The 59,706-nt window shown below is 39.1% G+C and overlaps 3 protein-coding genes across 6 annotated transcripts; 1 reads left to right on the top strand and 2 right to left on the bottom strand.

Annotated features, from left to right (window-relative positions):
* Window positions 1-29,598: 29,598 nt before the first annotated feature.
* On the top strand, window positions 29,599-31,927 carry LOC306860922 (uncharacterized protein; the record flags this gene model as incomplete). The annotated part of the gene is made up of 5 exons (XM_079402946.1): window positions 29,599-29,700; window positions 29,786-29,885; window positions 29,984-30,013; window positions 30,085-30,138; window positions 31,845-31,927. 5 exons carry the CDS (start codon window positions 29,599-29,601, stop codon window positions 31,925-31,927), a joined length of 369 nt encoding a protein of 122 aa, XP_079259072.1.
* A 323-nt stretch (window positions 31,928-32,250) lies between these two features.
* On the bottom strand, window positions 32,251-41,641 carry LOC306860561 (glycoprotein-N-acetylgalactosamine 3-beta-galactosyltransferase 1-A-like). Of its 4 annotated transcripts, none has more exons than XM_079402308.1 (6): window positions 41,529-41,600; window positions 41,231-41,393; window positions 40,770-40,824; window positions 39,237-39,501; window positions 35,292-35,956; window positions 32,991-33,659 (listed from the first exon to the last, which is right to left on the bottom strand). In XM_079402308.1, the coding sequence occupies exons 4-6, from the start codon at window positions 39,457-39,459 to the stop codon at window positions 33,330-33,332; spliced, it is 1,218 nt and encodes a 405-aa protein (XP_079258434.1). In that variant the 5' UTR covers window positions 39,460-39,501; window positions 40,770-40,824; window positions 41,231-41,393; window positions 41,529-41,600; the 3' UTR covers window positions 32,991-33,329. The 4 variants fall into 4 exon arrangements, with proteins under 4 accessions (XP_079258433.1, XP_079258434.1, XP_079258435.1 ...); XM_079402309.1 differs by having other exon boundaries at window positions 32,996-33,659; window positions 40,770-40,821; window positions 41,529-41,587; XM_079402307.1 differs by having other exon boundaries at window positions 32,251-33,659; window positions 40,770-40,821; window positions 41,231-41,600.
* Window positions 41,642-48,832: 7,191 nt separating this feature from the next.
* On the bottom strand, window positions 48,833-57,834 carry LOC306860549 (solute carrier family 26 member 10-like). Its single transcript, XM_079402291.1, has 18 exons — window positions 57,384-57,834; window positions 56,269-56,379; window positions 55,902-56,059; window positions 55,614-55,778; window positions 55,320-55,472; window positions 55,024-55,106; window positions 54,238-54,385; window positions 54,019-54,132; window positions 53,733-53,810; window positions 53,389-53,484; window positions 53,172-53,278; window positions 52,150-52,219; window positions 51,782-51,961; window positions 50,724-50,778; window positions 50,530-50,618; window positions 50,385-50,439; window positions 50,205-50,311; window positions 48,833-50,124 (listed from the first exon to the last, which is right to left on the bottom strand). The coding sequence occupies exons 1-18, from the start codon at window positions 57,646-57,648 to the stop codon at window positions 50,086-50,088; spliced, it is 2,073 nt and encodes a 690-aa protein (XP_079258417.1). The 5' UTR covers window positions 57,649-57,834; the 3' UTR covers window positions 48,833-50,085.
* Between the last annotated feature and the right edge of the window lie 1,872 nt (window positions 57,835-59,706).

The raw sequence follows: 59,706 nt of genomic DNA, 5'->3' as shown, positions 1-59,706 counted from the left end.
AATGTCACAAGGAAGGGATATAATTATAGTTTCTATTCTCAAATCGTTGTACATTCAGTAATTAGCAGGAAGTGCCATTGTAAAAAGCTGATGTCTTACTGTGGTCCACTGTTCGGTCCTCAACTAACAGTAAAACCTAGTGCTTTACCACAATATATATATGTATAAAAGTTTGGAATGATTCAGATTTTTTTTGGTTTTCAAAGATGTCTCTTATGCTCACCATTTATCTGATTAAATACAGTAAAAACAGTAATATTGTGATATTATTGGAATTTATAGTAACTGTTTTTTATTTCAGTATATTATATCAAATGAAATGTATCACTGTGATGGCAAAGCCACTTTTCAGTGTTACATGATCCTTCAGAAATCATTCTAATATGCTGATTTAATGCTCAAGAAATATTTTTTTCTCATTATTATCAACATCAGTAGTGTTGAAAACAGTTTTTCTGCTTAATATTTTTGTGGAAACCATGATACACTACCATTCAACTTTTGGGGTAAGATTTAAAAAATAAAATAAAAATTCTGCAAGGCTGCATTAAAAAATGAAATGCACTCATAATGTTACATAAAAAAAAAAAATGCTGACCATTTGAACTCCTGAAATACAAAAATAAAATGTATCAGGGATTCCACATAAAAAATGTTTTCAGCATTGAAAATAAAAAGGACTACTCTTAATAAGCACCAATAATATGATTTCTGAAGGATCATGTGACATTGAAGACTGGAGTAATGATGCAAAAAATTCAACTTTGCCATCACAGGAATAAATTACATTTTAAAATATATTAAAATAAAAAATGCTGCTTGTATTATTTGTGCAGTTCACTATGTTCTCTAACTGCCTAAATACTAACATATTGATTTTCCCACCCCTTTTATCCGCTCCTCTCGTCATTCCCAAAGAGATGTGCTTCCCTCTGTCATGATGCTCCGGTTGCTGGCATCTGTGTGAGAGAGCATGGCTTTATGAACCCCATCCGCATCCCAGCAGTGGCATCATACATGTAGAGTGAAAGCTGGAGGCTACACTTCTCTGGAGCTTTCAACCTCTCTGTGTGACACCCATCTCAGAGAGAGAGCAACAATACTGAGATAACCCATGTCCCTGAGGGGTCGGGGGTGTTCTGATGGCTGTTTGAAAGGACATTTGACAGCTTTTCTTTCCCAGTCACGATTATTTTGGATGGTACCTCAAACAGCAATTCAGATCGGGTGTATCTTGCAATCCGACTTCAAAAGAAAACGAACAATCCTGATAATTGGAGAGGGTGCAATCTGTTATATAATGAAATGTAAAAAGGTTCATTATGATATAACAAATCTAATCCTCTAAATCAGTGGTTCCAAACCTTTTTTTCAGGGGACCCCTATTTTAACCCCTATTTAAATTTTTTCACCGACATAGGTGATTTTCATCAACCGGTTAAAATTTACAACTGTGCATAAAAAAAATTTGGTCTCATTTTTACATTGATTTGAACAATAACGGGAAACAGGCCAAAGTGGGCGAAGATAAAAATCTTTGTCATTATTTTATCTTTCTTATTAAAAAATAAGAACAAAAATACACATTACAAATACACATAATATACAAATAAAACAAACAGTGCTTTATTTCCAGGTATAATATGTGTATTTAGCAGGAGCATTCAAGAAATTGAATGAACAAATATAAAAATAAAAAACTATATAGACTGATTATTGATTAATACAGGTTTGGGACAACATGTGAGTCAGTAAATAATGACAGAAATTAAATTGTAGGGTGATCTCTTTAATGACAGTGGCAGCATGTTCAGAACTGTCCCTTTAAGACCTGCACGCATCTACAGACACATATCCATTTTTCTCTCAATGTTTACTTTCATTTTTTTTTTTGATGTTCAGTCCACAACATCCAGGGGGCGTGGTTGGATCCACATCTAGGGGGTGGAGATTGGTAGGTTTAGGGGTGGAGATGGGGTGGGTTTAGGGATCAGGGGGTGGAGATGGGTAGGTTTAGGTACAGGCAGGTTGGAGGAGTTGGATCTGGATCCAAACACGCCCCCTGGATCTTATAGGCTGCAGCGAGACGCTTCTCAAAAAATCCAGTCTTTCACTCTGTCTTGTTAAAAATTTAAATCCTTGCTGCCAAAATGTTGGATTAAGTGAAACTTGAATCTGTAGGGGTGGTTGGATTTATTCATGCACGTTAAAATATTTATTAAAAGCTTATTTTTTTCAGATTCTTATTTAAAACATTAACATAATAGGCTGTATAGACATTTGAGCACCCCCATATAGCCAAAATGGCATGATCATAACCAACGTGATCTCATGAAAATACGTATCTATTTGTACGTAAAATTTGTCCACGGAAAACGTATGCACGTGACGTTTAAACAGACATCTATACGTACTATATACACGTATTTGAGCTTCAAAAACGTAAAGGGTCTTACGTATTTTCATATAATTAATGTATAAATGCTTACGTATAACCTACTGCATACTTTAGAGTGGATAGGCAGAGCGTGGCAAGATTGTGACAAACAAAAGATATGATAAATATGCGATTGCGCCTTGTAACATCTCTTTTAATAATAATAATAATAGCCAAGTTAAGTCACTGTTATTTATATATCGCTTTTTACAATGCTGATTGTGTCAAAGCAGCTTTACAGTATTAAACAGGGAAATATAGTGTGCTGAAAGAAGCGGTGTTTCGTTCTCCTCTGGCCAGACAGCAGTTTGATTTAATCTCATAGTAATAATCAAGGATATTAATAATCAATATAGCGAGGACTCATGCTACTACTAATAATAATAAATACATTAATTGGCGTTCAAATCACGTTCATTAATGTGTAGGCTACAGAAGACATCTTTTAATCGCCGACGCTAAAGAGCCCATTTAGATCCGATCTAAGTGCCCCAGACCCCCCACCCAGATACAGTTATATGTCAAATAACTTGTTCTGCGTTTGTGAAAATAACAAACAAGTGCGCCATAATAAAGTGTGACCTGAGAACATAACCACAACAAATACATCAAACAATTATTAATTTACACTAGACTAATAATAAACACTAATCATTAATTACTACCCAATGCTAACAAAACCTAGCATCATTTCAGTCATGCACTTTTTCTATTACCAGCCAAAAACGTCTCGGGTTACGTATGTAACCCTGGTTCCCTGAACACGCGGGCTTCCACGAGCGAGAGCGCTAGATCTGGGGAATGCATGAGGAGATAGGGCGAACCCGTCTCCAACCTGTTCGCCAGATCCATGTTGCCATCCAGAACTCCCGGGAGCAGAGCGATCGGGGAAAACCGTACAGACGAAGCCTCGGCCAGGTCTGTACCAAGCGTCCAGTCCAAAGGAGCTGGAGGAACTAGAGGGGCATAGCGCTGACTCTCGAGTCGCACAGCCAAAAACCTCCATATCTGCTTCACCACCTCGGGGTGAAGCATCCATTCCCCGGGCCTCAGCCCCTGCCTCGACAGGATGTCTGCTCCCACATTGAGATACCCAGGGATATCGATGGCTCTGAGCGAGCGAAGTTTGCCCTGGGACCACACAAGGATCTGGTGCGCCAGCTTGTACAAGGGGCGCGAACGCAGACCTCCCTGGTGGTTGATGTAAGAGACCACCGCTGTGCTGTCGGTGCGCACCAACACATGGTGATCTCTTAGGTCCGGGAGAAAGTGCTTGAGTGCACGAAACACGGCCAACATTTCCAAACAATTGATATGCCACGTTAGATGGCGACCGCTCCACAGACCGCGGGCAGGGTGGCCACTCATGACCGCTCCCCAACCGGTGAGGGATGCGTCCGTCGCTAGCATTACGTGGCGACAAGAGGCTCCCAGCACCGGGCCCTGAGACAAGAACCAAGCTTGGCTCCACATGTCTAAGGCACGTAGGCATCGCCGCGTGACCTTGATCATGCGAAGCGGGTTTCCCCTCAGGGAGAACCCCTTGGTCTTGAGCCACCACTGTAGGGGTCTCATGTACAGGAGGCCAAAAGTAATCACGTTGGACGCAGCTGCCATGAGCCCCAGCAGTTTCTGAAACTGCCTGACAGTGAGTGACTGGCCCTCTTTCACTCTCTTGACTGAGGTGAGGATCGACTCGCTCCGAGCAGGAGACATACGTGCCTGCATCGTGGTCGAATCCCACACCACGCCTAGATAAGTGGTTCTCTATACTGGAGAAATCACACTTTCTTGGCGTTCAGTCTCAACCCCTTCATGTGCGCGAGAACGACATCTCGATGCCGAGTCGCCACCTGCTCTGATCGAGCTAGAATCAACCAATCGTTGATGTAAAAATGCGGGGTACGAGTGCAGGGCCAACGGGAAGAACCCGATATCGGTAAGCTTTGCCCCTAAAAGCAAACCTGAGGGACTTCCCGTGAGAGGGAAGGATGGAGACGTGAAATATGCGTCCTTAGATCCATCGTGACAAACCAGTCCTCAGACTTGGTCTGAGACTCGACCGATGAGTGTAAGCACCCTGAACTTCAGTCACATGACTGAGCGGTTCAACTGACGCAGATCTACCATCCTTCCTTGGAACAATGAAATACCGGCTGTAGAACCCGGACTCTCTTCCGTGAGGAGGGACCACCTCGATGGCCTCCTTCCTCAAGAGAGTGTCTACTTCCTGTTCCATGATCAGAGCCTGCTGGGGGCCCACGCACGTGGGAATCACCCCGTTGAAAGGCGGTGGCGGAGCGCCGAACTGAATACAAAAGGCCTTTCTCTACAGTACGCAGGACCCAAAGAGACACATCGGCAGTAGTTCCCACGCTGCCCGATGGTCTCCTAAGGGAACCAGTCTCTCGAGACTGGCCTCTGGCATGCCTAGAGCTGCTGGCTTGGTGCCCTGAAGTGGAGGACCGGCAGGAGACGGCCGAACCAGAAGCTCTAGAGACCCCCGCAGGGGTGGCGAGCTTCTCAGCTCCGCTACACTTCGGGGCGGAAGAACTGAGAACATTGCTCGCTGGAGCCAGCTGCGCCCTGGAACTCTGGCAGGGTTGGCAGACTGATCTCCCACGCCCGTAGGCTTCTTGGCCGAGAACCCCCTTAGACTTAAGAACGGTCCGCAGATCCGGCTTAGCCTTAGAGGTCCCCTACCCAGAGCGTTAGCCGCCACGGCCCCACCTCGGTGGGGTGCGAGTAGCCACGCTCTGTTTTGCACCTCTCTAAAGAGGGGCTGGCACGCGGCGAGGGCTGCTCCCGCCCAGCAGCCCCCTGAGCTAGAGACAGGTGAGGGAGAAACCGCTGAAACGCCACCGCTTGTCTACGAGCCTCCTGGTACCTGTTGACGACGTTATTGACGTCGTCGCCGAACAGGCCAGAAGGCGCAAGCGGGGCGTCCATGAGGAAAACCCTATCTTCTCCTTCATGTCAGATAGGGTCGACCACAGACAGCGTTTCTAGGGAGCTCAGAGATCAGCTTATATTTCAATCAAATTGAGCCCCAATGCCTCATCCAGCTCTCTAAGCAGGTACGTCAGCTTGGTGCGCCTGCAACACTCTCCTTCTTTTTTTTTTTTTCGGTATGCAGACACGCACCAGCCTGACCTGCAGCCGCGAGCCTTCATCAGAGACAACGCCACGCAAGGGGACAGATAGCTCGCGAGCATCTGTTCCACCCGGGGCATCGCTCTGATATGAATGAGAATACATAACGCACGCGTCGCCTCGGCAACGCGCTCTGCGATCCCCGCACTCACACTCGCCGCCGTGCCTCAGCAGCGGCGGGAATGCGAGATGTACAGCGGAGAGAAACACAATCAGCCCCCTTTCTCCTTTTTTAGAGCTGACTGCGCGCCGTTCTCATTCATAATATGCTTGTGCAAACACTGTTTCATTGACGCGTCCACCTCCTCGGAGGAAGACAGGTCTAGGAAGGGACATTCAAGGCTAGTGAAACTCACTCCTCTCTTTTTCTTTTTCAAAGAGAGCCTTCAGAGAGCAGGCATAAGAAATGAAAAAGCTCACAAACGAGCAGTCAGCTCCCTCAAGAGCTGAATCTGCGCGCTCTGCTCTCAAGCAGACCACACACAGACTGCGTGTATCCCAAGCAGTGATATAATGTGTGCAGGGAGGAACACACAGCCCGAATGCGATCTGCTATCGCCCCAGTGCTTGCACATATTGCTGGAGCCTATTCAAGTGATTGTGGAGGACAAACAACACTAAATAAGACTCACAACATGCAAAGACAGTACACACAGACAGAGTAGCGGTTGCTGAATGACAAAAAGCATTTGCCGTCTCCAACTCATGTGCTTTTATGCTTTCCGGTCAGTGACGTCACCCGCCTATGACGTCTCGCCCTTCCATTGGACACTTTTACACTCTGGTTCAGAGCGCGGTCACGCTGAAGGCGCCCCCCCCATAGCGTTCGACGCAGCTCGAGTTCCTGGAAGGGAACCAGTTGTTATCTGACAAAAAGCAACAACTACCCTACCTATTTACGAATATATGCCGTAAAACAGATCACAAATATAAATTAACAAATGTAAATAAATTTCCTCACCTTGAAAACCGAGTAGGTTAAGGTTAAGCACCGCAGCGATTCTGATGCAACTCTGAAATAAATCCGGTCGGAAACGCGCTCTCTAGCTTCTCCAGATTATTATAATTTTAAATCAAAACAACGGAATAACAACGTTTGAAGCTCATATTTCATAACACTTCTCAGCAAACAAAGTATTAAACATAAATTAAGCAGATACGCAAATAAAAGCGTTTTCATAAGCACATTTCTTGTTATAACTGACTGATCAAAGCACGTTCTATCTGTACGTATTTTGAGTTGTTTTTACGTAAATTTAGATACGTATCAAACCTGAAATTACGTCCAGATAATACGTAAAAGGCACTGTAAATACGTAAAGGTATATGCGTATTGGGCCGTTTTAATTTACGTCTAAATATGTACGTTTTGTGTGTGAGATCAGGCTGTCATAACACCCCTCGAATATTCGACTGTGAGATTGGGAGTCGAATCTGGTTCCTCCTATCGAAGCATCGAATCGTCGACTATTCGGGGTCACCCCTATTATAAATGAATAACATGAACGCAGGCTCTTGATTAAATAGATGCTCACAATTGCACTTCATGTAAACTTATGAGTAAATGTGTGAGTGCCTCGGAAAGAAAAAACAGAAGTGAAAATAATAAATATGAATTAAATATATAAATTATCCATAAATTAATTTAAATTACTTGAAATTATTTCTTTTTTTAAACATCACATTCATATCTGTGACCATCATGCTATTTGAAAAGAAGCTGACTATATCAATAAATAACCTGAACAACAGTTAACCTTTTTTAATGTATCAGTAGTTATTTTTAAAATAATAGTTGAAAACGTACTTCAATGTGACTTGGTTTTAACAGTATAAGTCTATAAGACATAATAATATTAAAAAATAATATATGTTTATATTATACAACATTTTTTGGTCACATTTTATTTTAAGGTCCAGTTCTCACTATTAACTAACTATTAACTACAACTTTTGCCTCAATGAACTCCTAATTTGCTGCTTATTAATAGTTAGTAAGATAGTTGTTAAGTGTAAGTATTGGGTAGAATTAGGGATGTAGAATATGGTCATGCAGAATATGTGCTAATAAGCAACTAGTATTAGTCCCTATAAGGGAAGTCGTGGCCTAATGGTTAGAGAGTCGGACTCGTAATCGAAAGGTTGCGAGTTCGAGCCCCCGGCCGGCAGGAATTGTAGGTGGGGGGAGGGAATGTCCAGCGCTCTCTCCACGACTGAGGTGCCCTTGAGCAAGGCACTGAACCCCAACTGCTCCCCGGGCGCCGCAGCATGGCTGCCCACTGCTCCGGTGTTCACGGTGTGTGTGTGTGCACTTGGATGGGTTAAACGCAGAGCACCAATTTCGAGTATGTGTCACCATACTTGACAATACGTCACGACAAAATATTTATATAAAAGTGTTGTTGCAAAAGTTGTTGCAAAAGTATCTCATAGATAGATAGATAGTTTAAAACTGGAACATGAACTTACAATTAGCTAAAAACCCAGACAAAAGGGGGGAATTTTTACATGCACATTTGTGTGCTTCCAGATGTCTCCAATAAAGAAGACATTATAATCGCTCTCAGCTTCCCCATGATGCTTCAGCTGAACAAATGCTGGCAGGTTCAGGTGTGAGCGCATCATACTGATAATTAGACCAATCTCCCTATACACATCCTGTCACGAGAGAAGCTATAGACGGACACAAACAGTTGTTGTCCTTTTCTTCCCAAAGCCTCAAATGAATAAGCCTGTAATAGACTCATTTGCAGGCAGAATTGTCTGTTTGGTTCTAAACAACTGACTACAATCCAAGTGGGGCTTAAATGGAAAAACTGATAGATGTAGACATGGATAGCTGGAGGGATGTAATCGCATACTGATAGATTAGCAGTTTTAGATTGCAATATGTAGCTTACAACAATGGAATCTCAAAGGTAGATCCCAGTGCAAATATATTAATGTGGTTGAGCCTCACAGGACTTACTGTAAAACCAGTTATTGCAGTGAAATGTAATTTCTAAGAAAAGAGGAGAATTGATTTGGCACCGTACATACTCTGCTCAGTTGATGTGAACATCTCAAGGACGTTCATCTTTCTACCCAGCATTCACTGTGGATGAACTCACTACAGCATACAGGAAAGCAGGCAAAGAGTCTCTCACATAGATGACTTTTTATTTTTCCTTTTTATTGAGGAAAAGACTTGAAAAATGTCATCAAACTAGAAATCTGTTGAGACAGTGTAACCTAATGTTATATGGAGTGTTCTTGCAAATTTAAAACAAGCTTGGTTCATTTTTTATGATGCAACATTGCAACATCGCAGTGCCTTGCATCAAACTGTGAATGCAACATTATAGGAAATGAATTTGTCATTCAAATAAAATATGAGAATAAATTCACTACTCACTAAGTTTTGAAATTATGAACATTAAAAGCCATTTTCCATTAAACTGATACATTTTCATTTTCCATTACTTTAAAATTAGAGTTTCGCTGTTAAACTATTGAGCTATTAGATGTGTTAAATCAAATTATTTCAATATTTCAAGCTTACCAACTAGTCAAAATTAATCCCAAATGAACTCTGCAGCTCTGTTACCATTATGGTCAATTTGTTTTTATTATTTGTTTAATTTAACAAAACCAGGTAAATGTTGTTTAATTTGGGATGAAAATACCAAAATGACACAAAACATAATTTTAGATGGTCTCAAATTTGGTGAGTGGGTTGCAAACATGACATAAAACAAATACAAAAAGAAATGGCATTCACACTCCAGTCAGACTTTTTTCACCTGTTCACTGACCTCTAACAAAAAAAAAAAAAAAAAGACGTCTTTTTTTTTTTTAACTGTCATTTACACTTCCTGAACAATATGTGGTATTTCTTGGGTGTGCTATGTGATGGATGGATAGAGGGAAGGCTGTTTGCTGTGATTGTGTGCGTTATGGCAATAATCAAATCATCATGCACTGGGCAGCTTGGATGGCAGTTGTCTATTATAGAGGGACAACCATTTGGGAGGCCTATGGTCATCAATCTTGTCTCTGGATTCGTGTACTGTATCTGCGTATGTATGTGCGTACATAGTGTAGGCGTTGAAAGTGATGGGATGATGCCTTCAACAACTTGTCAGTGTTTCCTCTGAAACATTATACAGAAGAAAACATATTGAGACACACAAAGGCTCCACACATATGCAATGTATCGATAAAGATCTAGAACAATGAACTTATCTTCTTAAGAGTATCATAGCAAGTAATGAATAATGCGAGAGCAGCAAATGTGCACGAGATAATATAAAGCTGTCATCATCTCTCATAATGCACAGTAATATGAAGTGACATAGAGGGCATCGTCAGCTATCTCTAACTGAAAATTTAACTCAGCTAATGAGGCAGAGGACGATAAGATACAGAGTGCATTTGTTTCTTTCTGTTTGCACAGAAAACTTTATGAGACATTTCCACTGCGCTCACAAATAAAACAAGCTGTACAATATTTTAAAAATTTACTGTAAAGACATTTCATTTAGTCTAACACATGAACACTGTAACCGAAGCATCTTATTTATGTCAAGGCTGTTGAAAAATTACATTCTCCATGTTTTTTCATTTTTCTCGACCAGTGTGACACTGCTAGTGAAAGACATCAATTAAACTCGCATTTAGCCGAAAGCATCAATATCTGTAGCCCTGCAAAGGCAACGATTCACATGCTGGGCATCACAGAACATCTTTATCCTAACTGACAGGCCTCCAACCAGTGAATATGACAACAACGGTGAAGCCAAGACAGATCATAGCCACTATGGCCTTTCTAGAAAAAGACAGCCACAAGTTTTGTAATGAAAACTTCACGGTTTCCAAGCACAGAATATAAAGTGCAGTGCCTTGCATTAAACCATGAACGTTTGCGGTAAGGTAAATAGGAGAAAGACAGATCTCTTAATGGCGAATTTATGGAAAACTTTATTATGACAGTTCCCTTGGAGGGCCATAACTCACTTGATATCTGTATAAGCAATATGACCCCTGCTTCATTGCAAAAGCTTAATGAGAGATTTCAAGGGCAGAGTGCTAGGAGAAGTTCTCTGCTATGTTATGTCAGAAACCATTAAGTAACATCTCTGAACGTTTTGAAAGCAATAATCATACCTATGTGTATGTAATGGATCTAGAGTCCATAGAGCTGCATGAATAATGTCTTTAATAGGCACTCAATTCTTTGTCCTCTTCCAAAAAGGAAACAAAAGAGAAAAATGTCAAAAGTAATGAGCAGGTGAGAGCTGTATTATTGCTTTGGAAATTACTTTTACACCCATGGCCTTTACCCCTAGAGAAGCCGTGTGTTGCCAAGGCAATAAATCACCTTCCGGAGAGCCGCAGGGCCTACTGGTTATTCACGAGTCTGACCACGTTGTTTATTGGTGCATTCATCCTTCAGTCTCGATCTCACATTAAATTCCGCTTTCCAAAGCCGACGTGAACATGGAACAGCTCTGATCATTACAAAATGGGGCTTTGGGCCAGTTTTAGTTAGGAAGCGATCAGTCTTGAATAATTGTAGGATTGAGAGGCATCTTAATATTTAATGGATGTCGTCGGCTGCCACCGATTGGACGCTGAAAGAATTGTGGCCCATCGGTGTCAAACACCGTGCAACATCATAGCTGGAACAGATTGAGTGCACAGAACGGAGAAGGGACAAGGGACAAGAATAAATCTGGTAAAGATTGATCCCCCCTCCTGCAATCAGTGAATGCATAATGGCAGTCAGACAAGTTTAATCCCCTCCAATCTGACTTTCTGTTATTGCTTGGCCTATACTGATCCCTGTCGTATTGCAATTTCCCTTAAACATTTTAGATGAGCGCTGAAGGAATAAGAGGCATAGAGGAGGCCCTTATCTGGCTGGTTGGGAAGGGATCGGTCTGTCACGGATGGAGTAATATCACTGGAATAAGCCACTAGGTTATTGGGCATCATAAGAGAAGATGTATTCATCACATTTTGCGCCACATTGTTTGAGCTACAACACCATGTCCTGCCTGAAGGGCTAAGAAACGTGTACCGACAGGGGTGCACAGAAAAGAAACACTCTGAAAATATAGTCGATCCGAAGAACAAAAGCTTTTTGATCAGTTGATGAATGAAACTCGTCAGTAACCTAATATACCTGTCAGGTTTGAATCGATAGAGGTGGTATCAAAGGACACTGCCTTCATTATGGCAGAGACATTTCTACTTCTAATGGGTTACATGGGCAATACATGGGTCAGTATATATATTTAAGTGTTCATTTCAGCTTGATCTGACAGAACTGTTTAATAAGACAAGGGAGGTTGGGGGCAGATGCAATTTCAGTGGAATCCTTGGACTCCTAGGCTATTGTGGATTATCAGATACACACACTGCAAAATAATACACATCATGGGTTTCATACATGTGCTTCAAATAGCAAACATGATACTTGTGCAAACCTTGAAGGGAAAACAATTATAGTAGACATTTTGTAGAATCTTTCACTACTGAAGGGCTCAAAAATAACAACATCAAAGGGCTCTTCAAAATTAACTTCACTTTGCCTGGCATCAAAATTTCTGGTCAAATAAATGAAACATTAAAAGATTTTAATAATGAAGCAGTCAAAATTTCTTCTCAAGTCCAGCCCTTTCAAATAATGTCCTTTTGTGCAAAAGTGGTTATTAGTGTGGCCAAATCATGTGTAAAGATCTTAAATTAGGTTTATTTGTGCATTAATCAACGAATATTCATTAATGTCAGCCTTTGTGCAACAGTAACAGGAAGGATTACGTAAAGGTGCATTTTTAATGATTGTTAATATCACTTCATTGCTCCAAAGCCCTCGCTGTAGAGGAAGAAAGGAACATAGCAGAGGAAGGATTATTTCTGAATAGAATGCAGCCTTCATAAGAAAGGTTACAAACTGAGAATCAAGCAATAGGTATAGCTATAAACAAAATTGTGAACAAGTCTGTAAAAAGTGTAAATTGGACTCCAGGATGATAGCACAGAATCTTCTGAAATGTGAAGTCGGCAATTTCTGCATCAATAGCTGTACCAAAAAAAGACTGTTTGTCATACAAAATCCCAACAAAACAAAAACTTAAGTTATGCACTTCGGGACTTACAACAGAGTAAAAAATAAAAAATAAAATTAACACTGTTTAAAAGGTTAATATGTGTTGGAATGAGATTCGAAAAAAATATGCAAGAATTCTTGTTTTAAGAAAAATACAAGCTTCACATTCCTGCTTTTAATTCCTCCAGTATATTAGCCGGTGTTCTTCCATTCTAAGCGCGTTCCTGAAGGACAAGTCAAAATTATTTCCTGTGTTAATCAATATGCCAGTATCACGAAAGCTTTTCAGACTATAAATGAGTGTTTCACCCAAAAATTTAAATTCTTTCAACATTTACTCACCCTAATGTTCCGAACCCATTTGATTTCCTTTCCTTTGATAAACACAAGAAGAGAAGCTCAGATACTCAGTTTTTTACTCTGTCAGAATTTTTTTAATTTTTTTTAGCTCCACAGAGAAAAGAAAATCATAAAGGTTTAGAACAACATGAAGAGTAAATGACACACACACAAAGGTAAAACTAGAAACAGAATTTAGGGACAATATCTCACCTGTTAATAAATTATAATAAATGTACCCGTTAATAAATTATAACTGTGCTTTTAGGAAATTCAAACTTTTTTGGTTGGAGAAAACATCCTCAAAGTAACACTGTTCTTTTTAAAACTCGTATTTGTAAAGTTGTAAACTTTACATACAAAACAAAAAGTTTTGGCTCATCTATTACACATTAGAACATCCTCACCTCTCTGAAATCTATGTCTGATCTATTTATAGAGTACGGCACCCATGTGACACCTGGATTCTGTGAAAAAGAGGAACCTGGCTCAATACACAGGATCTGTTTACTGTCACCGAGTCTGTCCCTGCTGCTCTAATCAACACCTAAATACCTTATTTACAGCTCACCGAAAAGAACAGAATCCAAAGGGCACTGCCATCAAAAGCCAGTATGGAGTTCTGTGCTCTGTGCAAAATAAAGTGACTCGCGTCTCTGATTTTGGATTGCGATTTAATTTTGGGACAATAGCCTTCCCATGTGAACTACACGGAGACTGTATCTATCAAATACCAACAAAGGCGGCACAAAAAGGCTTCTTTACTGCTTTTTGCATTGTATAGAGATATTTCAACTAAGGATAAAACATCATGCTCATGCAATAGAAATATGAGAATTTATATTATGAACACAGTAAAGAACAGATTGATCTATCTGTACACTTTAAAAAAAATCACCAGCTTACCATTACTTAATATTTTTGTATAAGCCTGACAGCATAATGCACTAAATGCAATAAATATGTCTAACTTGACACAAAATTGGCAACACTTGAAAAAGTACATAAACGGTAAAGATAAATATGAATAATTATTATTATTATTATTTATAGTAGTAGTAGTTGTTGTTGTTCTTATTGTTGTTAATAATTTATGCTATACTAAAGTACTTTCTCTAACTATTATCTATTACTATAGACAATGAAATAAATATAAATAATGAAATGGACAATGAAATGTTATTAAATAAATGCAAATTTCTAATAATTAAAAGCCAATGCAAATTCTCAGAAGATATGTGTCTATTTGTTCCTTTAGTATTACACCACAAATTGATTTAGTCAATATTCTGGTGTAAGAATTGACGTAATCCTGTGATATCTTAAACTGATAACTACAAATTATATCAGTTCACAGGGACAGCAATAAAAAATAGCCATGGAAAAGTACAGCTAGAACAGACAGAGACATGCTGATTACTGAAGAGACAACTGTCCATAAACCATGCTCATCATGTTGATATCACGACACAGTTCTCAGCATTACCGCGACAGACCGAACGGACAATATATTATTTCCAAACAGCATTTTGAAGGGCTAAATGAAAACACATGATTGGATTTCCACTTATGTGCAAAGATTGAATCCTTTTGTCCTGCAAAACACTGTAGCAAAGCGCTGATGAGGCGATATGTATGCAACAGATGGGAGATGTGCCTTAACGACACATCACGCTGCCTAACAACCCTAAATGTCTCTAAGTGCAGAACATTCAACTCTTTCGATAAGAGGACGCAATCAGACTTAAATTAACATTTAGATGACCATAAAACCCTGAAAGCTATCAAGAAGGGGGAAAAATGTGAAATCGCAGTTCGTCACGAAGACCTGTGGGTAGAAGCAGCTCAAAAGGGGAGATGACTAAGTCTCACAAGTTATTCCAGCTAATCAATCAAATTAGCGTAACGCGAGTGTGAGGTCACACATGCAGGAGAAAGGACTGGTCTTCCTCTTGTCCATTTTATTTATGGCTCTGTTGTGTCGCCTCTGGGTGACATAAGCAGCGGGGGATTCTGAGCTACATTGAGCTCACCCTACTGTCAGACACGTCCCTTACACAACACAGCCACCCCCAATGCCTCATTGCCTATCAACCCTTGGATGCCCCGGCGAAGCCTGTCTTCACATTTAGCTCCCCTAAGCCTCGCTGCTTCGCTGACCATCCTCCGGCCCGGCTTTTAATAACTCTTGAGTTTTATCTGCTTTCTACGACACTCTCCTGCATCTGCCGCCCTCTTTCTGAATCACGCTACTTTGCTGCTTTTCCTCCTTCGTCCATAAAAGCCAGCACAAACCTGCGAGGGGAAGTGAGGCAGGGGACAGCATGAGTATCATTCTGTCCTTGAGCTCAGGTCCATTCTAATGCTTCAATAGACACGAGGCTTTGAACAGTAATGTGAAAAGTCTAATACAAAGTTGCAAAGATAGGGGTTTCGTGGCCTTCTGCAGCCCCTGCCAACACAGCAGAGGCGAGGAACAACAGCCTCCTGCCTTTGCAATTTGCTACATTATAGACGTGATCTGCACATTGATGTGGAGGTCAAAATGTTGCTTTATTTGCAACAGGCATTTCTTGAATTTTTTTTATGGCTGTTGCTGTTGATTCATGCACTTACATAAAATCTTTTTAAACAGATTTACCTGCAATGCAGATTCAACAGCATTTAAGACAACAGCCATAAAAGTTCATCTGAATACAATTTTTACAGACATTTCTTGTAGTTGGCCACCAGGTTTGCACACATCTCAGGAGGGATTTTGTCCCCCTCCTCTTTGCAGATCCTCAAATGTTGTTACCTTCCAGCCTTGTCTCTCACTGTTCAAATAAACCTACCATTAAAATTATATAATTTCTTTGTCAGTGGACAAACATACAAAATCAGCAGGGGATCAAATAATTTCTTTCCCCACTGTATATATATATATATATATATATATATATATATTTGGCTGTGACGCGTTCTTTCTCTGGACCTGTGAGGACACCACTTTGCTAACACAGGGGAAACGAACGAGAATCATGCTTGGCATTTAACGGCAGTTGGTGAGGCGGTATTTACTTCAGGTGTAATTCATCATATGCTTGTTAGTTACTGCGTCTGCCTCCCTTACGCCCGCTTCAGTCAGGAGCCTGGCAGCAGGGAGCCAATCGAAGAAGCATGAGTGGCAATGACGCAAGGGGATGTTTCTTACATATAGCTCATAGTGTCATCTACATCAAGAGTTTTTCAAACTTTTTCATGGAAGCATGATGAAAAATGAGGGACCCTATATAAAGTCAATTATAATATGTGTTCAGGTAACACCTTAGTTTAGGGACCAATTCTCACTATTAACTATTATTATACCGCGGCAGCGGTCGCGGCAGTCGTCGTGTGAAGCCCTCTTAGTGTGAAGACCGAAGAGTGTAAAGACCATCAACTCTACCGTGCGACTCCACCAAGGGATAGAAGTATCGCTTTTTATTTTAGTTTTTTCATTTATATGTTTATTATTGAAATGTTGTTATATGCATGTGTCAATTTTATTTAATTTCTTTATTTTATTAAATATGTGGGTATATAGTATTTATAGAGTTGTAACTTTTAGTTTTAGTTACTTTTTCTTATTTGTAAGTCGCTTTGGACAAAAAAGTAAGTTAACTAGTTGCTTATTAGCATGCATATTACCATCGTATTGGCTGTTTATTAGTTCTTATAAAGCACATATTAATCCTTTATTTTAGGAGTTCATTGAGGCAAAGTTAACAGTTAGTGCGTTAGTTAGTGAAAATTGGACCTTTAAATAAAGTGTGACCTATTAGTTTATAAAAAAGTGATACTGAAAATATAATGATATTATATTTTAAAATATTGATATTTTAAAAACAGCTATATTAAATCAAATTTAAAATTATTTGATTATTATTATTTTTATGCTTTTCCCCCAAAATTAAAGTAGTGGCTTATATAATGTCATTGTACTGACATAAAACTTTATGCAAAAATGCAAGGGCTTTTTTTTTCTACTGTTAACCCCCCCCCCCCCCCCGCCGCCGCATAATGTCAATATAATAATAATCACAATTCATCTCATGATTTCTGACCAGTCTTTAGATAACAGAATAAAACAGAATATATATATTTTTTTTTTTTTAAATGAAAGTGAATGTTAAAATCATCAATGTTAAACATATTTCATTGTATCTTAGGTGGAAACATTAACTATGAAATTGAATAAGTCAGTTAAGTGAAAACACTAACAGTCCTAAAATACATTCGTAAAAATAAAAATCTCATGCACCTCTTTGGGTCCCTGGACTCCAGGTTAAAAATCCCTGATCTAGATACCAATACCTCCAGTAATGTCATTTGTATTCAAGTGTCAAGTACACAAAGGTTGAGATTTTGCCATGCTGTGCAATTTTTAGCCATATCAGCAAGCATATACAGTGCCCACCACTAATATTGGCACCCTTGGTAAATATGAGCAAAGGCGGCAGTGAAAATAAATCTGCATTGTTTATCCTTTTTATCTTTCATTAAAAAAATTCACAAAATTCCAACCTATCATTGAAGTAAAACAATTGAAATGGGAGGGGGGGGGGGGGGGGGGGGGGGGTCTCATTGTGAAATAAATGCTTTCTCTAGGTAATGTTGGCCACAATTATTGGCACCCAATTATTGCAACGTCCCTTTCCCAAGGAAACATCTCTGTGTTTTCTCCTATAATGCCTGAAGAGTTTGGAGAACACCTGATAAGTGATCAGAGACCAGTTTCTTCATACAGAATCTCTCCAGATCCTTCAGATTCACAGCTCCATGTTAGTACTTATTCTCTTCAGTTCAACCCACTCATTTCCTGTAGGGTTCAGGTCACAGGACAGGTACAGCCATGGTAAAAGATTCGTTTTGTGCTCAGTGACCCATTTTTGTGTTTATTTTGATGTTTATTTTGGACTGTTTTTCTGGTAGAAGATCCAAACACGGCCCATTATAACATTTCTAAAAGAGGTAGTCAGGTTTTGATTTTTTATCTGTTGGTATTTGATAGAATCCATGATGCCATCATGCATCTGAGCAAGATGTTCAGGACCTCTGGCAGAAAAACAGGCCCACAACATTAAAGTTCCAGCAGTATATTTAACCGTGGACATGAGGTACTTTTTTATCCCTGTTTGAACTAAACTCATCTGGTGGGTTTGCTGCCAAAAAGCTATTTTTTCAGTTTCATCTGACCATCGAAGCCAGTGCTTTTTGAAGTTCCAGTCGTGTCTGACAACTGAATTTGCTGGAGTTTGTTTTTGGATGAGTGAGGAAAATTTTCCTTGAAACCCTCCCGAACAACATGTGGTGATGTAGGGGATGTTTGATATATATATTTTGTTTAGGTTTCTGACCCCAAGACTCAATTAATCTCTACAATTCTCCAGCTGTGATCCTTGGAAAGACTTTGGCCACTCAAACTCTCCTCCTCACCGTGCATTAGGACGATATAGACATGTCCTCTTCCAGGCAGATTTTTAACATCTTTAGTTGATTGTGACTCTTAATTATTACCCTGATGGTGGAAATCGGGATTTCAATGCTCTAGCTCTTTTCTTACACCCACTTTCTATTTTGTGATGCTCAACAATCTTGTTCTGCACATCAGAACTATATTCTTAGGTTTTACTCCTTGTGATGGATGATTGAGGGAATTTGGCCTTTGTGTTCCTCATATTTATAATCCATTTATAATCCTGTTGCACAGGAAGTCATGGCTGGACAATTTCATGCTCCTAGTCACCCTGTTGTGTTAAAAAAATGTAAATATGAATGGGAACATACTTCAGAGATATTTTACTCATAAGAATTTCTAGGGGTGCAAATAATTGTGGCCAACATTCATTGGAGAAAAACATTTATTTCATCATGAGATTTTCTCCACTTTCAATTGTTTTCTTCAATGATAGGTTAGAATTGTGTGAATTTTTGGAGTGAAAGATCAAAACGATAAACAATGCAGATTTATTTTCACAGCCGCCTTTGCTCATATTTATCAAGGGTGCCAATATTAGTGGAGGGCACTGTATGTCATCCACATTACAACTAGAGCATATTGAAAAACTGAATGATTTTTATGACATGTATATTTGAAATTGAATAGATTTATGTCCCAGTATAATATATTTTTCTGGAGTTAATCTAATCATCATGTTTTTTATATTTGCTCAATAGTGATTGCTTGTCATCAGTCACCCTTCCAGTCTCCATTTAACATATATGGATCTTTTAAGATGTGTTTGTCCCAGTCTGCGGAGAGCCATTGCCAACACCCTGCTGTTCCTGAGCATAGCTGAGACCAGTAATCTGACTTGTCAGTCACTATTCCATCATGTGTCAAATCTCATTTACTTCCCTTTCCATGCACAGAAAAACACAATATCACGTACACAATTTCTCAAGAGAAATCCCTGGAATTTATCCAAAACCCACCAAACGAGGAGACCTGAACTTTCGAAAAATCATACGCAACCCAGAGAAAGATGTTTCTATGTGCAGTAAAGTGAATAAACTCTGATTTCTAGTGTAAACATCGCTCACTGTGAGCTGTTACTAAGAGTAAAAACAAACAACTCATACAAAAAGTGTGAAGAGCTCATGACATTAGCAGGTACAGATAAGATGATTTCCAAACACCAGCTGCCACAAATAAAGTAACCGCTCCATTTCACATTAAGCAAAAATTGCTGTTCTATCTCATAGGAAATCAATAGAAACATGAACATCAGGACTGATTTTGGTTGCACCGATTCCTGATTTCTCATGCGCATCCTTTAGTAAATATATACTTTAGATGACAACCTGGGATAATTGCAGTAAAATCTTCCTTGGCAGCAATATATAGCTTCCTCTCACGTTTTGAGTGCACTAAACGATATCTAATACTGTCATGAATTTACCACTATGGCATCCTCTTACTGTCGTCATCCTCTCAGCGGCAGGGACCCTCCACCCTAGCATGCTCCAAATAAACAGCCCTATGGTGTTCTCATTGATACTCCCAGGATGTGGCTCTGTGATTAAGGGAAAGAAGAAGTCATTAATTATGGAAGAATGCAATTAATTAATTTTTCTTCCCCTACTGCTGTCAGATCTGTCCCCCATCCATCCCCATATCTTTAATCTTATCCGCTGCATGGTCCATGCAGAGCAGGAAGAGACATATATGGGTTGGGACCCATTACTAAAACATCTTAATGCTAATCTGCTAACCTTTGGGAAAACCAGCCATTTGGAACTCCGACCTGCCCTTTGTTGTAGACGACATGTCCCCGCAAGTCATAGCTCAGTCTGCATAGAACATTGGCAGTGACTGTCTCCTGTGGATCAACACAGTCAGCGATGAAGTCCAAGCATCTGCATCAAAAGCATTATGAAACACACACGGTTTGCATAGTAGAGGTACAGCATATTTTCCAACATCCCTTGTAGTGAAAAATAATTGGCATGCGGGTAGAGTACCGGCTCCATTGTTTGTCGAAATGCTTTATAAGCCTTATGCAAGCACAAACAAAATTTGCCACAGGTTTTAACAAATGCAGAATTAAAAATTTGAGCTGTAAACATTATTATTTGTATTTAGAACATTATTCCCCAACATATTTATGCCTGCTTTCTCCATAGGGCTCCCAATCAACAGCTGCTCTTGACTATCATTTATAGCATGCCCTCTATTTGCAAAGTAATTTGCTTCCAGAAATGTATTCTCCCCTATCAGCACTAGAAAAATATTATGCATTTCCATGTCTCATTTAAAACAGAATGCAAAGTGGCAGAGAGCAAGGGTCTTTTAATATTGTTTAAAGACAAAGTATGAAATTATTAGTTCAATCTTTAATGTCATAACCATTTGTGCTAACATTCTCAGGCCAGTAATTTAGCACTACGCTTTTGGAAAAACTGTTATTTACATAATTATTAAGAAGATGCTTTTATCCAAATGAGGAATGGAATGCAACAAGCCATTCATCTTAAGGAGACAACACAAGAAGTGTTAGCAATACTAAGTTTTAAATATAGTCCATAAAAATACAAGCTAGAGCAGTAAGGAATTAAGAAATAGTGAAAGCAGAGCTTTTTTCAGAATGCAGTTAAGTGCTTATGCAAGAGATAAGTTACATTTTACAGTAACATTCACTAGAAAACTTGTTCTACTTATCTAAATCACCTTAACCTGAGAAAAAAATATGGGTAAACCTTTCTTAAAATTCCCAGTAGCAACTGCCCTAGTGAAAAATAAGAATACTAAAATGTTTTTGAAACATTTATTTCATGCTAAGTACACATTTATGTACTTAATAAAAATAACCAGCAATTGTACTTTTGGTATACTAAACTACTTAAATTGGAAAAACTAATTTTGTACTTAATGCACTTTAATTGTGCGAAAGTATTGCTGAAGTTCAACTAAAGATATACTGAAGTATATCTGATTGTGCTAAAGTGGAACTATTGTAAGTTTGTTTGTTTGTTTGTGTTTATGCCATGCAACGTTGTTTGTTTGTTTGTTTTTTTCAAATCGAGAAAAATTTATACCAAATTATATTAGGTTTTTAAAAAAACTTTACTAAAAACTCTAAAACTGTATCTGGCTTAACTCTGTTTAAAACGGAGTTAACTGAATAAAAAAAGTCTCTCACAGGGTTAAAACAAGCACAATCTAATTATACATGCTTCAGAGATAAAGGGGTTTGGCAGAGAAAACATGTTGGAAGATCTTCTCCTATTAAAAACTTGTGTGTCATCCTGGAATGACCTATTCTACAGCAGGTATTAACAATCTGGTCCCATCATTTGGGAAACTGATTTGGGAAATTTCTTTTTCCAACATTTAGGAACTATTGTGAGTATACTTCATGCACACTTTAAATATCCGATATATAAACCGATATTATTCAAAGATCATACAATCCTCATCAATAGTGATGTTAAAACACATTTTAGTCTTAATATTAAAGCTGAAGTTCGTAACTTTGCCTCTTTGTCGCCCTCTCTGTTTGAAAACCTGGAATTGCAGCTTTTTGCGAATTTATCTAGCTTGCGTGGGTTGTGAGTTGGCATGGCTTCAGCGCGGATGAATCTAATGTTTTGAGGTGAATGTGTTGCTGTCATTTGCCACATTTGTTCTGCCCAACTGAGGAAAAAACATTAACATAAATCACGCTACCAATGGTGATTTAATCTAAAGATCGGTTAGCTCATATCACATCAAACCGTGTAAACGTCTCGGTTACGTATGTAACCCCGGTTCCCTGAAGGGAACGAGACGCTGCGTCGAAGCGCTAGGGGAACGCCCACAGCGTGACCGCGCTCTGAACCAGAGTGTAACGTGTCCAATGGAAGGGCGAGACGTCATAGGCGGGTGACGTCACTGACCGGAAAGCATATAAGCACGTGCGGTGGAGCCGGCGTTTGCTTCCAGGAATGAAGCAACCACCCGCAGGGATACAGGAAGTATGGCTTCGAGATGCAGCGTCTCGTTCCCTTCAGGGAACCGGGGTTACATACGTAACCGAGACGTTCCCTTCCAGGAACTCGAGCTGCGTCGAAGCGCTAGGGGAACGAGATGCCCACGCCTCCAGGCTTCCAAAATACCTGCCCTGTGTGTATCACTGGGAGCACAGCGAGGGCGAGAAAGAGGAGAGCCGGGAGTGGCCGTAAGATCAAGGTGATAGAACCGAACAAAGGTGAGGGGCGTGGACCAACCCGCAGCATTGCAGATATCCTGCATCGAAACCCCTGCCAGAAAGGCCTTGGAGGCCGCCATACTCCTAGTTGAATGGGCCTTAAGCCCCAGAGGCGAAGGGATGCCTGAAGATACATAGGCCAAGGAAATAGTATCCACAATCCACCTGCTAAGGGTCTGCTTGGAAGCAGGCAGACCCCGCTTAGGAGGGCCGAAGCAAACTAGCAATTGGTCCGTCCTTCTCCACAGGGCAGCTCTGTGGACGTATGCGTCCAGTGCTCGCACTGGACACACACAGTTATGCTTTCGCTGGTCAGGCTCCCGAAAGGGAGGAAGACTGAGGGCCTGCAGCACGACAGGCCGTGGTATAGAAGAGGGGATCTAGGAAATAACCCGCTCGAGGGTAGAAAAACGCTTTGGCCGGACCAGGGGCAAAGACGAGATAAGAAGGGGCCATGAAGGGCCTACAAATCCCCACTCTCTTAAGAGACCACAGCCAGGTCCCCGTAGGGACACGTCGTACAGGAGGCCTCAGCCTCAGCGCACCGTGGAGGAAACATGTAACCAGGGGGTGTCGACCCACTGTAAGGCCACCGAGAAGGGCATGGTAGGCCGATAAAGCCGCCACGTAACCTTCAGGGTGGAGTGAGTTACCCCTGCGGAGAAACGGGCCTGCAGGACCTGCAGCACTCTACCAAACGGGCAGTTAACTGGGTCAAGGTGGCGGTCTCCGCACCAAGAAGTGAAATATTTTCACTTCAGGGCATACAGTTTCCTCATAGAGGGAGCTCTGGATTGGAAGATGGTCTCAGCAACCTCGGTTGAGAGACCGGAAGCTATGAGCTGCGCCCCCTCAGAGGCCAGAACTTCCACACGTAATGCGCGCGTCGCCTCGGCAACGTGCGCTGCAACAGCGAGCACTCACTCAGAGGGGGAAGAACCGCACACGCGGGCTTCCACGAGCGAGAGCGCTAGATCTGGGGAATGCAGGAGGAGATAGGGCGAACCCGTCTCCAACCTGTTCACCAGATCCCTGTTGCCATCCAGAACTCCCGGGAGCAGAGCGATCGGGGAAAAACCGTACAGACGAAGCCTCAGCCAGGTCTGTACCAAGCGTCCACTCCAAAGGAGCTGGAGGAACTAGAGGGGCATAGCGCTGACTCTCGAGTCGCACAGCCAAAAACCTCCATATCTGCTTCACCACCTCGGGGTGAAGCATCCATTCCCCGGGCCTCAGCCCCTGCCTCGACAGGATGTCTGCTCCCACATTGAGATACCCAGGGATATCGATGGCTCTGAGCGAGCGAAGTTTGCCCTGGAACCACACAAGGATCTGGTGCGCCAGCTTGTACAAGGGGCGCGAACGCAGACCTCCCTGGTGGTTGATGTAAGAGACCACCGCTGTGCTGTCGGTGCGCACCAACACATGGTGATCTCTTAGGTCCGGGAGAAAGTGCTTGAGTGCACGAAACACGGCCAACATTTCCAAACAATTGATATGCCACGTTAGATGGCGACCGCTCCACAGACCGCGGGCAGAGTGGCCACTCATGACCGCTCCCCAACCGGTGAGGGATGCGTCCGTCGCTAGCATTACGCGGCGACAAGAGGCTCCCAGCATCGGGCCCTGAGACAAGAACCAAGCTTGGCTCCACATATCAAAGGCACGTAGGCATCGCCGCGTGACCTTGATCATGCGAAGCGGGTTTCCCCTCGGGGAGAACCCCTTGGTCTTGAGCCACCACTGTAGGGGTCTCATGTACAGGAGGCCAAAAGTAATCACGTTGGACGCAGCTGCCATGAGCCCCAGCAGTTTCTGAAACTGCCTGACAGTGAGTGACTGGCCCTCTTTCACTCTCTTGACTGAGGTGAGGATCGACTCGCTCCGAGCAGGAGACATACGTGCCTGCATCGTGGTCGAATCCCACACCACGCCTAGATAAGTGGTTCTCTATACTGGAGAAATCGCACTTTCTTGGCGTTCAGTCTCAACCCCTTCATGTGCGCGAGAACGACATCTCGATGCCGAGTCGCCACCTGCTCTGATCGAGCTAGAATCAACCAATCGTTGATGTAAAAATGCGGGGTACGAGTGCAGGGCCAACGGGAAGAACCCGATATCGGTAAGCTTTGCCCCTAAAAGCAAACCTGAAGGACTTCCCGTGAGAGGGAAGGATGGAGACGTGAAATCTGCGTCCTAGATCCATCGTGACAAACCAGTCCTCGGACTTGGTCTGAGACACGACTGATGAGTGTAAGCACCCTGAACTTCAGTCACATGACTGAGCGGTTCAACTGACGCAGATCTACCATCCTTCCTTGGAACAATGAAGTACCGGCTGTAGAACCCGGACTCTCTTCCGTGAGGAGGGACCACCTCGATGGCCTCCTTCCCCAAGAGAGTGCTTTTCTACTTCCTGTTCCATGATCAGAGCCTGCTGGGGGCCCACGCACGTGGGAATCACCCCGTTGAAAGGCGGTGGCGGAGCGCCGAACTGAATACAAAAGGCCTTTCTCTACAGTACGCAGGACCCAATGAGATCCATTCGGCAGTAGTTTCCACGCTGCCTAAATGGTCTACTAAGGGAACCAGTCTCTCGAGACTGGCCTCTGATGTACCCAGAGCTGCTGGCACGGTGCCCTGAAGCGGAAGACCGGCAGGAGACGGCCGAACCAGGAGCTCTAGGGACCCCCGCAGGGGTGACGAGCTTCTCAGCGCCGCTACACTTCGGGGCGGAAGAAACTGAGAACATCGCTCGCTGGAGTCAGCTGCGCTCTGGAACTCTGGCAGGGTTGGCAGACTGCTCTCCCGAGGGCACTGGGGGAGACGGACACCTGATCTGCCCCAGAGGGGTCTGCCCTCGTAAGTCCTGGGCACAGCACCAGGACTGCGTCAGCCTCAGCCTCCTAATGAACGACGGTCCTCAGACCCGCGTCATTCCTAGGAAGACCAAGCTGAAGAACCAGACCCTGCAAGGCAGGACCCAAAGAGACACATCGGCAGTAGTTCCCACGCTGCCCGATGGTCTCCTAAGGGAACCAGTCTCTCGAGACTGGCCTCTGGCGTGCCTAGAGCTGCTGGCTCGGTGCCCTGAAGCGGAGAACCGGCAGGAGACGGCCGAACCAGAAGCTCTAGAGACCCCCGCAGGGGTGGCGAGCTTCTCAGCTCCGCTACACTTCGGGGCGGACGAACTGAGAACATTGCTCGCTGGAGCCAGCTGCGCCCTGGAACTCTGGCAGGGTTGGCAGACTGATCTCCCACGCCCGTAGGCTTCTTGGCCGAGAACCCCCTTAGACTTAAGAACGGTCCGCAGATCCGGCTTAGCCTTAGAGGTCCCCGACCCAGAGCGTTAGCCGCCACGGCCCCACCTCGGTGGGGTGTGAGTAGCCACGCTCTGTTTTGCACCTCTCTAAAGAGGGGCTGGCACGCGGCGAGGGCTGCTCCCGCCCAGCAGCCCCCTGAGCTAGAAACAGGTGAGGGAGAAACCGCTGAAACGCCGCCGCTTGTCTACGAGCCTCCTGGTACCGGTTGACGACGTAATTGACGGCGTCGCCGAACAGGCCAGAAGGCGCAAGCGGGGCGTCCATGAGGAAAACCCTATCTTCTCCATGTCAGATAGGGTCGACCACAGACAGCGTTTCTAGGGAGCTCAGAGATCAACTTATATTTCAATCAAGTTGAGCCCCAATCCCTCATCCAGCTCTCTAAGCAGGTACGTCAGCTTGGTGCGCCTGCAACACTCTCTTTCTTTTCTTTTTTCTTTTTTTTCGGTGTGCAGACACGCACCAGCCTGACCTGCAGCCGCGAGCCTTCAGAGACAACGCCACGCAAGGGGACAGATAGCTCGCGAGCGTCTGTTCCACCCGGGGCATCGCTCTGATATGAATGAGAATACGTAACGCACGCGTCGCCTCGGCAACGCGCGCTGCGATCCCCGCACTCACACTCGCCGCCGTGCCTCAGCAGCGGCGGGAATGCGAGATGTACAGCGGAGAGAAACACAATCAGCCCCCTTTCTCCTTTTTTTTTTTTTTTTTTTTTTTAGAGCTGACTGCGCGCCGTTCTCATTCATAATATGCTTGTGCAAGCACTGTTTCATTGACGCGTCCACCTCCTCGGAGGAAGACAGGTCTAGGGAAGGGAAGAGGATCTTCAGAGAGCAGGCGTAAGAAATGAAAAAGCTCACAAACGAGCAGTCAGCTCCCTCGAGAGCTGAATCTGCGCGCTCTGCTCTCAAGCAGACCACACACAGACTGCGTGTATCCCAAGCAGTGATATAATGTGTGCAGGGAGGAACACACAGCCCGAATGCGATCTGCTATCGCCCCAGTGCTTGCACATATTGCTGGAGCCTAGTGATTGTGCAGGACAAACAACACTAAATAAGACTCACAACATGCAAAGACAGTACACACAGACAGAGAAGCGGTTGCTGAATGACGAAAAGCAAACGCCGGCTCCACCGCACGTGCTTATATGCTTTCCGGTCAGTGACGTCACCCGCCTATGACGTCTCGCCCTTCCATTGGACACGTTACACTCTGGTTCAGAGCGCGGTCACGCTGTGGGCGTTCCCCTAGCGCTTCGACGCAGCTCGAGTTCCTGGAAGGGAATTATTATTATTGTTATACTTTATTCTCAAATGATTAATGTTAACAACATCAGCATTGAGTGACTATGAGTATAGTGTGTATTAGCGTCTAGATTTCAATTTCTGTAAAGTTTAACCTAATTGTCATGCCATTTGAATTTCATATTAAGAAATTATTTTAAACCAAACAGCAAACTATGCTTGTTAAACTTGTTAAATCTTGTGTAATCCCAGGCTATCTGTAATCAGAAGCACATTTAAAACTGGAATATAATTTAATTTCATTCAACATGTGTTTCATAAACGCATAATCCTTTCTGGATTACAATCCGCCATCAAAATGATACATTTAATTATTCTAGCTGCTGTGAGAAAAGGCTAAAAACGATCCTCCACCTGCAGGAACCTCACATGTGATATAGCCTACTAGTCGGGACAACTTCTTTATGTTTACAGCAATGATGCAGTGCCATGCTCGAATCTCCAGCGAAAACCTACCCGTACCACTCAAATTAGAAAACATTATTATAAGATAAACGTTGTGAATCAAGCTAAAGTAAGGTGATAGTTTTGAACACTGGCAGGTTATGTACTTGCTCAAATATTGATTTTGGATAATTTTTAACCAAAAAAAGAAACAGATTTAAGAAATTTGCATTGTGCACAAGTAGTACTCCAAATAAAGTTTAATCATATTTTTTATGTCAGTAAGTTGAGCGATAAGTCAGTAAATATATTAATAGATTTTAATTAGTATCAAATAAATGTATTTTAAATATATATTTTTTTTAATAGGGTGGAATTGGAGTACCAGGAAAAATTTAAAAAAATTCAAATGTAAACTTTACTTTAAGTTAAAAATGTACGTCATATGAATAAAATTATATAATTGCTATACAACAAAATGGAATAAAAAAATACATTTTGAGTCAATTTAGAGTTAAATGGTGCACAGCCCTGGTAAACACATTATTTGCACTCAACAGGACAGCATGTTAAAATTTTTATTTAGATAATGTCAGAGACAATGATTACAAAAATAATCAAGTCAACAACAATGAAAAAAATGAATGATGCTGACGATTGTGTCTGAGTCTCACAGGTTTTATGATGTTGATGTGGAAGTACTGCCTGGGCTGTTTCAATCATAGGCTTCTCTTGATGAACTGATCAAATCTGTTCTCTAACAGAAACTTCAAAGCACAGCTGCCCTTTGCAAGCTGCATACTGAGTGTGGGCAGCAACTAATGGATGTTCCCACTAATCAACCCTGCATGTCGCCAGGCCAGTTAGATGCCCCCCTCAAGATGTCCATAGAGTCTGCGAGACACCGTTCTCATCATCCACCTCTCCATCTGTGTAATTGCTTCCTTGAGAGATTACATTCCCGCTAGTGACAGCACCAATTAGGCAGTCAGGAGGAAAATACGACAATAAGGCCCTACTTAGCAGAGAAAAGTAGCATTCGGATAGATATCAGCATAATCTTAATGCGTCAACAAACATGACATTTAGACATGCTCTCACGCAACTGTTCGAGGTTGACCCACAGATGCGGGAGACTCGGTTTCATCCAAACCTGGCACTCTGTAACCTTGAAGGGACAAAAAAAATAATTTGGCAAAGTTACAGATATGTGATTAAAGTGGCAAGAATTCAAGTCTGAGTAATTGATGACAGGAGTTTAACAAAAGAGGCTATGGTTTGTCCTTTTAAGGAATGCCTCACACCTCTGATGTCAGGATCTCAATCGCATGGTCATTGCTGATGCAGACTACAAACCCTTAAACCACACCTACACTGCGACATCTGATTGGACTTAAGCACATGTTGCTATCATTTAACAATCAGACAGGAGAGAATCCCTGTCTCTGTGTCTCTTGTCTGAGAGTCCATCACAAAAGGATTTAACTCCTCGACCACAAACTGTAACTCAGCTGTTTCCACATAGCATTATCCTCAGCTCAGGTGAGTCCAACACTTGTAAAATGTAATTCAAATTACAATTTTACATTATCGTTTTAGATTTTTTTTTTCTTTCTTTTTGTTTTTTTTTAAACAATCAATTTTTCATCCTGATGGTTTAGTGGTAAATTATACTTTGTTTAATCACTGTAAGAGATTAAACAAAACATATAACTGCAATTAGTATTTTAGATGGGACGCTTTGTTTATGAATAAAATGTGACTGAGTGTTGTAAACAAACGGGTGCTTTTAAATGTTGTAAATTGTTTTCGTATTTGACATATTTTCTCCTCAGACTTATCTGTGAAGATGTACCGTGGGCTTGTGTTACTGTTTTTGGTTTTGGTGCTGGAAACCCGATGGAGTGAGTCGAGCTGTCAGCAGTCAGAGTCTCAAAGAGCAGTTTCAGGCGTAAGTGACAGATTATGATCATCTAAAATGTATAAATATATAGGTTTGCCTGAGCTGTATAATAAAAACTTCATTTCATGCACAGGAGAGTCCGAGTTTTCGGCTGTCGGCTCATAAGGTGCTGAAGAGGTATAATGACATAGATTATGACAGTTTCGTCGGATTAATGGGGCGCAGGAACGCTGGTGAGTGAACGGATATTTTTGCTGTTGTTGTAATTTTGTATCGGATTTAATTCAATTTTTTTTCTACTGAAACGTGTTTTTATTTGTATTTTTTCCAGACACAGATGATATACCACCTCAGCGTAAAAGTAAGGCATTGGGGTACTCTTTGTGCTTTCAGATTAATAATTAAGAAAAATTAATATATGTTTTCTTTTAGGGGAAATGCACGATATCTTTGTTGGACTTATGGGTCGACGGAGCGCTAACCCTGGTAAACACATTTTCTCTTCAATTCAGTGATGTTTGTAAAAGAGATAACTTTACCTTTAGATGACCGTTATCTTGATATCATTTTACACCTATACGAAATATTTTTTGTGGGTTTGCAGTCTGAATTTAATGCCAAACTATTGAATATAAAAAGCGTCTTCTAAGTTGTCCTCGCGGGGTGCACGTAATAAACAAACCAGCGCGAACAGTTCGATTCACGAACAAATGACTCTTATGAGCCGGTTCTTTTTAGGGAATCAAAAACATGCAGCTTGACCAATACAGTTTGATTCACAACCGAATGAGTCTTATGAGCAGTGTGAATTGGTTTACGAGCAAATGACTCTTAAGAGTATGTTATTTGAACTAATTGATCAATGAGACACACGAGTTACCGATTTGAATCTGAAGAATAATCATTGGCTGGTGGAATAATCTTCCCACCCCTATCCGGAATGCCGGGCCCCTGTCAATCTTCAAGCAACAACTGAAAACTCATCTCTTTCGGCAGTACTTGACTTCATCCTAAACTAAAAAAAACTCACTCTTTCCCTCTATCTTTCTCTCCCTACTAGCTTGTACTTATTTGAACAATGACTGAGACTTGGTGTTACGAGCACTTCCTCTGTCTGATTGCCTCTTCAAGATGAATCGCTTTTTGTATTCCCCAATTGTAAGTCGCTTTGGATAAAAGCGTCTGCCAAATGACTAAATATAAATGTAAGAATAATTTAATGAATAAACTCACTGAATCTTAAAGGGGTGACTGAATCGAAATCTGTAAGTTTTTATTAGTTTCAGTCAAGTCCGTCTCGAAATGAAGCATATGTGCAACTAAGGTTCGTGAAACTTAACCAGTGTCTGGCTGGTCGTTCATACGAAACAGTGCTAAAAGTAGGCTACACATTTGCAACGATTCTGTCTTAGCTAATTGAACCATGTGGACTGAACCTCAGACATATCGGAATCAGAATTAGCTTTATTGCCAGGTTTGCACATACAAGGAATTTGTTTTAGTGACAGTAGCTCCACAGTGCGACAGAATGACAGCGACAGGACACAGATAATAATAATAATGTACAAATATACAAAATGGACAATTCAGTATGTACAGGTATGTTAGGTGCAAATTTGAAATGTAATATGTGTTAAATAAAAAATTATGATAGTATTGTGTGTTTCATGTTTATTGTTAAGAGTTCAAGTGTTCATGAGATGGATTGCCTGAGGGAAGAAACTGTTCCTGTGCCTGGTCGTTCTGGTGCTCAGAGTTCTGTAGTGTCGACCAGATGGTAACAGTTCAAAGAGGGAGTGTGCTGGATGTCAGGGGTCCAGAGTGATTTTACCAGCCCTTTTGCTCACTCTGGATAAGTACAGTTCTTGGAGAGTGGGGAGGGTTGTACCAATGATTCGCTCAGCAGTCCGGACTACCCTCCGTAGTCTTCTGTGGTCAGATTTGGTAGCTGAGCTGAACCAGACAGATATTGAAGTGCAGAAGACGGATTCAATGATGGCAGAGTAGAACTGTTTCAGCAGCTCCTGTGGCAGGTTGAACACTTCCTCAGCTGGTGAAGGAAGTACAACCTCTGCTGGGCCTTTTTAACAATAGAGTCAATGTGATATGACTTAACAAATATCTATGCTAGCATTGTCAGAAAATTGTTCAGTCTATCACGCATCTCAGACTTACTGTATTTGTGTTGTCAGAAACTGGGCGTCCATGGAGGAAAGAGTATCCAGAAACAGGCTCAAGCAGAGGCATCTTCTTCAACAAATGCAAACTGAGGTGAGCAATTCAGTAGTAAAACTTCTCTGCCATCTGCAGGCTTTCTGAAACTATTACAACACAGCATTTGTTCCTAAAGCATGTCTGTCTATTGTTACAAAATTACTGGCTTTACTTATATATATATATATATATATAGTCTACTTATTTATACAAGTATTTATTATAATTGCTTTTTTTTACAATTTGTTGCAGGTTTCGTCGTGGGTTATAGGCAAATGAATTGTTTCAGTGAATCGTCTATCCCACCCTGTCATGACAGCTTCTTTTCAAGACATTTCTTTGGAACAACAACAAAAAGTCATAATTTATTTTACAAAAGTAATAGAGCAAGACAAAATATTTATATAAGATGAATCAAATAAACATGATTTCCTATGGTGTGATTTGTTTCATTGTACTGCAAATTATACATTAACCTATAGATTATATATCGCAACATTTACATATCCACTTACATCCCCTGCATTTCAATATATTAAAAGCTATTTTTGCTGTCTAATGTATAAAGCATGATTTTTGTAAATAAAAATATTATCTATCTGATCTTACAATGTTTATGACTTAACTGTTTAAAACAGCATAAAATGTAGCGACTTGGACCCTGCAAAATGCTGTACACAGGAATCATTTGTTACATTTGCCAAAACACAGAGGCTTCATGACCAACTGCATATATAATTATCTACATCAAACTTATATGTATTTTAACTTGATGTCAACTTAATCATTCTAGAGGAAACATGATGTCCCTAATACTAATACTTAGCAACTAATGCTTCAAGTTTGACTTTGAGTGTTAGTGCTTTGGATATCAGTAGATCGTTAAAGCACAGTATGTCTTTAAGTAAACAGGTTAGTAATGTAACAATCATAGACAACATCCCAACAAAAAATAATGCCATCTGAACTTTCCAAGTAAAGAAATATTAAAGAAAACCCAAAGAATCATCAATGATATGAAACTCAGCTTTTCATTTTGTCTCATTGTTGAAATACAAAACTATCGAAACCCTTCATGTACTTTTGCCATGATATATGATGCTTGTGAATCAGACACTTTTACTGTATTCAGACTAGAAGGCAGCAAAATAATTTATTCAAATAGCAGGGACCATGTTAACAATCCGTTGAGTAGCAAACACTTATTCAAAGTGATTTACAGTTGATTTATAACTGGCACAACCAGTCAAGTTACTTGATCAACAGCAATAATGATAAAATTTATTCATTGTTAAAGTTTGAACTTCCAGCTTTTGGTTATTAGCCCAGATCTGTAACCACTTCACCACTCCATTTGCACAGTACACAGTCTGGGTGATTCAAAATGCTACACAAGTTCACATCTGTCAGTTCTACATGCATTCATTTTGGATTTACACAAGAAGAAACAATCATATTCACAATCATGCAGTGCTTCTGTCTGTTATGTTTCTCCCCTGGGCAGCATTTGTGGCTTTGTGACTTGTTGTTCCAGTAGTCTTCACTTTCTCAGCTCTGGGATTCATGGTGTATGTTGGAACTGATTTTTCTTTAACGTGCTCCTCTAATCTCTGAGCTTCTGTGGTGGTTTTCCCAGTGTGGGAAGCTAAAGACAGTACAGCAGGCACGGGAGGCTGGTAGCGGTGTTGGTAGCCATAGGGCCTGAGGCGGTAAGTGTAGTACTCAAGAGTGTACATTAGCACAGGGTCTACATAGTGGAAAGACACAGCTAGGTCAGAGCAGCACTGTGGGCCCTGTAGGAAAAGACAAATATAAGAGATGCTGGTCTGTTACATTTATATGTGATTGCAGATACAGTAGTTTGCATTCAAAGAAATATGCTGGGTTCATTACAAGTTAAGGTCAATCAACACAATTGCGTCAAAATGCTGATTACCATGAAAATTAATTTGGACTTATCTGTCCTTTCTTTAAAAAAGGGAAAATCTGGGTTTTAGTGTGGCACTTTCAATTGAAGTAAATGTGGCCAATCTGTAAACATTAATATGCAGGACAAATAATGTGTGTTCGTATGATTTTAGTATGGAGAAAAGAAAATCACTTGCTATTTATTTTTGTATCCAGTTATATTAAAGTTTACAATTTAATTACTAATGACCAAAAAGAGGACTTTACAGTTTTAAAAATAGTTTTAACAAGAATAAATTAAGTGCTTTAAAACATAAGCTTTGTATTACTAATTTACTTCTATTGTCTGTAACACTGATATTTTTGCTTTATTACAAAGGAAAATTTAAGAAATTGTCATTCTGTCATTAATATTGTTCAATTGAGCTTAATTTGTATGTGTAAAAATGAATTTTTCAGAAAGAAATCACAAACTTCTATTCTTAATCATATTTGTTTTTATACTCACTTTATAAACACTGAAATAGCGTTTGTATCCTTTCTCATTGCCACTTTGATGACCACGACAAGACAAAATTGTGTTTATTTTTTTGGTTTTGTATTGTTAGATGTTAGCTCTCTAGTCACGAATCAAATCATCATGTACATGAAAGAAAAACTATTGACAAATGCTGTCCCCATCAAACCTATGTTGGTTTCGCTTACAATCACCAGAAGGAGTTTCTAGTTTAGTGTGGCATTTAATAATGAGAGGGCTAAAATTATGAGAGGTAATTTCGTTCTCAAAGTATATTTCTCAAACAATGTTGTTGATTTTTATTCATACCTATATCCTGAATGGAAAATTACTTTTGACACTTTAAATGTTTTCTCCTCTCAGGCATAGATAGAAGTCAAGTTCTTAAAACTTTTCAAAAAACGAGTTTAACTTCTGTCATTACTTAAGTAATAACTAATGGGCTTCCTGTGTGTAGGAGACAAAGCTGTGGAAATGTCACAAAGGACATGAAGGACATAAAATATCTTAATAAAAATGACTATGAGTGCATATTTTATCCTACACTACCATCCAAAATTTGGGGTTGATATTTTAATTCATCAAGGACACATTAAATTGCTAAAATGTGACAGTAAAGACATTTATATTATTACAAAAGGTTTCGAAATTCTGTTCGTCAAATAATCAAAATATTAATCAAAGAATCCTGAAAAAATCTATTACGAGTTTCACAAAAATATGTTTCATAAGCATGATATCAACATATTAGAATGATTTCTGAAGGATCATGTGACACTGAAGACTGAAGTAATGGCTGCTAAAAATTCAGCTTTGCCATCACAGGAATAAATTACATTTTAAAATATACAGTAATACATTAAAAAAATATATATATTCTGAATTGTAATAATATTTCACAATATTCCTGTTTTAACTGTATTTTTTGATAAAATAATTTCAGCCTTGGTGATCATAAAGGACTTATTAAAAATAAAAATAATAAAAGCGCGTGACTTACTTCTACAATTGGGTAGAAGCAGTAGTTCCAGTACCAGAAGGTTTTGGAGAACTTTCCTGTAAGATGGTGTTCAGGAATGAAAGGATGGAAGGTTTCACGGTGCAGTGTGTCCCTGGAGTCCCCTGCTACCACCCCCATTTTCTCCAGACACTGACCCATCGCTAAATCCTCCACTGAGGTGGTATGAGTGCACACTTTAGTGCTAAAACCCTCCACAAACCTTCTCAGGGCCTCTTTGCTGAGCACATAACCTGCGCCTCCGCTCATGTAGCCCTGCTTGGCGTACGGCTTGAACCTCTTGCCAAAGTATATGGGCTGCTCTGCCATGTAGTTCGACAAGATCCAGCGCAAGTTGTCCACAACGACGAACGTGTCATCATCGGTTTTGAGGAACCAGTCTGCCTCATCGCCATGGTTCTTCAGAGCGTAATGGAAGGCACGAATGGTCTTCCAGTACAGCTGGTTACGGCCTTCTCCTGTGCCGAGACCCACTGTGGGGAAGCTGCGATCTTCCTCAGAGCTCATAAACAGCACTACGTTACAGTGACGACTCCACGTCGCCTTCACATGCCGAGCCTTTGACTGTAGATTACTAGGCCCTGTCATCACCCAGCACAGGATACGCACTCTCGTAAACAGCTCATCTGCGATGTGACCATCCTCTCCTGTGTTTTTAAAACAAGTTTACAGTTTAATACAATCAAAACATATTTTGAAGGTATACTTTAGTCTATGTACACTAACCTATTAGTATAGGCTGTATATATATATATATATATATATATATATATATATATATATATATATGTGACCCTGGAGCACAAAACCAGTCTTAAATCGCTGGGGTATATTTGTAGCAGTGGTCAAAAATACATTGTATGGGTCAAAATTATCAATTTTTCTTTTATGCCAAAAATTTTAAGTAAAGATAATTTTCCATTAAGATATTTTGTAAATTTCTTACCGTAAGTATATCAAAGCTTAATTTTTGATTAGTAATATGCATTGCTAAGAACTTCATTTGGACCACTTTAAAGGCGATTTTCTCAATATTTGGATTTTTTTGCACCCTCAGATTCCAGATGTTCAAATAGTTGTATCTCGGCCAAATAAACATACATCAATGGGAAGATTATTTATTCAGCTTTCAGATGATGTATAAATCGCAATTTTAAAACAAATTGACATTAAAGGCTGGTGTTGTGGTCCAGGGTCAAAATATATATATATATATAATTTGGAGATTACATTGGAGTCCCTGCTTAATACTATAAAGCTGCTTTGACACAATCGACCTTGAATCAATGCCACATAGGAATGTCCATGATAATTAAAAGGAAAGAAATATTGTATTAAAAAACCTAGTTTACAACACATGTGCCAAGTTTGTAGAATATATATATACAACTATATTTATACACAAAACTTATTACAAAACAAGAGTCAGATCATTGACCCATTGACTCGTCCTTAGTGCTGTCAAACGATTCATTGCGATTAATCACTTCCAAAATAAAATATTTTATTTACATAATATATGAGTGTGTACTGTGTATATATATAAAAATACAAACACATGCATGTACATATTTATGAAAAATATGTTATGTTTATATATTAAATATGTTTATATATAATATACAATATAATAATATAAATATATAAATGTACATACACTCTACAAAATGCTGGGTTAAATACAACCTAGCGCTGGGTAAAATATGGACGAACCCAACGATTGGGTTGTTTAGACCCAGCGGTTGGGTTACTGCCCAGAAGGCTGGGTTAAACATTTAACCCAACTGTTGGTTGAAAACAACCCAGCATGTGTTCTGTCCAATATTTACCCAGCACTGGGTTGTATTTAACCCAGCATTTTTTAGAGTGTACATGTACATATTTTCAAAATATATACTGAATGTGTGTGTATTTATATATCCATAATAAACTTTACTTACTTTATTGTTTATTTTTACAGTTATTATGTAAATAAAACTTCTATTTTGGATGAGGTTAATCGTGATTAATCGGTTGAAAGCACTACTCATCCTAACAATCGCTTTAACTCAGTAACAACCATGTTATCGAATGCTTTCACTAACGTAATATATTATTCATGGCTGACTGCAAATACAATGGCATCGGTAACTAAAAACATTTGTTTTTACATAATGCTGGCGCTACGCTGCTAAAAATTACTTTGGTGCATATTAACAAATCACTGTGTTCTTCCATTGAAAACTCAATGAAGTGAGAAAATGAAAGCTTTGCACCAGCTATTTTGTTGCAGTGCTTTATATCATGTTACACTCATTAATGTATGTAACATACATGATGTACTACGGGCACTACGAATATGTGGTGGTGCTATTAGGTCTTCTCCTATTCCTGCATTACAGGTAGAAATTAATGAAATGCCTCTTGATATAAGGAAAATAAAGCTAATGTTGAATTACTGGATATCAATAAAGGGACATAATGAAACTCGTCCAATTAAAAAAAGTGTTGTTAAAATGTTGGGAACACGAATCTGCCAAGAGGAAGCTCTATCGAGAGGGATCATAAATGTAGAATTGAGCCCGACAGTAGTAGTGTCACCCATGTCACGGTGGCTCTTCTCTTTACCATTAGAAGATCTTAATTTGCAAAAAATAATTAATTATGAAAATAGAGTGATAACTAAGGATGCAATGGTGATGAAGTATCTTGAACAGAATTATAATTCAATGCTTACAGTTTTCACAGATGGATCTAAAAATCCGGAAACAGGTCGAGCTTCAGCAGCAGTATATATCCCACATTATCAAATTAAAATTGGTAAAAGGGTATCTGATCAAGTAGGAGTTTACACAACGGAGATGGCATCATTATTGTTAGCTATCAGGTGAATGGAGGATTCACGACCAATGAATGTGGTGATTTGCTCAGATTCTTATTCAGCATTATCAAGTCTAATTAGTGGGAGATCCTCAAGACAAGATATTCTATATTAAATTATTTTAAGTATGTACAGGGTAAATACATTGGGAAGGAAGATATCTTTCTTGTGGGTTCCAGCACATGTGGGAGTAGTTGGAAATGAGGAAGTGGATCATCTTGCAAAGCAGGCGCAGAAATTATCTTATATAGAAATTAATATTCCACTTTGTAAAGAAGAAGATAAGGCTATTATTAGAACAGCTATAAAAGGCAAATGGCAAGTACAATGGAATGAGGACGAAAGAGGAAGACATCTTTATCAGATTCAAAATAAAATTGGTGGTGAAAGAGAAAGTCGAGGCAGTAGAAGAGAAGACACAATCATTACTAGACTTCGCTTTAGGCATACAGCTCTTAATTATTCCCTCCCTGTATAGAATGAACAAACATGAGTCTGGGAATTGCTGTATATGTGGATTAGCAGAAATTGTAGAGCATGTATTAATATATTGCACTGCTTATCAAAATGAAAGGAAATGTCTGGTGGAAGAGTTAAAAGAAATGGGGATCGGAGATATTACACTTAAAAACTGCTGAATAATGGCTTGGAAAATTATAGAGTATATAAAGCATTAATTAAATATTTAAGAAAGGTACATCTGTTTAATAGGATTTAGAAGCCAATTTATTATTATTATTATTATTTTCCCTTTTCTTTTTTTTGTCTTTAGCTTAATCTTTCTTCACTCTCAGAAATAAAGGTAGAAAATCTATCACTGGGACAGGTACCTTTTCAAGATACTCACTTTTGTACCTATTAGGTTCAAATATGTACACTGTAAGTACTAATATGTACCTTTTGAAAAGGTACCGCCCCAGTGACAGCTTTTGTACCTTTATTTCTGAGAGTGTTCTTATTCCATCAATGATACACACTCCAGCTCAGTAGGTGGCGGGAATGCACCATTATGTTTGTTTGCCAACTGCCATAAAAAGCCAGAAGAAGAAGAAGAGGGCACTGAGCACCTGGCTGATGAGGGTGTTTGAGGTCGATCAGGACAGATCCTTCCTCTCTCCAGGTAAGGTTGGGGGTGTTTTGTTCTGGCCCCAGTGGAGCAGGGCTGCTCTTGCCATCACGCTTCCAGCTGAAACTCTCCTCAAACCACACCTGTCTCAAGAAGATGTACAAGGTGCAGCTGCCCACCAGGAAGCCCAGGGAGAAAGCACATCTTGAATTCCCTGCTTTCATTGTGACCGTTCAGGGATCCCACCAACATTGGTCACTGTAAGGCTAGAAAAATATTAGTTACATTAATTTGAGGCTATTCATTTTCAGTGATTGTTTTAACAGTCTGGATACAGAGATCCTAATATGTGACCCTGGACCACAAGACCAGTCTTAAGTCGCTGGGGTATATTTGTACCAATAGCCAAAAATACATTGTATGGGTCAAATTATCGATTTTTCTTTTATTCCAAAAATCATTAGGATATTAAGTAAAGATCATGTTCCATGAAGATATTTTGTAAATTTCCTACCATAAATATATTAAAACGTAATTTTTGATTAGTAATATGCATTGCTAAGAACTTCATTTGGACCACTTTAAAGGCGATTTTCTCAGTATTTAGATTTTTTTTTGCTCCCTCAAATTTCAGATTTTCAAATAGTTGTATCTCGGCCAAATATTGTCATATCCTAACAAACCATACATCAATGGAAAGCTTATTTATTCAAAATTTACCCTTATGACTGGTTTTGTGGTCCAGGGTCACATATACTATAACTATAATTATATTCATTATAAATTTATTCCTGTAGCCATATAACAGTAAAACTTGCAAATAAACTTAAATAATTTCCCTCTAGCAGGGATTTCCAAATCTTTTTTTCCAAGTTGAACCCATTTTTCCTAAAATATTTACTTGAAGAACCCTGTGAGACTTAAGTTAATATAATAGCACATTTGCATGTTTATAGCACTCTGATGTCAGTTAATGTATTCCTTGTAAATACTTTAAAATGATTCATGTTAAGGCCATCAATCCGTCATTCTTTTTTTAATTATTATTTAAAAAAAGGGGGTGGTGATGGCGCAGTGGATAAGACACATGCCTTTGGTGTGAGAGACCCGGGTTCGAATCCACTGTGAGACACCAATGTGTCCCTGAGCAAGACACTTAACCCCTAGTTGCTCCAGAGGCGTGCGACCTCTGACATATATAGCAATTGTAAGTCGCTTTGGATAAAAGCGTCAGCTAAATGAATAAATGTAAAATGTAAATGTAAATTATATTTTCATTAACTTATGAACCCATCTAAAAACATATTTGATCTACCATTAGGTTTCTTATATTAGGGTCTGACACTTTCTAAATTATAACCTTATATAGACCTAATTAGATAGACAAAACATAAACCATCTATTCATTTCAATATCATTTTGATATAGCCTACTAAGCCTATTTTCTATTTAGGAATGAGCTGCTGCCAGGTTAAATCTGAGGAATAGATTACAAGCTTGTTACCTTGCATGACTGATAAATCTTGGTTCTTACCCTCATTTCCACGAATTAGGCACCTGCTGCTCCCAGGCCTCCAGTCACATTGCTGCTGTTTAAAAATGTCAGTTTTACGATGTTGACAAGTAACATTCAGGTTGACTGCAGAGTCACTCCTTTTTATGATGGATGAAACACTTCTACAAATATTCTAAATAACTCTCTATTATTACTGTTAGGCCTAAACTTTTAATTTAATGAAATTGTTTGAATCATGTTTGCTCTAAGGAAATCCTACAAAGACTCAATAAATCCAAGTCTAAGCTGGATTTTTCCAAATTTTATTAATAGACAGAATATGGCACGGAATTTTATTATCACACATCTTTTAATGCATGGATAAAATAAATAACACAGTAATACTGAGTTAGTCTATGCATTAAACAACCAAAATGCATACTGCACGCACTCGTTGAGACATAAGAAGTGCATCAGAGATCGAGGACAAAGGCCCTTACCTTGCATTCTTTAACACCCCTCTGCAAGCCTCTCACCGTCCCAAGGAACGCTGTGGACTTCGGTCAGTTTCATGCCTTCAATCTTCATTCCTCTTCATATCCGCGAGCTTACATGAGAGGAACGCGTCAGGTTGCGTTTGAGTGCGCGTTGTGACGTCTACACCTAAACAAACGTTAATGATTTCATGCTTTAGTTAAAGGACATTGTGTACGCCAGTCACCCGACTAATTTTGCCCTGTATTAGCATAAGTTTAGCCTTTAACCGTAAGCTGAACAGGCCTCTTTGTGTGCTATTACCGAAACAAAAGATCCTCTGTCATGAGCGACTACTGTGTCAGCAGCATCACACACGGATCGCCGTGTCGAGGTGTTTGATTGGAGGAATGGCCGGTTTGTTGTCATAGGAGTCCCCGCCCACTAGGGGCGTTCACTTATTTCAAGGATGACAAATTAGATTTTACATATTTTAATGACAGTATATTTATTAACCCTCTGGCCCTCTTCGTTTAGGAGTCACACTTGCCTCCACGGTCAAAAGTGACTGAAGCCTTGAAATTTAACTTTTTTTTTTTCAGGAAAATCAATGTAATATATTTTTGTTCAACAATATATTTTTATTATTATTTATGATTTTGAGGGAATTTTATGATACTATGCAATATTTATACAATTTTAATGAGCTATTTTCTCCATTAGAATTAATGTATTTTTAATTTTTTAATTTCTTTATTTCTTTTACTATTTTTTAATAAATGCAATATTTCACATTAAAATAGAGTGAAGGCATTTAAAATCCATTTTTTTGAAGTGAGAATTGGGCCATCTGAAGGCATTAAAAACTAAAAACTTGTGTAATGTTGCGTAACCTTCTTGTATTAGCACCCTATATAGATATATACAGAGGCTTTTGGATTCCTGTTGTTTATTGGACATAATTTCTTAATTTTTTTAGGTTTTGCATTTAGATATATATCTAGACATTCTAAAAGACTACTTTTTGTCAAGGTTTAGATCATTTTGATTAGATAAGTATCAGGTTTTACATTATGATTACAGTCAAACATTAAAATCTTGTTAGAAAGGGAACACATAGAAAGCATTTTTGTTACTCAGCATTTGATCATTAAAAATTCTAACAAAATAAGGAATGGATAGTGATAATTCAAAACATTTTATACAAACATTTTGTAGTTAATTGATATTTTATTCAATGTAATTCAATAAATGTTACAAAAACTTTAGAAAGGAACAGCAATTATGATGAAACAAACTAACAACTGCAAAAACAATCAGTATCAAACCGTAGATGTAAAAAAGAGGAATATAAAATGTATAATTATAAACAACTTTAACTATATATACAAACTAATTATTTTATGCATTGCTGCACATGCAACAGATATCAGGAACATCTGTTAGGCTGAAATAAGATCAAACGCAATAATTATCAAACAGTAAATTGAAGAAAAAGAGGAATAAAAATATATAAATAACCATAAATAAATAGATTTGTAACTATTTACAAACAAACAGTAATTATTTGACACATTGCTGCAAATGCAACAGACAGTATCACAGTGTCTCTTGCACACTGGAAGTTTGCACTTCATGCAAAAACTGCTGGTTTTCACATCCTTTGGCCAGCACATTTGGCACCTTTTTCTTTTCTGTGAGAGACTGGTCATAGAGGGATGAGCCGTGGAGGGACCAGCTGTAGAGGCACCAGCCGTTGAGGCACGAGCCATGGAGGGACCAACCACAGAGGGACCAGCCATTGAGTCGCGAACCATGGAGGGACCAACTGTAGAAGCACGAGCCATGGAGGAACCAGCCATTGAGGTACGAGCTGTGGAGGCACAAGCCATGAAGGGACAAGCCGTGGAGAGACCAGCCGTTGAGGCACGAGCTGTGGAGGCACCAGCCGTCGAGGCACAAACCGTGGAGGAATCAGCCGCAGAGGAACCAGCCATTGAGGCACGAGCTGTGGAGGGACCAGCCGCAGAGGGACCAGCCATTGAGGCACGAGACATGGAAGGACCAGCCGTTGAGGCACAAGCCATGGAGGGATCAGCCGCAGAGGGACCAGCCATTGAGGCACGAGCCATGGAGGGACCAGCCATAGAGGCACAAACCGTGGAAGGACCAACCGTTGAGACACGAGCCGTGGAGGGACCAGCAGCAGAGGGACCAGCCATTGAGGCACGAGACGTGGAGGGACCAGCCATAGATTGATTGATTGATTTGATTTATTTAAGTGTCATACATCATAATGGATGCCCAGCCCACAAGGGCTTATTAGACACTGCAACATATAACAAATCATAGCCACGTGACATAATACAAAGTAAAAGACAACATTACCAGACAAACACAAATATATCTATATACTCCTCATACGGGGTATAGAATACTTTGACGTCTATGCCAGGCCTTTTCCACAAATTTAACTAAAGCAAAGACCTTATTTTCAAATAACCAATACATAATTTCAGCTTCCTGCTTCCAAAATAAATCAGAATTTTCCAACTGGATTAATTCAAATAATGATTCTCTCAAATCACAATACAAGGAGCAATGAAAGATAAAATGGAAATCATCCTCAACCACATTAGTGTCACAAAATTCACATAATCGTGAATACTGAGGTATTCCTTTAAATCGCCCCACTTCCACTGCCAAAGGCAGGGTGCCAGTTCTTAGTTGGGCACAGAGAGATCTTTGTCTTCTCGTTAAATTACACAAGAGATATAATTCTGTTTTATAATCCATTTTAAATTGTACATAATTTCTAAGTTTTGGCTTATTCCAAATATCCTTCTTCCATTGTTCCTTGTATTTTACACCCAACTGCTGTTTGACATGATTAATATTACAGTTTAGGTTATTTTGTAACATTATATTCATATCTGAATTTGCTAAAATAACGGAAATATCTCTAAACCATGGATGAAAATTAGTTTTATCCCAGTAAAAAATTTTCTTTGTTAACCTTTCCTCAGGCAGACTAACAAGACGGTTCCATAATCGCACCATTTCACAGCTTTGTTTAACAATGCACGGAACCCATCCTGCGTCCCCCTCCACAGCTAACTTTGTAGCAAATTTATGCACACCAAGGAAGCATCTTAGTGCTCGGTATTGAACTGAGTTACATTCAGACACTTCTCCGGAACCCCAAACTCCTGCAGCATAAAACAAAACTGGGTCAACCAACGATTCATAAAGTTGTGTATATATGGAAAAACTAAGATCTGGACATGATTTCATTTTACTTAACAAACCACCTAATGCTCTTCCGGCAGAAACCATAGAAGCACAAGCCGTGGAAGGACCAACCGTTGAGGCACGAGCTGTGGATGCACCAGCCGTTGAGGCATGAGACGTGGAGGGACCAGCCATAGAGGCACAAACCGTGGAAGGACCAACCGTTGAGACACGAGCCGTGGAGGGACCAGCTGCGGAGGGACCAGCAGCAGAGGGACCAGCCATTGAGGCACGAGACGTGGCGGGACCAGCCATAGAAGCACAAACCGTGGAAGGACCAACCGTTGAGACACGAGCCGTGGAGGGACCAGCTGCGGAGGGACCAGCAGCAGAGGGACCAGCCATTGAGGCACGAGACGTGGCGGGACCAGCCATAGAAGCACAAGCCGTGGAAGGACCAACCGTTGAGGCACGAGCCGTGGATGCACCAGCCATTGAGGCATGAGACGTGGCGGGACCAGCCATTGAGGCACGAGCAGTGGAGGGACCAGCCGTTGAGGCATGAGCCATGGAGGGACCAGCCGCAGAGGCGACCAGCCATTGAGGCACGTGCCGCGGAGGCACCAGCCATAGAGGCACCAGCCATGGATGCACTAGCCGTGGAGGGATCAGCCACATAGTTACCAGCCATTGAGGCACGAGCTGTTGAGGGACCAGCCGCGGAGGGACCAGCCGATGAGGCACGAGCCGCGCAGGGACCAGCTCTGCAGTCACCAGCTCTGCAGTCACCAACCCTAAAATTGTCTTACCAGCTCATTTCTCTGTGTGTGTGTCTGTGTGTGTGTGTGCGTGTGTGCGCATGTGTGGGTGTCTATTTTGCACTCCTGATATTCTAGACAGTCACCCCTTGATTGCTGTACACTTTTTTTTCTGACCAGTGGCTGATTTGTAGTTTGTACCACCAAAAGATTCACTGACATTTCACATTGTTTTGTATTTCCTATGTCGGTCATTTTTGACCGCAAAGAAGTCAAGTGTGACTATTTTTTTTTTTGACCCTTTAACATATCCGAATCATGTCCATTATTTTTTTGTGTTCATATTGCTAATGTGACAAAAGTCACCAAGTGTCATCTCATTCTGATGAAGCTAAGAGTTTTTAAATTTCAAAATATAAAATGTTTCATTAAACAAAAATATTTTTCAAAATAAGCAGAAAATAGTACAAACTTCGCTAAAGTGATTGTTTTAAACTAGTATTAACTCAGACATTATAAAAAAAAACAACATTATTTTAGCTGAAGTATTTGTATCTATAGAGTCTGGGAATGTGTCGTCATAGCAGCAATGCATTCTGGGAATTTAGGTCACGAAAGCTACAGCAGAGACTGGATAATAGAGTGAATACAGAGGTTGATATTATTTAATATTTCTATTATTCTACTTAAGATCGCGTTGGAGTTGTTAAGGCTCACTTTACATCATTTGCCATAGCCTATACACGGCCGGTGTGAAAAACGTGCTTTTTTTCAGCCTTAGAAAGCTGAAAAAGCAGAGGTATTTCCTTCAGACATTAATAGATGCCATAGCCCTTATCGATGTCTGCATGAAAAACCTCTGCTTTTGATTAACGCTATGTTGATACAGTAAGCGTTAATCATTCCAACGCGATCTTAATTTGAATCACATAAACATAACATAATAGTCTTTAAAATGTCTACATTCACTACAGAACTCGGATGAAAGTTAAACTGAAACTCGGTAACTCAAATAAGATATGGTTTAGTAATTGATCTCTGTAGATTAAATAAATACAGTGATTTTCATTAAACTGTAAGCCCTCACACTGCAAAAAAAAAGAAAATCATATATGGAAATATTATCTGTGGCAGCTCTTTGATCCCCGGCCACTTCCACAACACACACTGTTTCAAAGCAGCTTACAGTAGGTTCTGTTACCTCTATAATGGCTTAATTCTTTACACTGAGCAGATTTACTGGGCAATACTGTGATAACAATGCTAAACAATTCACTGTTTGAGATCTAGCTATGTAATCTCCCCTTTAAAAAAAATAGGCATGGTTTTGCTACTCTAACCAAAGTGTTTTAGCAGTTAGCCTCAGTACCACTGTAAGGAGACTGAATAATGAATATTTGCAGCCTCTCAGACAAACCACAGAGCGTTTTTTTTTTTTTTTAATTATTTAAAGAGATTTAGATATTAGTCCGTTTTATTCTAAGAGTATGTAAGATGGTTTTAAAAAAAATATTAATAGTAAACCGTCTGCTTTTTTCTGTGGTGATTTGCGTGTGTTTACACTGCGCGCTCCTGAGTGTGACCTAAAACATGGCGGAATTCAGCGCGGCGTGACGTAGATTCCCAGACTGTGTGCCTTTTACCCCATGCTGGTGAACCTTTTGTGTGGGGTAAAAGGCTCCCCTTGCCACCTCATACATTTATAAGATTTTTAAACAAAATAAACGACTTGTGTGATTTATTTTTACACAAAATCTGTTGCTCCATTAATGTTCAATATATATTTTTTCTGCAATTATACATTTTAGGCACAGTGAATAGCACGTTATTCCTTAAGGTGTGCCTTTAGCTCGTTGTACCCTACTTCATATTTATTGTATGTTATTTTTACACTTTTAATGTGAAGTTTTGTAAGGGCAAGATATTCCTGCAGTACTATGGAGCAAATTTTGTGCCAATATTCATGAAACAAATCCAGTGTTTTACAAATAAACACAATCTGCTTTGCTCGACTCTCAAACAAACGCAAAAGGATTTGCAAATACAAAACTCTATTTGAGAGAAAATGCAGACGTATGGACAAATATATGTATTGTGTGTTACAACTGTGAGACTCATTTGCGTTTGGTGTTTCAGTCTCCTGAGACCTGAAACACCTCTTTACCTTTTCATACCAATATGAGTGGCGAACAGGTGAGTTTCTGTCTTACTGTCTCTATAATTAACCATTTAGATGTTTTCACAAAGCAACCCAACTACAATGTCAGTGAAATTCACAACAAGTGCTGTAAAGTTGTTAACATGATTGATTAGTTCAAAAATCAGGAGTGACATGGCTAAACATTTAACTAGGCAGGCTTTCCCTATAAAAACTGATACATTCTCTGTACCTCTTATCCATACGTCTGCATTTTCTCTCAAATAGAGTTTTGTATTTGCAAATCACTTTGTGTTTGCTTGAGAGTAGAAGATTGTGTTTATTTGTAAAACACTGGATTTGTTTGATCAATATTGGCATAAAATTCGCTCCATATCAAACGAGCCTTTATAAAACAAGGCCAGAGAGGACATGAATTGGGACAGTAATTGTGTCATTTCATCTCAGAACAGTTTGGAGGTGGAAGTAATTTGGGGTCTTTTGAAAACAGTTGTATGTGACTATGTTGAATACCAAAGGTTTTTGTACATATGTGTTAATGATGGATTCGTGGACACTTGTTTGATGTTTGTTTTTAAGTGGAGTTAAAAATATTGTTTTTATTTTGAAGAGAGATATTAAAGAAAATAAGTAGACTATTTGGGTATCTTTCCTTTTAAATAATGTTACATTTTGTAGCCTACTTTGCCAATAAAATAACATGTTTCTGTTTATTTCCCTTTATTAACAGATTGGCTGATGCATAATACATCTTACCCTATTAGCTAAAAATACATTTGGCAGCTGTATCTTAAATATATTTTACTGTCAATTTATTAAATGTGGCAATTTCCTTTTCAAGCCACGAGATGGCGGCAGCTCATCAGAGCGTCCATTAAGTTGATAGGAAATTTTACAGCTGGCACATGTGGGGTTTTTCTATCCCTTATTGATATATCTCAACGAAAGTTTATTTTTATAAGTAATTTATTTATAGAATCATATCCCAGATCCACCAGTAAGGGCAAGAAAAAAAAACAGTTTGCCCTTGAGACAGCTTTCCCCGGTCTCTCTTATTTTATTTGTTTAGATTTTTTTCTGTTGAACCACAATGATGTAATTCATAAATATGATGAGCATTTTTTTCTGTATATTTAACTGATCAATAAAGTTACAATAACAATATCCCTTACATTTTAAAGCATTGGTTTTGTCTCCCTAAATGAAACGTCTTCATAGAACAAATAAAAACCAATGTCAGATCACATCATCATTTGAAAACAGTTACTATTTTAAGCCTTTTGTATAACACCAACATCCAGTGTGGCTGCAAGATGCCAGCAGTGGCAGCTGGGCAGTCCTGTGCACCAGTAATGTGGGCTGATTTCCATTCAGCCAATTAGTGTAATATTTCTTGAGCTTTAAAGAAAAAAAACTGGTGTTCTCCTGAGAGGGGTCTTTGAAATATCACAGACATCAAACATTAAACAGAAAAATTATTTGAGAATTTTTAGTCTGTTTGAACAGTATTTTTTATCAGGTCAAGGTACTAACAGGTTATAATAAGATAGTCAGTAGTATTTCACTTGCAGACTTTATTATGATTTTATGATATTATGATTTTATAATTTGTGTTTTAAATGACACTGTAAAGAAAAATGAATTGTCCAGTGAAAGAGAAATATTTATTTCAAATTAAATCAAAGACCATTATTTCTTGGTTTGGTCTCTTGGTAATCTTTTACCATGTAATGATTAAATATGAATATTGCATAAATAATATCTAGCTCATGGAAGGACATTTTGGTAACATGTACAGCATTTATGTTTACTTTAAATGTAAAAGATGGCAAGATCAGAACATCCATTTTCATAAAAAAAAACATATTCAGCCACTTTTGATGAATTGAAAAGATTCAGACATACATAATAAAATAACTATATTTGATCTTGGTTGCCTACACATGGAGTTTGCAGGGCTGGAAATATCATTAACACTGCTGTTAATCATGGTTGGCAATGTTAAGTCTGGTTCACATTAACATGAATGTCCGGCACAAATATTTGGTCCGATTTTGGACCAATGCACAAAACACCCAGAGGCTGAATAACAGTTTCAGTTTCACTCTCTGACAGTAGATGGTATTAATAAAAGCTGAAAAACACAGCTGTTCCAGTACACAAAGAGGTGCGTTTTTGGTTTCTGCCATGGCAAAGAAAATGAGTCAAACAATATATGCATGTTTTCAAACAGCCATTCACATTTTTGTATTTACTATGGTGTTTCTTAACCAACACCAAATACAAGAGTACAGAAACAAGCGAACCAAGCTGTTTACTGCCGATCAGCAAAATAATCTGAGTGCCACCAACTCTAGTTTTATGTAACAACAGTGGCTTTGGGTAACTGATAAAAAGCATGAATCTTATTGATTGACCAGGGTTTTTTTTTTTTTTACCAGTGCAATGGAAAAGAGATTAGAACACCTCTCCATAAAAAATCCATTGCATTGATAACATGAACATTTTTGTGCTGGTCACACATTACTGGTCGTTCATTCAAATTAAAATGTTTATGACAATGAATTTTCATTAAAACAACCACTGATAGCCCTGACAAACTCATCACAGCATGTTGAGTCGAAATAAATGCTGGAATGACTTTAAGCCATTTCTCTGACACACTTGAAGTCACCAACTGGTTCTTTAGGTCCTGTATTGAGTCTCAGTCTTGCATTACTTTGTGTCAAATAGATCACACCCAAACCATTGTGTTGTTCTCGGGAGGTTTCTCCTGTCAAACAAAACAATTACATTTTTAAATGTTTTGTTGAGATATGAAATCACATTCATGAAGAAGGTTTTGCATCATACCCGCTGCTGTTGTATGTAGACCACTGCATCATGAATTGTAACAAAAATATGCTGAGGATTCATGTAGTTCATCAGCCCGCTAGATGTGAGAATCTTCAGTACACTCTCTACAGGAGAGAGAAAATATTACCCTATGGAAATTGTTTGAAAGGTTTAAGTATACAGTATGTGAAAACTCACCATTGCAGTTAGCCAGGTATATCCGTACCCCTATCTTCTGGCACTCCATGCACATCTGTGGCAGAATATAAGTACCGTAAACATAAGGCATTTTTCATGTCAATGTTGATGGGTGTCTAAACAAAACCTATAAAGTTTGGCTCACCTGTATGAATAACCGAGCTCCTGCAACATCCACGAAAATGACACTGCTGCAGTCTATTAATGTAGCCTCGACTTCACCCTCAGCCATCTCTGCAGTGAACAATTAAAAAAAACAAAACATAGAAGAGTGAAACAACTGAAATAAAAGACTCTATATTGTGATTTTTGATATTACTTGAACAAGTGGGGATGCACCTGATCTGAACAAGTCATTCTTTGAAGAAAATGAACTGTCTGTAACTCCTTGTTCCTTGAAAAACAATACAGTCATCCAATCAGATGTTTTCTTTAAATATGTTATTTTGTTGTTGCTAGAACAAAATCTCCAAAATATCAAGGCAAATATCAATATAATATCATAACAAGATAATAATGCAGGCTTGATTACAAGTAAAGCCTTTCAGAGGTTATGAAAGCAAAAAGCCACTAGATTTTAAAACCACTTAAATGCAAGTCAAATAAAACCACAGCAACAGTTGACTTTAAACTTATTATTATATTAATAAACCATTCTTCCACCAAGTAATATAGTTCAATATTCTAATTGTATAATTACAAGCAACATGGCTCATTAAAGGGATAGTTCACCCAAAAATAAAAATGATGTCATCATTTACTCACCGTCACGTTGTTCCAAATGCATAAGACTTTAATCTTTGAAACATAAAGAGACGTACAGAATCTAAGACGTTTCTGTCCCTCCATTGAAAGTTTAGACTTCCAAGATCCAAAAAGTTCATAAAGGCATCATTAAATGAATCTATATGAATTGAGCAGTTTATGATTATCCAGGTAATGTGAAGGTATATGATCACTTTATATGATGAACAGATTTAATTTAGGCTTTTATTTATCTAAACAATGATAAAAACACATCCATAGGGCACATGACATAAGGCAAAGGGGAAGCTCAAAAGCCTAAATTAATTATTTTGGGATCTTCTTTGGGAAGTGTTGGTTTTCAATGGAGAGACCGAGAATATAATATCTTATTTTTTGTTTAAAACTTAACCACTTTCTTATGGTTTTGGAACATCATGAGGGTAAATGATGAACGATTTTTCATTTTTGGGTGAACTATGCCTTCAACACAGAATGTGCAGCTGTGCATTTACAATAGCGTTGAATGTGGCTTATGAACATTCAGATATAATGTAAAACATAAAATGCCAGGGGACATTTTTTGGGGTAAGTAAGCTAAAATAAACTCCTAAACTTGAGGAGCATATAAACTGATGGATTGATCATCTTACTACAGAGCTAATGGCCTCGCTCTCTCTCTTCTCAATGGCCTTCAGGGCTTTCTCTCGACTGCGTGTCCTCTCAGGGGTGAGGCCCAGAAGCTGAGCCATATCAGCCTTAAAAAAGCTACGGTTCCCATAGTAGATGGGCCCATTGTAGGTCAGGATCTTCACACCAGGGACTTCATAGCACTATGGTACAGAGAGATGAAGAGGGTATAACCACATTGGCAGTTACGCAACACAGATGTGATTAAGACAAATGCAGCAACGGTTAATCGATTTACTTTGCAAAAGCACAAGGCCCAATTCTAATCATAGTAAATTACAATATGTGTGGTAATAAGAAAAGAAACTTAATATGATGACTGTTGACTCACTTTATTATGGTTGTTGATGGATCTGTAAATCTCTGTGTTGGCAGCTCTTCCTAACACAGAGCAGTTGGCCCTGAAAACAGAAAGTTTACTATGAGTTCAGGGACATCTTTTTGTCTCAACTTTATCTCCCCTTTCCTTAAATGTGAATTTCATATCCGCCAGGAGAGGAAGGTTGTTTTGGAACACAGGGGTCTGTAAGGGATACTGGTTCGCTGTTTTTATACAGCCCCTGAGCTTTGGAACGCATAATTAAAGGATGTAGTAAACATGATTATTAAAGCAGATAAATACACAAATCTAATTAGGTAGTTTCAATCTCAATTATATTATGTACTCAATACCTCGTTTCACTGGGGCTGCTCTAGTTGGATTGATAATATCATTATCGCTATACAGCCAGGATGATACACACACTCTAATTCAGTGGTTCCCAATCTTTCTCCCAGAGGATCCCTTTTTTACATGTTATATGTTTCAAAACCCTTGTGAAATCTAAGCGTACATTTAATTAGGTTTATAAAGAAGTACCCTAAATCCATGGACAGTTTCTTTATTATTAAAATATTAAATTACACAATAATTCATGTTTAATGTGAAACCTGTGCATGCATTTCTTCAGCAAATACATTCAGGAGTAATTTTATTGCTTGCTATACAAAAATAATTTCTCGCTTCCAATATGTTGCATGGTGTTGTTTCGATCATAAATAGTTTGGAAAAACATGCTTAGAATTTTTTAACAGGTATAGAGCTAAATTCATTCTGCCTTTAGCCATAGGGGTTTAATCTATTTTTATTTATATAATTTTTCATAATCTATTATATTTTCTTTTCTAACAGAATATTTTTCACTCATTTATGTGTTTATAGCACAGATTAGAGTGAAATCAGAATAATTTCCTTTTAGTGCAGGTCATGACCCTGAAGTTAGTACACCTTGCTTTAATTTATACTAAATATCTCATGAAGCGAGTATATGAAAGCCCAAAGAGTCATAATGGAAAGTGTCATAGTATTTTTACCTCTGTGTACGACATATAACGGTCATCATTGAGAAGACCACCCCAATGGCCAGGCCCAGGTCTACATTTAGCACAACTACTGACAGCCAGGTCACAAGCCACACCATCTGTTCAAACATATGTAACAAGAATTTAAATTAATCAGCTGGACTCATTGTCATTCAGAAATTAAACATATTTAGTGCTTAACTGGGAACAAGTGGTGGTAAAACCGTACAAAATCTATTTTGCTAATTCGCCAAAGGTCTGGGAGATCCTGAAATAGCAGGAACATCTGTCTCAGGCTGGTCACATTTATACATGCAAGCACTGCCTGGATGAAGAGAAAGGAGAGAGACAGGAATGCTAAAGGTTATATTGATAATTCCTTAAAAATAGCATGAAATCCAAAATTACCCTATTTGTTTTGTTACCAAATGTCTATGACCTATAAGACAATATTTACATTGATTTTGGTGCATTTATAAGATGCATTTATCCAAAGCGTTTCTCTTAAGAAAATACTGTTTCATTCTGAAATATGTTACATTAGAAGATAAATTCATTGCATATGTGTCTTACCTTGGGTAGAAAGTAAAACAGAGGTCCTATTAGCAGAAGTACAATAAGAACAACCAGACTTGTGAACAGTCCTGCAAGCTGTTGAAGTACAGAAAAAGGATATTATTGTATTGAACTCCTACTATCTTTGACAATCTCGCACAGAAAAATGGTCAACTTACACTTCTAGCATGTACTGCGGTAAACATTCATTATATTATCTCAGCGGGACCTTTACTGAAATAACATTGCTCAGTTTTCTAACATGGAATAAGAACAGCAGAGGTGATCTCAAACAAACCAATACCTGTGTGTGACCTCCGGCACTCTCCAGTATGTTTGTGGTGGCCAGTGTAGCTGAGTTTGGGAAACATGTGAAGAGAGATGACACAGTGTTGGAGATCCCATGTGCTAGAAGCTCCTACAGCAAAAATGAAAGAACATTGTTTTTTGATGATATTTACAAATCTATTCTCAACCAGTCAAACCCAGGAACATTTTTCAGAACTTTTCAGACATAGTATACCTGATTTGGATCAATGGAGTATCCATGCTTATCAGCATAAATCATGGCTAGCGATACAGACACAGCGTAAGCAACAAGGGTGATAGCAACTGTGTCACCGGCAATTTGTGGAACCGTCTCCAATGCAGGCAGCCGTGGCTCGGGGAAGCTGAAAAGTAGTAAATATTTAGCTTTAAATTATAGTTAAACTGCAGGATGTACATGCAGTGGTGGCCAAAATTATTAGAACACTAGTATTTTCACCAGCTAAAAATGGTTTTAAGTCAGTTATTTCTATCATTTGCTGTAGAGTGTCAGTAAGAAATATAAGTTTACATTTCCAAACATTCATTTTGCCAATTATTGCAATTATCCAGTAAGATTTTTGTTTGCACAAGGAGTCTGACAACAGCTTCTTATAATATATTATTATATTATATTATTCATACTTCAATATATCAATACATTAAACTGATCAAAAGTGACAGTAAAGACTTTTACTCTGTTCCTGAATATTTTTATTTCAAATAAATGCTGTACTTTTGAATATTCTTTTTGTTAATAAATCCTGACAAAACACACTAAGGTTTCCACAAATTTATTATTAAGTGATTTATTAAATATTTTTGCATTTATATTAATCAAACCGTTTTTAACATTATTAATAATAAGAAGAAATGTTTCAAATCAAATTATTTTACTGTATTTTGATCAAATAAATTCAGCCCTTGGTAAACATAAGAGACTTTTTAAAATCTGTATATTATTAAAAATATATGTATTTTAAAAAATATATATATATATTACCCTGCTGGAATATGTCCTACTATCTGTATGTCATATTTGGAATCCAGGGAAAAGGCATATGTAATTCCTGTTGCAATTATTACCTGCAGGAGCCACAAGAGAATGGAAGATTAGTTTTCACAGTGCAGACAACAGTAGAAATAGGGTTGATGATGAAACTCTCATTATACTGGACTACTTGTCTGGTGAATGACAAATATTTGTACAAAAGTTCATTTGCTTATTTATGTCTGTAATTCACACATTACAAAAATGTTCTAGATCTTCTAAATATCTGTTGAGGAGTGCAAACTCACAGTGATGATCTCCATGGGGATGGGAGTGCGCAGACGCTCCCGAAAGTGTGAGTTGACCTCTTTAACTGGCACCAGAACAGCCAGGCAAAGCAGTGAGATCACCAGCTCAGCCAAATTAGTGTGGGGCACATTCACCATCACTGATGCCAGAGTCTGTGGGTTTAAAAGGAGCTGCAGACTCATTTGTGCCCAGGAATAGTGAGAGATACTAGTGATAATTATAGTAGTTTTAAATCATTATTCCACTAGTAACCAGAACTGAAAAAAAACAGTCTGTATTCAACCATTTCTGACCTTAAAAAGAGAGAAGGCACCAGCATATCGGGGAAGTCGTAATCCCAACATGCTTTGCAGCTGTGAGACAGTCACATGGAAGGCGGCTGCACTTGTAAACGCCTTAACAATTGGTTCTGAGAGGTAAGTGGAAAGGAAACCCAACTGGAGCCCACACATGCAGAGCTGGAACAATAAAAACAAGCAACATGCTATCATAATTCTGAGTCTAACATTTCATCAGACAACAAACTGGTTAACTAAAACACACGGATGCTATGTGTTTTAAAAACAGCAGAATTGTCTTACCATCATTATGCCTGAGAGAAATGCTACAGCTGATGCCACCCCAATCCTCTGGGCCTCAAACTCTGCGGCCTCTGGGCTACTGGAGTTCAGAGCGAGTGGGATGGGAACTAGTTGCTCCACCACTGAACCAGTCATCAAACTCAACACAGCAAAGGTACCTGCAAAAGTCAAACTCTTCAAATTATGACTGACACTGGTTAAACATGGTTGCAGATTAATAACATTGTAAATATTCAAGCACTCTTGGGAGTACTGGTCCCCAAAATGTGATAGCCTAAGTGAACGAATTCATGGAAACTTTGTGGAACCACATTTTTAAATAAAACACAGTTTTTCCAAAGTGCTATACTAAATTAAATTCTTTTACCTGTAGAAACGTGGTGACCAGTGCCGAAGAGCATATAGAGCACTACAGGGAAGAAGGACGTGTAAAGGCCATAGACAGGGGCCACTGATGTCAACAAAGCAAAGGCCATTCCTAGCAAACAAACAGTATGTTTTATCATTTATGGTGTCTTGAATATGGGTCAAATACATGATACATTTAATTCACTAAATTAAAACTACATTAAAATTTAAATTCAGTCTTATTTTTTTCTGTCACTAAAACAAATTCTTCGTATGTGTAAACACACCTGGCAATAAAGCTCATTCTGATTCTAATTCAATGTGCAGTTTCTGTTATGAATGTTATCAATATTGGAATTATTGTTGTTGTTTTGTTATTATTATTGTTGTTGTTATTATTGTTTTTCGGTCAACAATCTCAAACTGACCCCCACAAGTATAACGAACACATGGGGCGCCATATTGCTGTCATGTGACAAGAAAAGTAAAAAAAAAAAAGAAAAATTATATTTTTAACCGATTTATTATTTTGTTCAGGGCGAATCTACTCATAAGAAAACGTCGATATTTGTTCTAAAAAAATCCCTGTATATTTCATATATATATATATATATATATACACACAATAGAAAACACCTTTTTAAAATAATTATTAACTTTTGTATAATCACGTGTATTCAAGTCGCAGTTAAATTATTTAACTCCTCTAAAGTGATGGTTAAGACTTTATTTAGGCTATTTATCTATTAATTAATTTGAAAATATTACGAACGTTTATAAAAGTTCATAACATTTTCTTATTAAAAGTGTTATTATTAAAAACATAACATATTAAAACGATTTTTCTTTTTTAAAATGTGTGTATAACTTACATGATGTATAATTAATTATATAACGAATTTTGCACAAGCAACTATTTTTATAGGCTACTTTTTGAGTATATATCAAAGTAGCCAGCCATAAAAAAATCGATTTAATACGTTTCTCTCATCAAAGTCGTTCCAAAACTATGTTCACGTGAATGATCCTAACCTGATTTTATTTAAAAACTTGTTTCATATTCTCGAACCATTTCTTTCTCTTCTAGCCTATTTCATAGCGTAAATTAAAGTTTGTTTGTTTGTTTGTTTTTACCTTGGGGAATGTGTACTATTCCAACAGTCAGTCCCGCTATGATATCTCCTAAAAGCCATTTCTTGAGCTTGTATTTTGGCAGCCAGCTGCACACGGGCAGTCTCTTCTTGAGCAGGTGAAGACAGTCCACCTGAGAGCAGCTGCATCTCTGCGCCAGTCTGTCGCGGAGCCGCTCTCTCCCTCTAGACTGGTCTTCCGTACCATACGTCTGTCTGAAGCGATCCTCAGTGTATATATTTCTATACACGGCCACTGATGCGCTCATCTCGTCCTAAAGTGTTCTTCGGAGAGCAAGGTAAATAATCTTCTGAGTTAAACTGCTCCAAACAAGTGCCCAACCCCTCATTTATAGCAGGAGTCGCTGGAATTTGACATCAGGAACAATTGTATTTTCCTGTCAAGTACTGGAGCCAATTGAACACCAGTGTCTTTTTTTTATATATATAAAGTCAAACTGCAAAAAAACATCCTACTTTTATGAAACAGTCTCATAGGTATTCTTGAAAAACCTCTTCCAGGTCCTACTGCTAAAGGCTTTTACAAAACAATCAATGGCATGACCACTCTCATCTTTAACACATAGACCTGCTCTCATTCCCTCCTAATCATGGCTGTAACTCTTCAAACAGACTCTGTCTTCATGTCTATGACATGAGGAGCCATGGTGTATAGAAAGTGTACAATGTATTGCTCTGTGTGACATCTGCATGATGATCAAAGTGCTATTGTTTGAGGTGAAACCTCAAACCACAACTATTACTGATTATTAGAGGTGGTCATTTCCGAGAGGGGGTCGATTTCTCCCTGCCTTTCTACTATCTTATTGGGCTTTGAGGAACCGAAGCTGCCTTGTGAAGCGTAATCATATATTTTTTCTTTGCCTCACTGATCAAACCGCAATATGACTCTGGTAAGCGTGCACTGTGTCCTTTTATTTCATTAAAGGAATAGTTCACTCAAAAATACTCGGGCCATCCAAGATGTAGATGAGTTTGGTTCTTCATCGGAACAGATTTGAAGAAATTTAGCACTATGCACTTGCTCACCAATCCTCTGCAGTGAATGGGTGCCATCAGAATGAGAGTTAAAAACATGACAATAATCCACAAGTAATCCACATGGCTCCTGTCGATAAATTAATTAAATGAATTATTTCTGAATTGAAAAGCTAGGTGTTTGTAATAAACATGTGTTGTTGATTCCGGCTAAAATACAAGTTTCTAAACATAATATTGGTTTCTCCAGTGAAATAGTTGTCTCATCTGAATCAGGAGAGAAATATGCACAGATCAAGCACTATTTACAAGTAAAAACATTCCAGAATTCTAAACAAATATGTTGGTAGGTTTTGATGTGAGAAGACAAAAGGGGACTTTTTTTTACTGGAGGAAGCATTATTATGGATTATGAACTCGTATTTTGGCCAGAAGCAACGGTTTAAAGTTAAAACATCTTAATGATGATTTTTTTCTTATTTTACTTTAAAAGAATGTAACTGATGGACTGGAGTCATATGAATTACTTGTGGATTATTGTGGCGCTTTTATCAGCTGTTTGAACTCTCATTCTGATGGCATCCACTGCAGAGGATCCATTTCTTCAAATCTGTTCTGATAAAGAAACAAACTCATCTATACATAGGGTGAAAAAGCAAATTTTCATGTCTGGGTGAAGTATTACTTTAACAGATACACTTTTAAGGCTACTTAGTAGTTAAGGGGAAGCCCAGAGTGTCAATTTGGAATGAGCCAGTTGAATGTTCTTCATTGCCATTGTCAAGTATTTTCTATTGTCTGAAGAGTAACTTACGTTGTTAAACTGCAATGAAAAATGGGTGAGCCTCTGAGTTTTAGTGTGAACGTGGTGGAGATCACTCTAGCTCTGGCTCAGCCAACAAAACCATTGCCGTTTGTACCTCTAGACAATGTCACGGGTGCCCGAGATTGCAATCTCACAAAGTATCCAACCCATAAAACAAAGACCGATACAATATAAATGGAACAGTTGTTTTTGTAATAGCCCAGTATTAGGACGCATGAATGATCCTCTTCCTGACCATGTTGTTTGTTGGTTTGTGCAGAATGCCATGCACCTGCACCGGCTCAGACTGGACAGGCTGCTGTCACACTGCAAACTGTTGGTTGAGGTGGTACTGCTAGTTTTTATGTCTCAATCAGGGTTATTATGTTAACTAAAACTAAAACCACAAAAATACACTTTATTTGAAATAAAACACGTTAACTGAAATAAAATATAACAAAACTTAAACTTTAATCTTTAAGTATTAATTTATTACGTATTATAAATGATTAATTATTATAAT

Source organism: Barbus barbus (assembly GCF_936440315.1).
Source record: "Barbus barbus genome assembly, chromosome: 41".
Taxonomy (NCBI): Eukaryota; Metazoa; Chordata; class Actinopteri; order Cypriniformes; family Cyprinidae; genus Barbus; species Barbus barbus.
The sequence above is the reverse complement of the archived record's forward strand: the minus strand, read 5'-3'. Positions and strand labels throughout refer to the sequence as shown.

Bases quoted from the DNA above. Each gene is read 5' to 3' on its own strand.
- LOC306860561 (XM_079402306.1), bottom strand. From the start codon at position 39,459: ATGAAAGCAGGGAATTCAAGATGTGCTTTCTCCCTGGGCTTCCTGGTG. The intron at 35,957-39,236 runs GTGCTCAGTGCC...TTAAAAACACAG, and splicing joins CAAACACCCTCATCAGCCAG to GAGAGGATGGTCACATCGCA. The intron at 33,660-35,291 runs GTAAGTCACGCG...CTTTTCCTACAG, and splicing joins GCTTCTACCCAATTGTAGAA to GGCCCACAGTGCTGCTCTGA.
- LOC306860549 (XM_079402291.1), bottom strand. From the start codon at position 57,648: ATGAGCGCATCAGTGGCCGTGTATAGAAATATATACACTGAGGATCGC. The intron at 55,473-55,613 runs GTCAGAAATGGT...TTAAACCCACAG, and splicing joins GTGCCTTCTCTCTTTTTAAG to ACTCTGGCATCAGTGATGGT. The intron at 54,133-54,237 runs GTATACTATGTC...TTTTTGCTGTAG, and splicing joins ACTCCATTGATCCAAATCAG to GAGCTTCTAGCACATGGGAT.